The sequence below is a fragment of the Barbus barbus genome (assembly GCF_936440315.1).
Source record: "Barbus barbus genome assembly, chromosome: 11".
In the NCBI taxonomy this organism is placed as follows: Eukaryota; Metazoa; Chordata; class Actinopteri; order Cypriniformes; family Cyprinidae; genus Barbus; species Barbus barbus.
In genome coordinates this window covers 30,232,782-30,304,870 of record NC_136739.1, presented here as the reverse complement: position 1 = coordinate 30,304,870, position 72,089 = coordinate 30,232,782, and the positions used below count along the sequence as shown (strand labels likewise).

The 72,089-nt window shown below is 36.1% G+C and overlaps 1 protein-coding gene across 2 annotated transcripts; it reads right to left on the bottom strand.

Annotated features, from left to right (window-relative positions):
* Positions 1-18,745: 18,745 nt before the first annotated feature.
* On the bottom strand, positions 18,746-71,474 carry LOC306877039 (growth factor receptor-bound protein 14-like). Of its 2 annotated transcripts, XM_079428560.1 has the most exons (14): positions 71,141-71,474; positions 62,262-62,388; positions 37,198-37,354; positions 32,704-32,825; positions 32,193-32,267; positions 31,005-31,142; positions 28,562-28,672; positions 27,619-27,714; positions 26,909-26,971; positions 21,613-21,729; positions 20,309-20,378; positions 20,132-20,219; positions 19,803-19,896; positions 18,746-19,269 (listed from the first exon to the last, which is right to left on the bottom strand). In XM_079428560.1, exons 1-14 carry the CDS (start codon positions 71,308-71,310, stop codon positions 19,123-19,125), a joined length of 1,575 nt encoding a protein of 524 aa, XP_079284686.1. In that variant the 5' UTR covers positions 71,311-71,474; the 3' UTR covers positions 18,746-19,122. The 2 variants fall into 2 exon arrangements, with proteins under 2 accessions (XP_079284686.1, XP_079284687.1); XM_079428561.1 differs by lacking the exons at positions 62,262-62,388; positions 71,141-71,474 and adding an exon at positions 38,585-38,714.
* Between the last annotated feature and the right edge of the window lie 615 nt (positions 71,475-72,089).

The window sequence follows — 72,089 nt, the reverse complement described above, 5'->3', positions numbered from 1 at the left end:
GTGATGTCTGTTTACACTGTGAGGCGCAGTCACTCTCGGCGAAGCCAAAAAGGTGCGGGCAACAAAGGGTCAGGGCCGTTCTAACTGTGTCCATATCTGAGACCATATCCATATCTCATATCTTTTCTCTCCGACTTCTCTCCTTCTGCGCTGAACACACAAGCAACCCTGGACTTTCCACGGCTGTATCAATAGGCCGATATGTACCAAGGTCAGAGTGTAATCTTCTTGAATGGAGCCGCCATCAGAATAATGTCCGGAGAATGTTTACAAAGACAAATCTGCCCATCTGCCGTGAGGCCGAGCGCCGCAATGGAGATCTTTAATGGAAATAAGTGTTAACACGGACACACCTGTCTTTGTGTTTTCCCTCCGAGGAGCATCTGGGCGGACGAAGTGAACTCTGATTCAATTAACTCGTCCTGTAACAAGGGCCACAGTGAGAGGAGTCGGACGCGGAAGACTACTCGGCTCTAGCCTTCCTTCATGCCCTCATATGAAAGGAGAAGCTCTAGGTAAACAAACATACGAGTGAATGCGCCCTGAACGGGCAGAGCAAAGGTAATTTACTGCAGTACTGGAAATAAACACGTGATGAGAAATAAAAATGCAATTAAAGCTCAAGTGTGTTATTTGTTTCTGGAAAAATTCTCTCTCCCATACCAGCTTAATATGAGACACCTATAAGACTGTTGTAGGTTGATCACACTAAAACATGTAACACTGTGGTGGTGTTACACTGGTTTGACCTGAGCATCACTAACAGCCTGACACAGCAACACTGACTCAACCAATGGCATGCCTTTGGGGCGGGACTAACCAATATCTGACCAATAGCAGATCTGGAAGAGCGTTTGGAAACCTGTTTGAAAATAATAATCTACTCTGCAAAAAAGATACACTACCGTACAAAAGTTTGGGGTCAGTGTGGTTTTACAAAATAATATTTTTATGCAGTATGGATGCATAAAATTGATAAAAAGTAACATTCGTTACATTTATAATGTCACTAAAGATTTCTTTTTCAAATAAAAAGGTTTGCACAAAAATATGATGCAGCACAACTGTTTTCAACATTGATAATAATAAAAATGTTCCTTGAGCAGCAAATCAGCATATCAGGTGACACTGAAGACTGGTCTAATGATGCTGAAAATTCAGCTTCGCATCACAGGAATAAATTACATTTCAAAATATATTAAAATAAAAAACAGACATTTTAAATGGTAAAAATATTTCAGAATATTACAGTATTACTATATTTTTATCAGATAAATGCAGTGAGCATAGGAATTTTTTATTTTTTTAACTGAGTTCCATCTCGCAAATAACAACTCACAATTCAGACTTTTTTTGGAGTCGTTGAGTTCCTAATTTAAAGATGTCGAATGTATTATGTATAATTTTACATCTCACATTTCTGCCTTTTTCTTAGAATTCAGAGTTTACATCTTGAAATTAACAAATCACAATTGTGAGATACAAACTTCCAATTCTGACAAAAAAATTAAAATACAAATCTGAATTGTGAGATATAAACCTTTTTATATAATTTCTGGAAATGGCACAAATCAGCTTCCTTTGCTTGCAAACTCAAACAATCTGGCGAGAGTTAGAATGTAAGTATTGGATAAAAGAATATGAACACAATATTGAACATATAACTGTATATTAAACATTACTGTGCTGCATTTCTGCTTTCAGTGTGAACAGACAAATTACTTCGGGGCTGGAAGCTTGTCGTGTCTGGTTAGGCCACGGTGTAAGAATGAAACGCTGCCATTGACGATAGTCCCCTATTGTGGTGTGACAAACCAGAGCGCCGGACCATAAATCAACTGGTGAAGGACACCAACGCGAGACACCAGAGGCTCTGAGAGAAAGGGGGCGGTAAAGTCTCTGTAACAGCGACGGAGCGTTTTACACGTGTAGATCAGCTGTCATCTCACACTTTTCTCGCTTTGGATATGGAGAGACGTTCAAAAAACAAAGCGTTTAATGGTGAGGAGGATTTTGGGGGGCCGATGTGCAGAGGCAGTGCTGTGGGGGGTTTCGGGGAGAGAAGGGGCTTTTTATCTGCGCCGAGCCGAACGACACTGTGTCACATCCTGTCTGGAACCTTTCATGTTTCACTTCACTGCACACTTCACAATCCCTCTCCTTCCCTCGGCTGCCACCGAATACATTAGTCTTCTTGTTCTGGCAGTTGTCATGTTTTGAAGACATTCAAGTAAAATACAGAATAATAACAATAGCTGTGATAAAAGCTAATGCAAGTGCAAAGAGAGGAGAAGCCTCAGCTCTATATATGTGCAATCCAAACAAAATGTTATATATAGCATGATATAAATAATAACGGTTAAGTTTGGAATAAAAATGTTAAAAAAGACAGAATTTTATCCGTTTTCCATAGAAATATAAGCTTGATGTATGATTGAAGAAAAAATACAATAAATTAAACACAAAAAATAATAATTTAGGTGGTAAAAGAAGTCATTTTAATATCTTAAAATTTAACAGTGAGATTTCTACGCACTTTCCTTTTCCTTAGTAGTCTTTACAAATAAAACCGCATATTCAACAGGAAAAAAGTATATTTTTTTTCCATCAGCATTAATTGGACTGTTAAAAGTGGGGATTTTAATTTTTTTTAAGTCTAAATAGAAAGACGTTTCAGAGGCGGGGCAAGCTATTATAAAATATTGTGACGCTTAACATACTTTTTCTTTGGAATAGCATGCACTTATGAACGGATCACTATAAGCACAGAAATGTGAGCGGAGAAAGTTATTAATTTTCATTTTAAACTGACTTTTAACACCAAAATATTAAGATCATGTTTCATGTCATGCAGTATTTTTACTCATATTGTGAAGAGACAATTTTTTTTTGTTCAAATATATTTTAATGACATATGTCACATTCAAATATTAATAATATAATTAGCATAGTGAGGTTCTTTTTTGCCTTTTATACTTCAAGTGCCAATTCTTGTAATATTACTTGACAGAAATCTGCTGTGTTTGTAAAACGTGTGTGTGTGTGTGTGTGTGTGTGTGTGTGTGTGTGTGTGTTTGTGTGTGTGTGTGTATGTGTGTGTGTGTGGAGAGAGGTTTCAGTGTGAACTGTGGGAATGTGTAAGTGTCTCTCTGATCCATGACATCTGTTCCTCCCTGGCAATCTGTGGAAAAACCTCTCAGACACACACACACACACACACCATATACTTAAACTGTGTTTATCTAAAGCTAATAAGTTAATTCTAACTTACACCCCAACCAAAAGTAAATAAAAGATGGCTATAAAAAATAAAAATGTACAGTATATTAGTCCTGTCAAACGTTTACAATTAATCATATCGAAAACAAAAGTTTTGGTTTACATAATATGTGTGTGTGTACTGTGTGTTTGTGTTATATATATTTATATGTATGTATGTATTTGCATGTGTGTTGCACACACACACATACATATAAGATAGATCTATCTATCTATCTATCTATCTATCTATCTATCTATCTATCTATCTATCTATCTATCTATCTATCTATCTATCTATCTATCTATCTATCTATCTATCTATCTATCTATCTATCTATCTTCAATTTTCCTCTTAAACTGCAGCCAAGCAAATACACACATACACACATGCGCACACACAAACACACACAAGATGTGTGTTTCAGAGCAATGTGCCAAACTATTCATTATTTTTACAATTGTATTATTCTTTTCACTGATTTCCTCAGCAGATTGCATTTCATCCTAAATAATGTTTTGCAGTCTTTTTCACTAAATGCTTAATGATGATTGTGTGCAGATTTTGAGCTTTAATGTGCTAGTAAATGCATCAGTGCTGTGTGCGGTATCTCTCCTGTCTGGATCTGTCCTGCCCTCTAGTGGCCATCGGCTCTAAAACAACCTCAACTTTAACTTGAACCCAATCATACGAGCTGGAATTGTAACATATTCCAAAAATTAATACGGGATTAAAAATGAGATCAGAAACTAATGCACATGAGTCTATTAGGAGTGCTATAAACAATGCTAGAATCTGTTTGTAAATATGATGCTGTGTCACTGAGAACAAAATCAAACCAAAACCAGCAACAACTACAAAACAATAAATAATGTCTAGACCATATATGATTCTGTTCCTTTTTTCATCAAACAAATGACTATGAAATAATTTTTTTAGACTGTTATTTCAGATTTGGACTTGCCCTTCCAACATTAATGCTTGTTTTATTTTATCTCAACTGTTTGATATATTTCAAAATATTTGAAAAATGAAATTTAAAAATGTGTTTCAAAGAAAAATATTTACATTTGAATTGTTTTATATATATATATATAAACAAATTAACAACAAATAATACATAATGTTTTAACTGTTAGATATATTGTACAGATAATCATGAACAAGACTTGAAAACATTGCTTTTTATCATCACTCTTTAAACAAAATCACATCTTTGTCTGCTAGACAACATTACCCTGTTGACATGATTTCATCAGCCGAGTTTACTATAATAATGTTAAAAATGTTGCAGAAACATGCAAGACTGTCATGTCTTCTGTCAAACCCTTGATGATAATTAATAACACATCAGTATATATTTGGAATCTATACATAACCTAGTTGCTAAAGCAATCTGTTATTGTGCGTTAAACAGCTTGAGAGGCAGCAGTGAGAGACAGAGAGATGGAGAGAGCGAGAGAGGCATCAGATGCCCAGTGAGAGGTCAGCTCGATATCGAATTTTTTCGAATATTTCGCTGAATACCTCCTGGCACTGTAAATATTTTTGACTACAGCCTGGTACTTTAGGGAAGCCAGTTCTCCCCGCACAGCTCTGCTGTACTTCTAGCCTGCCCGGTAAGAGAGAGAGAGAGAGAGAGAGAGAAGAAACATTGCTTCAGGTTATTCATGGATTGACTCTTCAAATCCCAACATATGCTCCTCTGTTTCCATTCCCAAGCACCGGGAGAAATGGACCATTTCCTCTCTGCAGCCTCCTCTCTACCACCCTGTCCGCTGCTCGCGATGCAAATCAGAGAGAGAGAGCGATGTGAGCCAGTGCAACCCAAGTGCATGTGGGGTGTGTGTGGGCTGCTTGAGTGAAGTTAAAGACCCCATCCAGCAGCCTGTCAGTCCATCGTGTGTGTGTGTGTGTGTGTGTGCATGATATTCTTTTAATAACAGTTTCAACTAGCTCTGCTTCTCTTGAAAGAAACAGCATTGTGTGTGTAAGCTTAGGCTATAGGTTTTGATTCTGCATAAATGATACTCTGATAAGTCCACAAATGACTTCTTCATTCATAATGCATCATTTTGCTGCTCAGTTATAATCAATTATTATTGGTTCTCAAATATTAATATTGATTATTGTTATCTTCAGTGTTGGAAATAGTTTTTTTTGTGGAAAGCACAATACAATTTTTCTGGATTCTTTGAGAAAAAGAAAAAAAGTTCAAAAGGTCAGTATTTGTTGAAAAAATAAATATTTCGTAACAATAACAGAAGATGCAAGAAATCTGAATGGAGTCTGTATGCTAAGCGGTTCAGGGTGAATTATTTGTGGTAGTTTAATACTCAGGTTCAGAATAAACCCAATCCAGAATGTCTGAAGAATATCAATGCATCGCTGGCACACAAACACAGTAATCCTCATCCATATATTTTCATTTTGTGTGCCGTTCTTTCATACGGTTCTTGATGCGTTTTTAGTTTATGCAGCTGATGTGTCACATTTAGAGATCACTTTAATAATAGTCTCTGAACTGACGATCAAACACTAACGCGAGATAGGACGCGTCATTTTAGACAGATTTTCCAAGCTGAGTCAGAAGATCAAATCTAAAGGCATGTCAGGCAGTGGCATGTTTGTATTTTTGTGGGGGGGGGGGGGGGGGGGGGGGTTTGCACAGTATGCTGCTGTCACGCATCTTTCAGCTTGTTTTATTTATTTTTTTTATTTTTGTTCTTAAGATACTCTTTTCTTGCTTCCTGTACAAGAGATGTTTTTTTTTTGCTTTCCACACCTTCCTGATCCAGCTGTGTCATTCCTTTTTTCACTCTGCCTTTGATCGTCTATAACAGCCATCCATCTTTTCTGCGCTTCAATCTGCTGTAGAGTCTCACTGTAAACTCCAGACATCTTCACAACTTTCTAGCAGTAAATAGACACGCTTTTCCACTTTTAGCAGGATATAAACTAGAAGCAGAAAATGAGATTTTCCATTAAAACAATCATTTTCACCAATAATATTGTTTTTCCACAGCAGTCTCAGCAGACACGTTCCAAGTGGGCCGTTCTTGGTCAGAAAAAATAACATGCTTCAAACTGGACCAGACTTTATGCCGCTAGTCAAATGTCTGGCTACACGATCTTCACTTCTCAGTCAAACACTGTTTCATTGGAAGACTTAATAATTTAAAAAACCATCTTAACACCCACTCACACACACATTGGCAGACTAGACTAGTCTAGAAGTCAGTGACATTTATTAATGAAAACGCATGAATATTATATATTGATCATTAAAAATATTGACCAACAGCCCTTACTTGTGTGTTACCACCCACTGCATGATGCCGGGGTCACGACAGCAGTGCCACGGCTCAGGTGGTGAGAACTGCCCTCTGGGTAAAAAAACAAAACAAAAAAACAGCCAATGCATGAGCTGTAGAGTTAATGTTGTTGTGTTGAACTAATGTTTAGAGTTGAGGGGAAAGTCATTATTAAACTTTCATTATACATTGAGATTAAAAGAAAAAGCTGGAATGTCAAACACAACAATATATATATATATATATAAAAAGAGACAATAGGGTGACATTTCTGTTTTAAAAGCCTTCAACAATAAATGTTAGTGTAAGTTGGAAGTTCCACTGAAACAATAGGCTAAATAAATAAATAATATGAAATAATAATAGATAAATATTATTGCTGTTTTGTTTGTTTTTGATTGCTTCTATTGTCCTCATTTCTAAGTCACTTTGTATAAAAATTGTCTGCTAAATGACAATGTAAATGAGATTTTTAAAAACTATAATAAATAAACACAAAAAGGTGGAACAATATATTGTTATTTTAATATCACAGATTCTTTTATAGTTTTTATTTTTATATTTTCTGTTTTCATTTAGTCATTTTGTTGTGTATTTGTCATTTTTTTCATATGTCTACATAGTTTTAATTTTTGTTCAGTTGAAATTTTTTAGTATATCAAGTTAAACTAAATTACAATGATAAATGTTGCTTTGTCAACTAACTGAAATAAAGTTTCTTTATTTTGTTTTATTTTATTTCAGGTAACACCATTTTTTGTTTTAGATTTAGAATTAGTTACCTATAGTCCTGCCAATACAATAAACACTCACTCTCTCTCTCTCTCTCACACACACACACACACACACACACACACACACACACACACACACACACACATACACACACACACACACACACATACACACACACACACACACATACACACACAAAAATGGGAAAACCTTCACAATTTCTGGATCATTTGAGATGGAAAGACTGAAAAATTAAGTCTTATATAAAGCAGTTATAAAGCGATCAAAATGTACTATACAGGTGATGAATGTGGGTAAAGCATCTGTTTTCAGCATATTTTATGCACAGTGAGATCATAAGTCTGGGATCGCATTGCAAAACTGCTATTTAGAATATAATTTAAATCTGGAAATAAACAGAACATGTTAGGATTTTATTAAGAAACATCAATGAAAAATCAATAAGAAATATTTAACATTCTGCACTGAAACATTTTGAGGTCTGAAATATTTTGCCGATCATATGATTTGTTACAAATTGTATTAAATTAGAAAAATGCAGAATAGCAGCATATTCACGAGTGATCTCAGGCTTTTGGACCCCACTGTACAAATCATTCGTTCAGCATCCCTGCTAATATTTCACAGTCCACAGGCTTCCACACTTCACCTCATAAGACATCATCTCTTTTCAAAGAACTAAATGCCACAAGCTTTTCTTCCGTCCTTTTTCTACTGGAATTACATTGGCAAATGCATAGCAAGCGCTTTGAGCCAATTCCCCTCAGGCATTTGTAAAAATAGAGCTTTTTTTTTTGCCTTTTGAGACTTAATGACTCTTTTGCAACTCCATGGAGAATTGCTCTCAGTAATTGATTATTAAAACTTGAAATTGCAAAGCACATCCATTATTTGATGAGTGAATGTGTTATCCTCGTAATTAACAAAGCAGGGTACTCGCCGTCCTTCCACACCGAGACCTCTGGAATGAAAAAAAGAAAGGAGAAAAAAAAGGACAGAAATCCTGGGGTTAAGCAGACGAGAGAGTCCGCTCTGAAACACTGCAATTAGCTTCAACTACAATCTATCAGAACGAGGGAGAGAGAAAAAAAAACATGGCCACAAGCCTGTGTCCGTTTATTTCCTCGATCTGAGAGACTAAGGGAGAGAGAGACATTAAAAGCAAGAAAGTTTGAAGAGGAAGTATGTTCTGTGCAAACTGCATTTGTTTTAACTGTCTCCGTAATAAAGTCTCCGAGTCTTGTGTTAATGGGCTGTGCTCTGTAAATAACTCTCGTCTTTAAAGGAATAGTTCATCTCAAAGGAAAATTCTGTCATTATTTACTCACCCGCATGTCGTTCGGAAGGATTTTTGCACAGATATTATGCATACAACAGCAATTCAGTGACCACGGGTGTCAAGCTCCATAAAAAGCACCATAAAAGTAGTTCATTTGACTAGTGCTTAATATTGTAAGTCTTCATATGAAGTCATGTTTGTGTGATGACCAGAATAATGTTTTTTTACATGATAATCTTCACATCCACTGAAGCTCTGAAATCTCATTTGCGTTCAGATTCAATAGACATGCCAGTGCTTCAGGTTTGATATTTTGTGTCTAGTTTGAATGAAATGAGATGAATATCGACTGAACGATTCTGGTATGTAGACTTGAAAAATAGTGCTTTTTATTACTTTTCTGGTCTTGTATGGTGTTTTTGTCAAACAAAATAATGGAATAACATGAGGTTTTTTCAACTTTGGCTCAGTTTCTATTAATCACTTTTGTCAGACAAAACAGGCTTTAATTAAATTCCATTGTCACTGAATTTCGTCCAAAATCTCAGTCTCGTTGTGTCTTCAACAAATGACAAAATCCTTTGAGGTAATTAAAGATTAGAGCAACATAATTATCAGGTCACTATCAGGCATCTGACTTTATACTACACACGTCTTAATGAGTGGCACGAATAGCACTTATATTAGTGATTGTTGATATATTACCAATCTATGCAAGCAGATACTGCATTTACTGTAATAGCAAATGAGACTTCAAAAACATTACTGAAACTACTTATTTACAAAGTATTTACACAAAATTTACAGTTAACGTGAAAACAGTTAACGTCTTTGTACTCTGTTTGAACTATACAGGCACATAAATCTAGCATCATATCTGCAGTTTTGATGCTGAATAATCGGCATAGCTGATATATCATCAATCATTAAGCAATATGACATTCATGCTCAATAAACACAAGTTAATACTCAGTTAAACTTACATTTTAGACTAAATATTTGCAGTTACATAATAAAAACAGCTCCAAAAATCCAAAAAGCATCGACTATAATGTGTATCATAAACGAGCAGTGTTTTTGAGTGAATTGGCTAGAGCGAACGATTCAAATGAATCATTCATATTGGCTACTGAATGAATCAGTGACTTTGAAAGAATCAGCAGAGTTAATGATTCAATGACTCGCTCATAATGTACACATTCCTGAATAAATCAGTGTACATCAAATAATTTTTCAAAGATTGAAATGGCTCACCACTTGTCACCACCTACTGGTATAACAACATAACCAGCAGAAATTTAAGGGGTTAATTAAGTATTATTGTTATTATAAATATAAATGATGTCTAGGTTACAATCAAATAAAGTACAGAAATTCATGCATGAACGTACAGTATACTACATGGTTTTAATTTCAGGGTGGAGTCATTACGTCAAAATATGAATGCATTAAAGTAATCATATCTATGATTTTGAGGCTAAATATTGGCTGATATATCATCAATCAATGACTCATAATAAGTCATTTCAGAATCGCTCTCAAACAAGAAGTTAATAATCAGTAACTTACATTTAGACACAAAATTGCCAGTCTGCATTTAACAAAAACAGCTCTAAACAAAGCCAAAGCAAAATCAACAATAACGTGGATCACATACATGGATCGTTTGGCCAGAGGAGAACTGGCCCCCCGACTGAGCTTGGTTTCTCCCAAGGTTTTTTTCTCCATTCTGTCACCGATGGAGTTTTGGTTCCTTGCTGCTGTCGCCTCTGGCTTGCTTAGCTGGGGACACTTCATTTCCAGCGATATCGTGCTGGATGATGACATCACTGAATTCAATAATGAAATGCCTTTAACTGAAAATTGAGTGTTTAATCTTGTCATTTTACATTATTGACACACTATTTTCCTATTTTGATATTGTGCAGTTGCTTTGACACAATTTGTATTGTTAAAAGCGCTATATAAATAAAGGTGACTTGACTTGACATACAGTCGTAGCTTCACCCAAATGAATCAATGTTTTTGAGTGAATTGGGTGGAGTGAATGATTCAAATGAGTCATTCATAAAGGCAGCTGAACAAATCAGTGACTTTGAAAGAATCAGCTGGGTAAATGATTCAACGACTCGCTCATAAAGTACTGTACACATTCCTGAATAAATCAGTGTACTGTACATCACTCATACTGATGTCACTTGTCACCACCTACTGGTGTAACAATATAACCGGCAGAAAAACTGATGTAAAATACAGCTTTAATATTCTCAACGCTAATGTCTAATGACTTGCTTTCAGAAATTCAGACTTGTTTAGAAAGTGTTATTAATAAAACGAAAATGAATTAGATATAAATATCTAGGTAAAGAACAAAAATGAACACATGCTTGTCCTTTCATGCATGCCTTCTTTCTGTATGATAATAAACAACTAGGTGAAAAAGGAGTTTTGATGATTGCATTCAGAGCCTAAAGGATGATGTTCCTGTTTCACAGGAAATGCTGTATGAAGTCTTCAGTAACAGACTGAATCCTACCGTAGTGTCTCCTTCTGTTGTTATGTGTGTGTGTGTTTTACGGGAGCACGACAGGATTGTTTACAGTACAGTAAAGTCACTTGCTCCTGTAATCCTTGCTTACTTTGCTGGCAGTTCACTACCTTTGGGGCTTCGCTGACATTAGCACTGGCATTAATGGGAACTGGAGTAGTTTGTGCCTCGGGGCCCAGCTTGACCCCTTTCGAAGGAACACTTCCTGTGACACACTCTGGCTATGTACCCTCACCTTCAGCCCCAGCATGCTTCATCTCACCTCACGACCAGGTGCATCCAGCAGACAACAGACTAGGCACTATGGCTGATTTTCACTATGTACTTTACAACGGTTTTGCTGTCAGTGTATAAAATTGGATGAATTATTGCAATTCTTTTATGATGCAATTACATCAAACCAGCCTATATGCCACTAAAACAAACATTCTGCTGGGAAAAGGGTTGCATATTAATTGAGCAGTGCATAACGCATTAGCCTATATTAAAGATGAATGACAGGCAGTTCATGCTCTTTTCCAATGCAGAAATCTTTGTGTGGCGATCCACAAACACACAATTACTTGTCCCACCGTGCATGCAACACAAAACCTCTTTCTATGCATCATTTCTTAATAATGTTCATGCACATGGTCAGAGACACGCTATACAAAATTAAGAAATTTTCACTGCACACAGATTGACTTCTTTAACACAGTCAACACTGGACTACAATACTCTTTGTCTGCATAAAGTTAAACTTTTCTAAGTCGCTGGCCAAAATCAAAGACTTTAGATTTTTTTGCTGCAAGTTGCTTGCCTTTTTTAAAGTTTTCTCAGCATATTAATACAGTATATATATACAGTATATATATATATATATATATATATGTAAAATTATAAAATGTATATATAAATAACCACAAGTTTGAATAAAAAAATTAAATAAAAAAATAAATACTATTGTTTTGAGCTATACTGTGGAACACTATGAAGTGTAGGTAGCAGGCAGTCAGAGGAGGGCCCCAGACACAGGGCCCTTATAGCGAAGAAGATCACAGCTATCCACAGGCACTTTGGACTGCATTTAGCAGGATGAATTCATTAAGGAGCGCTTTCTCTCAAGTGCTCTCTCTCTGTAGAACCCTGCAGCCAAACACAGATCAATGGGAGAAATACATCCACAGGAGCGTTTAACAGCAGACCTTGGAAGACGGAGAGTGTGTTTAAGACATCAGTGCATCTATATCCTCCAGATCTGAGAAGTGAAAGTGTTCTGCCGAGAGAGAGAGCAGTGCTCGGGGTAGGAGGAGAAGAGAGACGCCACGTTTAAACTCACAACAGGGATTCAGAGAGGTTCAACTCTCACATGCACGTTATGTCATATGAATGCCGCACAGGATTTCTGATCACTACAGAGCTGAAGACTCTCACAGGCCGCCCAACAGGTCACTCAGCAGATGGCCGTCAGAGAGACATGCTAATTGTGCAGTGTGCACTACAGATGCTGCCAAAGGCAAGGTCTCAGACAACCGATTTCTCAATCTTTTAACTTCAAACTACTGTATCAGAATGATTTGGCACAGAATATTGCGAAAGTATCAATATGCACGCACACAAACAGAATGAAATGAAAAAAGCACAGGCTATTCACACCAAGCGAAGGTAGATGATCTCTTTTGTAAACAGTAATAAGTGCTGTCTGGACAAATAGCAACAAATAACATTTTGTTTACACTAAGAGCAAACATTGATGGTATTTGCACAAAGTATAACATACTGTTATAGTATTAGTACAAGTAGTGGCTAGACCAGTAATGGCTGTAAAAATAGCCTTTGCCATTGGTATTTGCAATTGGTGGTAATTATATATATATATAAATAATAATAATAAATAAAAAAACTGTACATGCATGGTGTTATAAAATTAAACAAATAACATATAACAAAATAATAATTGAAATACGAATAAAAGAGAAGAAAATATAGGAAATAGGAATGAAAGATAATTAAAATAAAAGTAAGCTGCCAGCAGGGTGTCAAGAATTGTAATAAAATGAAATACAAATATGCAGTTGTCATAAAAATCTAATGTGTTAATATTTCTCATCAAATAATATTTTTATTATACAGGATTCATTTACTTTTATTTTATTATGAACTATTTATTACAAACAAATTTATAATTGTATAAAACAAAAGAAAATATATATCTCTTTCTTTCAATTTCTTGTTTTATGGAAAATTCATACAATTTTAAAAATCAAGCAAATAACAGACCACAGTCCTTTTAAAAAATCTCACCTTTTAGAAGCAGAACCGCGCTTTCGGAAGATAATCCACAAGACAATCCTTCCAATTTACAAGTGATTAGTCAGATTGTGTTTTATTGCTAAAAGCTCACCTGCAGGAGCGAAGAAACATTGAACGATCATTTACTGCCATCTAGCGGCGAGCAGCATGTAACGCAGACCTCACACTGTCCTGATGGTGCAATGTTGTCTTTCACTGACCCAATCAGAATCAAGTATATTTAAACACAATGTCACACCTCACTCGTATCTAATCTGGAATAACAAGAATCTACTGTATAAACACAAATCTCTTTTTTTTTTTTTAAATTGGTTTAAAAATTTTATTATTTTTGTCTCAACTTTTCAATCAAAATGGTTCAATCTGTAGTTACTCTGAGTTTTTAGCTAAGCATGGAATTCCTGTTAGTCCCAAAGAGTTTGCAATTGTTGCTGATGCAGTGCCACATGAGTTCTCCTGCTTTGTAGAGGTCTTTCTTTTCAAATCTCATGTCATTCAGTGGATCTTTGTAAAACATTTATTGGAAAACTGTGCCTTTTGTTATCCAAGTCAAAAAACAATCCGAAAATTATAGTCTAAATAAGTCTATTTCTGTGCCTTATCTAATCTCTTATTGGAATGGTTTAGTAAGTGATATTCCCTGATATTACCGCACAAATATTTAATTGAAAATGCATTTAAGTTGATTCATAGAATTTACCCGGATAAGTGCTCTCTTAAAAGACTTAAGAATGATATTAACACCAACTGGTCTTTCTGTTTAGAAAACAATGAAACGTCTTTACATTTATTCTGAAATTGCTCTTACACAACATCATTTTGGTGTGACATTCTTGACTTTATCAAATGTTATGTGAATCCTAATTTTGAGTTTACTTATAGAAATGTCATTTTTGGCTTTCATGAATGTGAAAAAAGAAATTATGCTTACTTTATAAACCTTATTTTCCTGTTAGCTAACTATCATATTCCTTTCTAAAAGCAAACCTCTTTTTTAAGATTCAAAATTGAACTGAAAATGTATTTTGACTCTATTGAGTTTCTCTGGAACTTGAAAGCAGTGAGAACGGTGGCTTTGATGAGGGACTTGGCGCTTCCTTTGGACTGAGAGACCCTGGATTGTTGTGTTGTTGTGAGCTGACAATGTTGACTGTTGTTGTTCTTTTTCGGGTATTCAATAAAAAAAAAAAAAAACACTGAAAAAAAAAATGTGTGAAAGACAAAGGCTCAGTTTCACAGACAGGACTTAGACTAAGCCAGGATTAGGCCATAGTTCAATTAGGACATTTTAAGTCATTTTTATAAACATGCTTAGAAATAAACATTACTGGGGTGCATCTTGAGACAAAACTAAGGCACTGATATATTTTAAGATCAATCAGTGCACGTTTATTTCAGTTGAAACAGCTCAGACTGTTAGGCTTAAGCCTTGTCTGAAACCAGGGGCAACACTTTTTAAGGTTATATGGCTTAGTTTGATTGCCTTGTAGGAGGTTGCTGGGGTGTTGCTAGGCAGACAGACACACAGATAGCTCAAAGGTTTTAGAACAGCTGCATTTTTCCCGTTTTTATTTACATTTTTCTAGTTTCAAAGCTAACAAGAATATGTAGATTACGGTATTTCTTAATGCTCTCTGAATGTCCAAAACGTCCAGTTTTTAAAACTTTTCAAAAACTTTTTTTCTTGGTTAACATTCCGTTTTATCATTTTGCAAACATTATGGGAATGTTACTTTTGAATGTAGGCCTACTCGAAAATTTTTTTTTGACATTCATATAAAAGTTTCAGAAAAAAGTTTCACGAACAATGAATAATGTTTGTGAACTAAGTTCCCTCAACTGTGTTGCCTTGCCCTACTCTTCTGTCCAGTTGGTCCTGATCTGACTCAGTGGGGTTTAAGTCTGGACACTGAGCTGGCTGTCCATCATTTGAAGTGAAGGTTGTCCTGGCATAGCCTGGAGGTTTGTTTTGGGTTCTTTTCTTGCTGTGGGATGAACCCCTGACCCACTAGCTGAGACCAGAGCATGCAGCATCATGCTGTGAGGATGTGCTTGTGTTCCTGCTTCAGGAAACCATTCACTTTAAGCAAATCGCAGACTCTGGATCCAGCAAAAGATCCCTGGAGCATCATACTTCCTATTCCAGGTTTGACTGCTGGTATCACATAATAAGAAACATCCTCTCACATACTCAACGGTGTACAAAAACCCTTCATAAGGCCTTCATCCAATCATAATGGTCTTAATGGGCTATTTTGTTATTCCGAAATTGCAGCTCTAAAACATTTGACCTATTGATTAAAAGTCAAAGTTTGTGCAATAAAAGTAGAGCAAAAATAATTGTGGATTATGCCTACAAGCCTCTTTTTGCATCCTACAGATGAATATATCGTATTTGACAACCTATGGTTGTGCAGAAAACCATGGAAAAATAGAGTAACACTTCATTTAGGGACCAATTCTCACTCAATTCTATTAACTAGTTGCTTATTAGCATGCAATCATATTACTAGAATACTGGCTGTTTATTAGCTCTTATAAAGCTCATATTAATGCCTTATTCTACATGACCCTATTTTAGATCCCTTAATCCAACCCCATTCCTACTTAACAACCTACCATATAAGCAGCAAATTTAGAGTTTGAGGCAAAAGTCTAAAATACTAATAGGCCATTGCAAAATAAGACATACGATCATTTTGGATGGAACAAGGTTTTTCAAGTTTATTTGCTGTCAGTGTCATGAAACATACAGGAAATAAAAGTACAAAAAAATGTGTTTCATATTCATTATGAAAAACAACAACAACAGTTCAGTGCTGCATAACAAAGAAGCAACACTGAAAAGTGAATCTACTGTAAATGAACAGGCACACAGTTACTAAGGAGAAGATATTTGATCAGATATGATTGACATATGCCGGAAATATGACTGGTAGTATAATTTAAATGCTGTTTTATTCAACCAGAAACATAACATGCCAAATTTCACCTTGAAACTGAATAAAAAATTTAAAAAGAGAGATTTTTTTTTCATATGTCATAAGAAAATGACATTTAAGGATGATTACCACAACACAACCTTTTAATAGTTTTAATTGTTTTCTGCATTACAGCAATGAGAATTCTTGGGGGAAAAGTGCTTAATTACCATAAAAAAAAAACAATTTTGTTGTTACTTATGACCCAGTTTTTGAGGTTTTGTGAGATTGCACTGTACAGAAAGCATGAATTGAGAAAATAAACATACTGTACACTCCAGCATTCACACAGCTGTAGAAAAAAAAAGACAGAAGAATACGACAGCAATAACAGAGCTAAATATTAAAATAATAATAACAACAGTAATAAAACTAACAGTCAGAGAAAAATAAATCTTATCATATACTGGATCAGAAATCAAGTTACCAGTGTTCCAACTACAGTGCAATTGTGACCTTGGCCATCAGAACGTTTTTTAAAATGCTTTTCAATTTTTTTTTTTTTTTTTAATACACAGCTGTAAAACAATTTATAATATTGTGTTCATTTTACAAGTCATTCTACAAGAAACGTACACCGAAAAGATCATAGAGGACGCAGAAATCACCAATTGTTCATTTCTACAACAGAAATCGCAGCCCATGACGGTCATTTAGACAGTTTCTTTGTCTTATCGAGTCATTTATTCTATAGTCTATAGCTTGGTTATTGTACAGTTATACTGGCTATTTAAAACGGATCATTGGTTATTAGTTTTAACATGAGCTCTGCCGGATCTGTGTCATCAGGTTCGTTTTCATTAAAAATGAAAGTTGTGTGTCTCCTGGAAAAATCGCCACTTTTGATCATTTCACTATTACAAATATATCCAGGTGCGTGACGCCGTTTACTTGAATTCTGCCATGTCTATAAAAATCAATTTCAAATGTACAACAATTGTTTGATCTGTCATTCGTGGTGACGTGATTTCTCTCACCCATGCTTGCAGCTCTTGAATGTAAACCGTCATTGGCCGTCATCGGGAGGAAGTGATACATTCCACGGCGTGATACAGCAGAGGATAATGTCAAGTGTTCATGTTATGTGCGTTGGTGACGGGTCGTCATTTACGGCATGCACGGATACAGATTCTCTTCAGCAAACATGACATTTCTTGCAACAAACACGTCGTTTATAAAATACCTGAATTTTTCTGACGCATGATTAAAAGAATAAAAAGGAACCCCTGGAAAACAGCAAGAGTTTGAGCTTATTAAGTGTTGAGATTATGGCTATACCATACCATTTTAAGCCGAGTGCACGCGATACGACTTCTTCCTGTCAGACTGTGATCTTATATATCTTAGCTTAAACTTGAGTCTTGACTCACAGCATTACCTGGATGTTTTATTTAAATTGATAACAATAGCTCTAAGGTAAAAAGTTCTGTACTGGACCCAACATTTTATTAATTAATCATTCAAATTTGGTTCCAGTTTGGTGCAGTTACTCATATTTACTTGGCCAAAAAGTAAGATGAAATTATGATAGCTTGTAATGAAAATCAAGGTTTTATTAATATTTTTTATGTAATACATTCTCTCTATTTAATTAGTTAAATTTAAATGTACTGTAAATGTAAAACATGACACTAATTGTGATACTAATTGTAATATGTTTTATTTAATAAAAATGTATTACATTTAATGCCATAATAATAATAATAATAATAATAATAAATGTTTTGAGAAAGAAAAAAATCTGGGTTGCATTTTCATGCTGAAAGAAATATTTTACCCAAAATGCATCTTAGATGGCAAAAAAAAAATTTTAAATTTGTTTATTAATTAAATATCATGTTTCATTAAAATAAAAAATGATCGTCGTCTTATTATTATTATTACTATAATTAAACTCAGATTAGTCGATGCAAAAAAATAATTGTAATATTTTTCGTTAATACAAATAAATAATTTTTACATTAAAATAAAAGTCATAATAATAATAATTATAAAAGGTTTATTTAAAATTAGGGTTATATAATATTTTGCACCTTATTCGTGAAAGTAGTCTTTTACCCAGGATTTGTCTTAGATGGCAAAAAAATACCAATTGAAATATTTGTATTTAATAATTAAATAACTTGTTAATAATAATTTTTATTTTAGTGTATTATTATTAAACTGAGAAAAAAACAGGGTTGTACAGTATTTTGTACCCTATTCACGCAGAAAGGACGTTAAATAATTTTACATTAAAATAAAAATGTCATAATAACATTAATTATTATTAATTATTATTATTAATATTATGAAAAAGAGAAAAAAACTGTACCCTATTTGAGTTGAAAGAAGTCTTTTACCCAAGATTAGTCTTAGATGGCAAAATGAAAAATCGTAGCATGTGCACCCGGCTTTACTTTGTTCACACCATACAGAGACCCAGCTGGTCTGCCGTTAAAACTTAGCTTTGATTGATAGCTTAATAAGGTGGTCTCATCCACACTGAGAGTGTTTGTATCAGGACAGAGTATGTTATACTTTCCCATCTACATTTGCGCACCACAGACGATCATCCCTCGCTGAATATCAGGGTCCTCAGAAGTCCAGTCTGTTTAGTGATTCTCGTCCTTATCACAGTCTCAGAGTTCAGACCCTAATGCTCATCAGGGAGTGGACAGAAACGGTGTCCTGTCCAAGGCACAAGCTGCGGTTCAGAGGGTGATGCGGGCACAGTGATGTTTGAGCTTGCAGGGCAGAATGCCTCTGTTCAGCTGGTAAAACTCCACGAGTTGCAGCAGGTCAGTGAAACGCGTGTGTCCGTCATCCAGACTATAGAAGAGCTCGCCGTTATCGTCAACCTGACAGTCACACACACAGAGGACAAACAAATACATTTACTGCCACTTTCCATCAACACGGTACGCTTTTTAAAAACATCAGAAGCACAAATCTCATATTTTTTGGACTTTTCAGAAAAACTATAATCTTAGATCAAACCAGCCTGACATAAAAAGGTCATTTTAGACAGCAAGATCTGTGGAATCGATACTCTAATTAATTGTAGTGAAATAATTTAAATGTCTGTCAGAGACTGTAACGTGCCTAATACACAACACACTTGAGTATAAATTTGTTCTTCACTCGCTGAAACTGACAGGTGGTTTTTATAAAATGCAGACCACTACCTTCTCATTTGTTTAAAAGATTACGACAATTGTGAAAGCTTCATAAAATGTGGTTTCATTTTCCTATAAATTATGCATAAAAGATACAAGATTTCTTACATTGAAGTGCCCCTTCGCAGATTTTGATATACACACACACACACACACACACACACACATAATATATATATACACAAGATTTTAACCATGTTACAGTACAGACTTACCGGTACAATCTGAAAGTGTTTGATTTTCTGAGTATGGCACAGTGACAGAACAAATGTCCTTGGGTTACTTTGACTGTCCCTTACCAGAAACACCCTGAGAAGAGAGAAACGAATGACTTCATTTGGATTTAGAAATGCAGAAGCTTCAATTCAATGCATCTTTAAAATCAAGTGCTTCAAAAATGGCATCACAATACTAAAGTTAACAGAAGTTAAAGGGCTCATATCATAATTAACTTGATCTTCTGAGATAAAAAATAAATAAATGAATTAATAATAATCATAAATATTAAAATAATCAATATCATCAGAGTTTTAAATGAATATACCCATCGATGAGGCCCTGCTGAGTGATTAGTTTCTGAGCCTCGTCCCGGGACAGTTTGCTGTGAAACCACGGCTGAGCCACATGGATAGCTAGAGAAGAGAATGATATCCTTATGTCAGACTGAAGGAGGATCATCAGGTTTTTACTCTATTTTGTTGAGGTGTGTTTGTGTGCTGACCTATGCTGGACATGGAGCTCTGAGAGGTGGACGGACTACCATGAGAGCTCAGCCTGTGGCAGCTTTTCCTCTAGAGAAGAAGAGAACAAACATATGCAGTATATATATAACACATATAACATGGAACTATTATTCTCGCTGTAGTATTGTTGCTGCAACCGGTGCCATGTCGTGGAGATGCTGAGTTTTGTTGTGAAAGCGAAAGTACTTTGTTTGGGCTTCCAAAAGAGGACACAACTAGAAATCAGTGGTTAAGTTGTATTTACAAGACAGTTCCAGAACAGTTCAACCCAAGTATTAGAGTGTGTGCAGCGCATATTACGAAGGACTATTTCCAGAACCTGGGAGTTGCCTGCCAGCTGTGCTCAAAGACTGTTTCCATAAAATGGGGCAATTCCAACTTTACAAGGACAGTCTGGCACTTCTGAATCATAGCCTGTAAGTACGTTTTCTTATTTAAAGAATTTGCCACTGACGATTCAAACGCGAGTTTTGAGCAGTGCTTGTTGTTTGTCGTTTCTCTGATCACAAATGCAGACATGGTAATGTATAATGGCAACGGTCGCGTTGCATCGAGAAAAAAGACAGTGTAAGTCATTATAATCAGTAATTATGTCCCCACTGGATGCAACAAATGCTTCGTTTATAATGGGTTTTATTGTTTTGTGTCATCGCGCCGGGACACGGCATCACAATACGGTGAGGAGCGTAACATTTCCGTCTCACGCTTGAGGTATTCGGCCAATCACAACGCACTCGATAGCTGGCCAATCAGAGCATGCCTCGCTTCTCAGAACGATGAGCTTTGTAAAAATCGACGTGTTTCAGAAAGGCGGGGCTTAGAGGAGCAACAATAATGTACAGTATGTGGAAAATAATGTGTTTTTTTTTACCTTAAACCGCATGAACACATTGCATTACACCAAATACAAAAAAATAATAGCAACGTCATATGACCCCCTTTAAGGCATAGTTCCCCGAAAAATAAAATTCTGTCATCATTTACTCATCCTCAAACCTGTATGAGTTTCTTTCTTCTGTTGAACACAAAATAAGATATTGTGAAGAATGTTGGTAACAAAACAGTTGATGGTAGCCATTGACAAAAAAAACTATAGAAGTCAATGGCTACCGTCAACTGTTTGGTTACCAACATTCTTCACAATATCTTATTTTGTGTTCAACAGAAGAAAAACTCGTACAAGTTTGGAACAAATTGAGGTTTAATGCACAGATGCTATAAAAATATATGTGCACAATGCTGTCACAATCTAGTATGTAGCGTGTTGTTTGTAGTATGTTACCCTCCATGACAGACCCTCCTCCACAGCCACTGACAGCGCCTCGGACGGGTTCTCGATCACCCGACTCTTGTGTCCTGAGAAGTCCATGGCCACCAGTGAGTTCTCCGAGATGCTCCTCTGAAAACACACGCAAAGATGCATTAGTGAATCTCAGAAAACATGACCAGATTACATGTCACACCAAAAAAATTCTGAATTCAGCATCATATGTGACCCTGGACCCCAAAACCAGTCAGTTTTTTTTAAATTGAGATTTATACAACATCTGAATAAATAAGCTTTCCATTGATGTATGGTTTGGTAGGATCGGACAATATTTGGCAGAGATACAACTATTTGAAGATCTGGAATCTGAGGATGCTAAATAAAAACTAAATCTTGAGAATATCTCCTTTAAAGTTGTCCAAATGAAGATCAATCCATATTACTAATCAAAAATAAAGCTTTGATATATTTACAGTAGGAAATTTACAAAATATCTTAATGGAACATGATTTTTATTTAATATCCTAATGATTTTTGGCATAAAAGAAAAATCTATCATTTTGACCTGTACAATGTATTGTTTGTTATTGCTATAAATATACTCGTGCTACTTATGACTGGTTTTGTGGTCCAGGGTCACATTTTTGATACATTAGCCTACATATATTCATTTTATGGCTCATATAGCTCATACTCCAGGAGGAAAAAAGCCTTTATTCAGAGGCCCAAACTGAGCAAAAATATGCAAAGTGGTGCAGATGCTGACATTTATATGGTCAAAAAGTAAGATGACAGCTAGTTAGAGGTTGAATATTTAATAATAAAAATCTATTTAATTTTAGCTTCAGTTTTAGGTAATACCCCTGACGCTGTGGTACAGGTTAATGTGTAAAGTTTGTAAAATGCATAAATTATTAAACAAATCAAATTTCAGCTGTAAAGCAGCTCTACAGAAGATAATAGTGTTTTTACACTGTCTATGATTTTCTATGAATCTACGAACAGTCATTTGAACTCATCTATAAATTCAGCCCCGTATTTGATCTGCTCATTCTCTCTGGTCTTAAGACACGTTAACACTGCACTTTTAATTCCATTGACTTCCATTCATACGCATGCCAATGCGTCAGACCGGAAACGCAAGCTTGCGTGGAAAGTTTAGCATTTCGCTGCGTTCCAAAGTTCAAGCTTGGTGAACTCTGACCTGCGAATTCGCATCACGTGAAACCATGTGACCAACAGCAGATCGATACGTCAAAGCATGAGCTCGTAGCTGAATTAAAAGAACATAAATTTAAAACTGCAGCGCTGCAGGAAAGTGGAGTAGACTGTGTTTTTACATTTTAGAAGTATCATTATTTACGTGTTGAATTTAGGTTTTTAAACAGAGGCTGCAGAGCATGATGTCATATGACCATTGCAGCGTACCAAGAAAATTTGCACGCTCAAAGTCTAGTGTGACTGTGGCTTTAGTCTGAGAGGGATTTTGTTATTTTTCTACATGAACACTGGTTACTTTGTTCAGGCGCCTCTTAAGGATGTTGAGTTGTCAAGAGCTTACAAGCTGTGCTGGTTTTCAAGAGCACACTCACTTATCAAACAAAATAAATGTTTCCTTTCCACAGTGATCTCTATAGCGAGAGAAGCAGTGATTATGACTTCTGAAAGGTCCTTAATCTCAGCCATGTGTTCGTATCCATTCAAACGCACTAATACACGAGCGGTGAGGGTTTATGACACTGGATGACAGAATAATTCCACAAAGACAACAGCTTCACCTCATTCTCAACTGCTTCTTTGTGTTTGAGGAACAAAGTGAAAGAAAGCAAATCCAGACACGGAGAGCAGAGTCAGAGCAAGAACACATCCGTGTCATACTTAGTCCCAAAATCAAACAAAATAAGAAATTATATTTAGCATATTTTGTGAATCATTTAAGTTGTTTATAATGGTGTGACTGATTTGCATTGTGACATTATTTTCATGACGAATAAAGAAAAGTGGCTGTAGCCTTTAAACATTGGAAAGCAATTTCTCGTTAAATTTGCTGCTTTTCATGTTTTGATAAATGAGGTTAATCAACTGGATGATAGTGAATACAGAATAATTCATATATATTGAATAATTCATCATATATCATTCAGTGCATATGATGAAATGTGCAAAACTGTCTTCAAAATTAATGTCAATTTTAATTACAGTATTGCAAAAATATATAATTCTAATTACTGAATTGCAAAAAATATACATATATTTAAACTAAAGTATTTATACATCATGATAGTTTTGTGTGTGCGCACGTCTGTGTCAATACAGACAAGATAATCAAGATAATCTATAGAAAATAATTTTTTTGTTAGAATTTAGTGCAGATTAATTAAATGCCAATTTCTTTAAGCATGTGCCTAATTAAAATAATTTCACAAATAATAAATAAATGTCCTAAATATAGGTGTAATTTTTATTTTTATGATGAAATATATGGAGGCCATAAAAGACCATGATTATTATTTTCTTCCGTCTTGTTTTCTTGCAATCTTGAAATAACAAAAGCTTTTTTTTTTAGATCTGGACTTCATTTTCTCACAGCAGCTTACCATTTTTGTAGTCAGCTGCAAATCATTTAATCATCATGCAGACATTTTGTTCCCTCGAGTTGGCTGGCGATGAAATTGACCGCATTGACCCTATAGTGTCTTAAGATGATAGTGTTCATCTCAAGTGTCAGTCACTGATTCAGAAGTCTGAATATCACTTACAGACATCAAACTAAAACCCAATTCACTCATTCATGATGCAGCAGCATATTGAGTTTAGAAATGACTTCTGTTTCAAGACCAAGGAAACAAGAAGAAACAAAGTTCTGTCATGACAACTCTCGGAGGGACTGGCATGGTAATGTACATGACAATGTTACTGTATTTGATCTTGGCGGAATAGATCTGCTACACTGCTGCTGCGGCAGAGCAAGCACTAGGGCTGTCAAAATGACTGAAAAGCTAAATTCAACTGTTTAAAAAAAAATAATTTCAGTTGGGGGGGGGGGGGGGGGGGGGGGGGGTTGGCTTCTCTCCTGAGGCCACAAGAGGGCGCATCGAGCTAAATATTATGCACGTTTCTTCAAAGCGTAATAAAATAACAAGACTATCTTTGAAAAAAGTGCATAATGTTTAAAATAGTGTTTATAAACCATATATAATTAATAAAGTTGCTTGAACAATTAGAAAAAAAAACAGCACCATGCATGTATGTATAGTTTAATACAAAGGACCGAAAACCAACCACAAAGAGTAGGATACTTTCTTAATTTAAAAACTTGACATGCATTGGGATGGGGAAAAACTGCCATAAAGTCTCGAGACATGTTTTTTAAAAGTTGAACTTACATTAATTTTGCATGGCTTTCTAAACATCTCTCTCTCTCTCGTGCGAGACGCGAGTGCAACGGTGATAGAAGTCCCTCTAGAACAGGGTTCCTCAAATCTTTCCCTGGAGGTCTAATCTGCTGCAGAGTTTAGCTCCAACCCTGATCAAACTCACCTACCTGTGATTTTCTAATGATCTTGAAGACTCTGATTAGCATGCTCAGGTGTGTTTGATTAGGGTTAGAGCTAATCAAAGGGGTAGAGAGAAGTCGTGGCCTAATGGTTAGAGAGTCGGACTTGTAATCCAAAGGTTGCGGGTTCGAGTCTCGGGCCGGCAGGGATTGTAGGTGGGGGGAGTGAATGTCCAGCGCTCTCCACCCTCAATACCACGACTGAGGTGCCCTTGAGCAAGGCACCGAACCCCCAACTGCTCCCCGGGCGCCGCAGCATAAATGGCTGCCCACTGCTCCGGGTGTGTGTTCACAGTGTGTGTGTGTTCACTGCTGTGTGTGTGCACCTTGGATGGGTTAAATGCAGAGCACGAATTCCGAGTATGGGTCACCATACTTGGCAGTATGTCACTTCACTTCAGCTAAACTCTGCAGGAATGGTCCAGATTTGAGGATCCCTGCTCTAGAAAATGTGATAAATATGCATTCTGTGTGAACGGCTTGCTTTCAGTTATGACATAAACATCTTCTCTCCACTGATGCTCTCATTTTCACAACTATGTAGCAGCGCCGCATCCAGTGGGTTAAAAAACGTTAAAACACTTACATCGTCATAGCATTTCGTGCACCACTGATAAGGCTGCCTGATGCACACCTAAAATTTGAATGCAACGTTTTTACATCCGAATATGATTTTTTTTTTAAATTCGACAAATATTCGAAATTTTAATTTTTTTGACAGCCCTAGCAAGCACCGAGACTTGCTACTGTCAATATATCCACAACATGCTGCTGTGAGCATGTAGGAAATACTGCTGCTGCACATATAACACATATGAATGTGTCATCTCTTGGTCGAGATGAGAGGTGATCCCACCTGGGTAGTGTGATTTACATAGGTTATATGATCCCATATATGATTAGAAATTATATAGAAACTAATCACCCAGACCCTCACGATTTTACTCTGCGTACCGGCAACATGTCAGAAGTGCCAGTATGCACAAAAAAGTGCAGGTACTCTAAAGGCTAAAACATAGAAGTGCCGGTACTGCGTATCGGTGCGTACCGGCCCACTTCAAGCACTGGTACTAACTGATCAGCAATCACAGGTACAAGCTAAGGTGCATCATAAATGAACAATTATTCAATTATTATTATTATTAAATTGAACAATTTCAAATAGCAGCTAACTAACTTAATTATAATGTGTGTACTGCTAGGCGTTTTTGATTTCCTTTTGTGTACTTTAGATGGAAAATGTGTGCCTTTTTATCATTTAAATCACTTATCAAAAGTTGCTAAAAGTTGCCAAATAAATTTTAAAAATAGCTAAATTTGTTTCTAGGGTAGTGTGAAAATTTGCTGAATTTTGAGAAAGTTGGCAACACTGGCTGCCAAACTGCTACAGCAAACAAAAGCCAGGTTTTTGAATATTGAGCAGTCAGCTCATTGGCTACTGATACAGGAGAAAACCAATCAGCTGTGCCATGTGATAATGATGCCATTAGGTCAGATTATCAGATTATTATATTTACTGTACATTACATACATACATCTAGAACTTTTAACCTTCTTGAGTTTGAAGTCTTTTTAAAACAATGAAGTGCTTTTTAATGAAAAAGAAACCTGCCAAGGATGTGCTGAGCAAAAATGACAGTATTTCAGTGCTGGTTTCCACTGTATGACTGTAACGTGTGTTACGGTCTCGGTGGTTTAAACACTCAACTGTGCTAAACATACATGACAGATATTAAACTAGAGTTTGTGGCTCACCATTGGAGAACTCTTCTGCTTCTGATAGGGTTGGACGAAGTTCTGGTAAAGCTGCATGCCGTACTGTGAACAAACAAACAAACAAACACATTACAGCTCTGTTCCACAGCCTACATAGGCTGCTGCCTTCTGAGCGAGCATCCTAACTCAAATGGAACCTCAAAAGAGTCTGATTTAGAATGTTTGTGTTGGAGAAGTTACTTTGTAACGGCAGCTTCCCAGAATTCACATGACTCTGTAGTTAAACTAAACTCCCAGGTAAAAAAAAAAAAAAAAAAAAAGCTATTGGTTGAGGATAAATAACTACATTGAAGCTATTAATGAGGCAAAATCTTAATTTTTTAAAAACAAATTCATATTTGTATTCAGCAAGGATGCATTAGATTGCTCAAACACATTTATAATGTTACAAAAAAAAGCTCCAACCCTGATCACCCTGATGTTTGATTAGGGTTAGAGCTAAACTCTGCAGGAGTGGGCCAGATTTGAGGATTCCTGCATTATACGAACAAAACTAATTATATTACTTAGCCACTTATGTCGGCAGAAATCATCAAATCCAGCTGAAAATGAATGACTGGCTGATTTGTTGTTGCATTTTTTTTGTGTCAGGAGTGCATTTTAGCATAGAGCCTCAGACTGAGTTTCCTCACAGCTGAGGATTCAGCAGGACCACTGTCACTGGGAGATACGATGGAGTCAGTTCTCACCTTGAAGAGGCGCATGGCTGTAACCCAACATGTCCTGGTTTGCTCATCATCCGCACAGAGCAGTTTCAGATCACGTGCAGAATTCAACTTGCTTGCCTGGATATGAGGAGACATCAACACTTTAAAGCTCAGCTTTCCTTTAAAGATCTTTATCAGACCGTTTATGTATCTATTTGAATGAACACTCCATTTAAATCTCAGATTTAGAAATGCATTACACAGATCTCTGTCAATGCTGACATTGTGCACTTATTTTACTCTTTTTTCTCCCCCCTTTATTATATATTTCCATTTCAATGTTTCATTTTAATTTACCAGTTTTTTATTTCTATTTATTTCGTATGTACATTATGACTTTTTATATTAAGCACTTTTTCACACCCAATATTGTGTGTGAAATGTGCTGTATAAATAAACATGTCTTGTCAAACATTTTAATGACGCTAAAGCGTATAATTGATCACTGTACCAAGAGCTTTTCTAAAGTTTCAGTGTTTCACTGTCTCTTGTCACTTCACTTCTTAAATAACAAAATTGCAATCAATAGTTCATGTCCATTTATTTAAGCATCCATATGATAAGCGGTTTTATGCACAGTCATTATTGTGAAATAGCTATCATCCATTAACACATGTAATTCAGCCTGAAGATTTTACTATATATTTTTCCTAATATTCCCACTCTCACACACAAGTTTTAACACAAAAGAAACAAAGTTCACGAAAGATAAGGAGCCAGACAGGTTGTTTGATAGCAGTTTAATATGACCCACAGTAAACAATAAATCTAAGACATAATGAGGCTTATTAAATCATAAAACCACTGGTAACACTGACCTCGACTGCTGCAGTCCTGCATAATCAAGTATTACAGTGAGACTGATTATAAAGTCAAAACATTGTGTGATTTGAAGAATGAAAGTGTCTGAAAGTCACTGAATTACCTTCACACAGAAGCCGTAGTCTGTCGGGGCGCCGTACACTTTTTTGGCAGATAATAATGTGTAGACATCACTGTCACTGAACTCTGCAATGAACTGCAAGTGTCTGGGTTCCTTTAGAAAAGAGAAAATAATAATAATACAACACTGAAATAGGAACTCATTGATATCTATTCCTAAATGAACCCTTAAACTGGCAAGCTATCTATCAACAAAACAAATAAATAAAACAAGTTTTCTTCTCAGTAGATTACAGTTTCCAAAAATATGTCATCTACAAATAATTACTTTCACATGATTTTTATATCTTATAAAACAGAAATAAAAAGGCTGCATTTACTTAATCAAAAATACAGTTAAAACTGTAAGCTGCTGTAGCGAGGTATAACTCCAAACACGTTAGACATGAACCGCATCTGACAGACTGCCAGGACACGAGCGACACATGTGGAATTTGTAATGTAATATAGAGAAGAGAATGTGTGAGTGTTCACAGACTCCTAGAGACAAAAGAATTGACCTGTGCACACGAGGAGGCAATGAAAAAAAAAAAAAAAAAAAAAAAAAATCAACAGTCAGGCAGTTTGCTGAAATTCGGTTCACTTTGGCTGCGCTCTTGCAGCTCATTTACGCTCTCACATGCTTTCAAATTGGTTATCAAAAGTACAAAAGTATCTTAAGTGGATTTGAAGAACATTTCTCTGCTTTACACCTGAAAGTATTTGTTATTTTACATGTTTGAAGTCTTTTCCAGAATTTAAATTAATGCTGCAAGCTCAAAGAGAGACTAAGGCTGCCGGCTTCAGTTACATCGGGGCTGTAATATGCATATCCATGGCGAGAGATAGCATGGAAACGTGTTGCGACAGCAGAAGCTTTATCTCAGCAACGCCGCTAATGAGGCGAGCCAAAATAAAAAGAAGAGAGAGAGAGAGAGAGAGACAGAGAAAGAAAAGCAAGAAAAAAAACCCACAAAGCCAGGCTTTGTCTCACCTTTATAAGCCTGACCTGTCTCGTTTCCAAACTGACAGAAACTAGAAAGGTGTGCACTCACAAACTAGCACAACTCTTTTCACCTTTGACAAAAATATAATGGCAAAAATTAGAAAAAAATAAAAAAATAAAACTGTGCCAGCTGTGGCATTTCATTTCCATCATGACCAGCAATTTTGTTCCAAATAATTTATAGTAAAGTAATTATAGTAATTCAAGTTAGCATGACAGTGTCAGTGAGAATATATCACTTGTGAAAATGTGTATTGAATATCATTTCCAATCAAGATGCCATTTTGCCAAATTTAGCAATGAAAATAATTAATTGTGTGCATTTATGATACATAATTATTAATAACATTTTATTAAAAAAAAAATACACATTATAATTTAATTTAAAAATTTCTTAAAATCCCTATTTTATTATTATATAATAATTATTATTAATTCATTATAATTATTATAAATAATAATGTTAAGAATTATTATTTTTAATTTTGCAATAAAAAATACATATATATATACATAAATAATAACAGGAAGCCCAATAGAAAAATATGAATGTTCCTTATTTTCTTGAAGCATTTTCTACAGTATTTCAATATAACTGTTATTATTCTTATTTCTGTGTGATGCTGTATCCACATCAATCCATGCCAATTATTTTCACAAATTATGAAATAAAAAAAATTGTGTGCATTTATAAAACACAAAACGCCAGCTATGAAACTTGCCTTTTAGAAAGACAAAGCAAAGGTGTCACCCTTCGTTCCAAAAATGTTCAAAATACAATTTATATGATTTTATGTTATCAAACTAAATACATTATTTGAGATGCATGCATATATAGAATATCCACTGTTCCTGGACACATTAAATATAGTAATGAGAGTATGAAAATTGTTTTATGAGGGTTTATTTTGTAAAAGTGCCCATAGAAACAGCCTGATATCATGAAGTGGAGCACGAGCTCCTCTTGTGTCCTGAACAAAAGCTCTATTGAGGTAAATACAACAAAAAAGGGAAAGCAAAAGAGCGAGGGCAGAGCAGATTGGCACAGTAGTGTGTGAGTACACAGCTCACCTGTTGTGTGACTTTGAAGGGTTCAGCTCTTGTCATACCAGGAGTGTTACACAAAATCCGGCTCGACCAGTTTTACTGAGTTAAGCCCCATAAAGCTGCACTGTTAGATCTCACTATCTCATCTAGTAACGAGGCTGCATCAGATAAGAGTCAGAACCTCAGCACCTGAATGAACCCGGGATATTCAGCATAATCTCGCAACTCAAGACGCATTTCAGACACGCAGCTCACCTTTAAGGGATTCTAATAGTAAGAGCAAGTGGTATTGTGAACGATTAAAGCTAATCCCTGCAGACTCTGTGGCACTGAGATCAGAGGTGGAGAGTTTTAGCGAGTAACCGCGAGCAGAACGTGACCCATCTCAACCCACCTTAGATGTGCCCTTGTTGGAGAAGTAGAGTCCTGATCTTCTTAACACAAAGTAAAACTTCTTCCACGATTTCCTGCCGTGCTCTTTGGCGTGAAGGAACCCGTGAATCTCAGGACAAGAGCTGGAGCTGAGAAAGGTCTGCAGGAGGAAAGTCAGATACGACACACTCAAACGCTTTATCCATCTCAGACTTTGACCAATTAAGGATGAACAATGTCAAAAACATATTTTACCACAAAGTAAAAAAAATATATATATTCTCAATCAATTACAGTAACGAGACTGTAACTATCAATAATAATAATAACAACATTAATAATAATAATAACAATGTATTAACTTTTATTATTCATTTAAATATTATTATTAATACAACCTGAATTTATCTAGAAATCAGGTTTATTATAGTTAATTAAAACAAACAATTTAAACTTTTTTTGTTAATAAATAAAATAAACTTTAACTGAAATAAAATATAAAAACATAAACATTATATTTCAGCTAGTGGCTAAGGCAACGTTTCTCATTTGCAATCATATGTACTAAATTAACTACAACGGAAATAAATATAAATAAAAACTACATAGACTTAGTAAAAATAATAATAATAATAATAATGACAAAAACAAACAACAAAATGACGAAAAACTTTAATGAAAATATAAAAAATTAAAACTAATCAAAATATTAATAAAAAGTGATACTAAAGCAACATAAATTAGAAATAATTCATTATTAATAATAATAAACTGTGTTATTTAAAAAAAAGTAATTATATACAAAAATATATATACAAATTACAATAAAGTAAAATGTCCTGTTGTATTGTGGTACTGAGTGTTTGTAATATAAATATAGGCCTAAATGTAAAACATTAAATAAAAATAAAAAATGCGCCACAAAATAAAACAATTTTTAATTGTCCTCATTTTCTTGAAGCAAAATTTTATTTATTTATTTACCTATTGTTTTGTTTTTTTCTTAGAGAGAAATATAGCCTACCCTGATCATATGACACATATGCTTGTGAATTGAACATTTTAACAAAACTGTTGTTTCTTGTTTATGTGTGATGCTACGTCCACATTGTGTATGTGCCTGTATAAAAGAACTAGCTAACAGAAGAAAAAATGACTCTGTGCACCTTTAATAAGAATAATAATAACATAATAAGATTAAAATCCTCACCTGTATAAGTTGCGAATGGTTCATGATTCCATTGGTTTCACTGGATACAGACACCATGTGCTCTGGGAAAAAGTCCTGCAATGACCCACATACTGTATAAACACAATCTCCAACATTTTGAGGTAAATTTCATCATACCATTTTTACGGTTTACTCTCTGTTTCTGTCAAAGAGACGTGCAATTTCACCTATTTGACACCTATTTCAATTAAATCTGTCAGGTATTAGGAGCATTTTACAGATACTATAAAATAAACCACTTAAAGCACCTTTGTTAAATCTGGTATTAGGATCCGTGACCTTTACAATCACAGGAGTTAGTGATCTGTACTTGATTATTTAGGCATTACCTTGAATTTTTAACCAGTACAATTAAAGAGCCCTATCGTGTGTCTCTGTTTCAATCTTTAATGACCTTGAATAGGTAACCCAGGATGTTTGGCTAAACCTCAGCAAATCAATTATACATAAGCGGGTCTGCATGTGTCCTTACACACACGCACACACTTACAAGAGGCTTCTTGAAGAACTCGTATTTGGCATAATTCTTCCTGAAGTACAGACAGCAGTGTGAGTCCATTCCCCAGCCCGACTGAACCTCCATAACTGACTCATGGTCTTCTATGGTTCGCTCTGGAAATCACAAACAACAGTTAGTTTAGTACATGCTTATGAATTTATGAGCCATGCACGTGCACTAAAGCACAATATGTGCATTAAAAAACATAAAGTCAAATGAGTAACCTATTTCCTAACATAATGCAATTAAAAGTGGATATTTAACAAAAAAAAAAAAAAAGTAGGATGGGACTTTGTAACTTGAAAAGTGAATTATTAGATTTTGATAAAAGATTATGAAGACAAAAACAGGATGCATTAAATTTATGCTAGAAAATAGCATTTATAATGTTACAAAAGTCTATTCGTTTGAATTTCTATTTCAAATCAATGCCATTCTTTTGAACTTTCTATTCATCAAAGAATCCTGAAAAAAGTATCAGTTTCCACAAAAATATGAAGCAGCACAACTGTTTTTGACATTGATAAGAAATGTTTCTTGAGCAGTAAATCAGTATGATTTCTGAAGGATCATGTGACACTGAAGACTGGAGGAATGATGCTGAAAATTCAGCTTTGACTCACAGCAATAAATTACATTTTATAATATATTACAATAGAAACCCTTTATTTTAAATTGTAATAATATTTCACAATATTACTGTTTTTCCTGTATTTTTTTTATCAAATAAATGCAGTCTTGGTGAGCAGAAGAAACTACTGGAAATGGTTTGCAAGTAATGTACTGTAGCAACTTGATGTATTAATATCTAACATGCAGTTAGAGGTGTGTGTTAATCGTCATTTTATAGCTTTAAACATGGCTTATCAATCAGAATCTAGAGTCTGAACAATTTGTTTAATTAATAATATGAGATTATACTGCCCTCGTTTGTTTCCAGCTCTGAATTTTACTATCCTACTGCACTGTGGGCTTGACAGATTAATTATTAACACACTTTTAAAAAATTATGCTTTGATAATGAGCAACCTTCAATAGGAATGAGAGTGATGTGTGGGGGAGCTCGTTATTCCACTTTATCATTAAATATTATTCAGCTCCTGCAACCCTAAATGCACGTTTAATGACTGAATGGAAAGCATCTGTTTAGAAGCAGCCATGGAAGAGTTAGACTACTGTTATCTCATTCTAATTCATTCCCATAGCGTTACTGCAGTGAACGGACAGATCTTCACTGCAATACTGCAATAATGTTGTGTGCATTGGCTTTGACCAAATGAGCTACGTCATCTCCATCCAATCATTTTGAGTCATTTTAGTCAAACAACAAATTAAGCAATAAAAAGTATCAATAGGAGTCAAAGTTCCAACTTTATATGAAGAATATATACACACACACACACACACACACACACACTCACTGGCCACTTTATTAGGTACACCTTAAACTTAAATTAGGAACTGCCTTAATTCTTCGTGGCATAGATTCAACAAGGTGTTGGAAACATTCCTCAGAGATTTTGGTCCATATTGACATGATAGCATCACGCAGTTGCTGCAGATTTATCAGCTGCACATCCATGATGCGAATCTCCCGTTCCACCACATCCCAAAGGTGCTCTATTGGATTGAGATCTGGTGACTGTGGAGGCCATTTGAGTAAAGTGAACTCATTGTCATGTTCAAGAAACTAGTCTGAGATGATTTGAGCTTTGTGACATGGTGCATTATCCTGCTGGAAGTAGTCATCAGAAGATGGGTACACTGTAGTCATAAAGGGATAGACATGGTCAGCAACAATACTCAGGTAGGCTGTGGTGTTTAAACAATGCTCAATTGGTACTAAGGGGCCCAAAGTGTGCCAAGAAAATATCCCCCACACCATTACACCACCACCACCAGCCTGAACCGTTGAGACAAGGCAGGATGGATCCATGCTTTCATGTTCTTCCACGGGGAAGTCGTGGCCTAATGGTTAGAGAGTCGGACTCGTAATCGAAAGGTTGCGGGTTCGAGTCCCCGGCCGGCAGGGATTGTAGGTGGGGGGAGTGAATGTACAGCGCTCTCTCCACCCTCAATACCACGACTGAGGTGCCCTTGAGCAAGGCACCGAACCCCCAATTGCTCCCCGGGCGCCACAGCATGGCTGCCCACTGCTCCGGGTGTGTGTTCACGGTGTGTGTGTGTGTGTGTGTGTGTGTGTGTGTGTGCACTTGTTCACTACTCACTGCTGTGTGTGTGCACTTGGATGGGTTAAACGCAGAGCACCAATTTCGAGTATGGGTCACCATACTTGACAATACGTCACGACTTTACTTTACTTTACTTCTTTACGTTCTGACCCTACCATCTGAATGTTGCAGCAGAAATCGAGACTCATCAGACCAGGCAACGTTTTTCCAATCTTCTATTGTCCAATTTTGGTGAGCCTGTGTGAATTGTAGCCTCCGTTTCCTGTTCTTAGCTGACAGGAGTGGCACCCGGTGTGGTCTTCTGCTGCTGTAGCCCATCTGCTTCAGGGTTCGACGTGTTGTGCGTTCAGAGATGGTATTCTGCATACCTTGGTTGTAACGAGTGGTTATTTGAGTTAATGTTGCCTTTCTATCATCTCTAACCAGTCTGCCCATTCTCCTCTGACCTCTGACATCAACAAGGCATTTTCGTCCACACAACTCAACAATCACTGGATGTTTTCTCTTTTTCGGACCATTCTCTGTAAACCCTAGAGATGGTTGTGTGTGAAAATCCCAGTAGATCAGCAGTTTTTGAAATACTCAGACCAGCCCGTCTGGCACCAACAACCATTCCACGTTCAAAGTCACTTAAATCCCCTTTCTTCCCCATTCCGATGCTCGGTTTGAACTTCAGCAAGTCGTCTTCACCACATCTAGATGTCTAAATGCATTGAGTTGCTGCCATGTGATTGGCTGATTAGGAATTTGTGTTACCAAGCAATTGAACAGGTGTACCTAATAAAGTGGCCGGTGAGTGTATATATATATATATATATATATATATACATATAAAATAATAATAAAAATAATTTCACTTATAAAACGTACCAAATGTTTAGCAAGTGTTTGCATAGACAGATGTGTAATTCACAGTATATGATCCTCTCTAATCAAATTTCAGCACTGTGTGGCAGAATTTTTACTCTGTAAATATTGCAATTTTTTTGTTGAAAACTTGAGAACAGCAAAATGTAGCAATTCTATTTCCGATACATCATTTTCCATCATTGGATATAGTATATAGTCAGAGATATCAAAGTAGGAATATCATACATCTGACCCAAGTCATTTTAGTCAAACAACAAATTAATCTGCCATAATTCTTTAAGCATAATAAAATTGTATTACACTAACTCATCAAAAATAAATCTTAACCAATTTCGACATTCAACTTGATTCTTAAGTTAAAGTAATGGAAAAACATTTGAACAAATAAACGTATTGATAATATCATTGTTTAAAGTAAAGGCATAAACTTAAAAATTAAAATGTAATAAAACCTGTTTAGTAAATGTGTGCTTTAAGTTATCCTCTCTCAACAAATTCCAGCACCGCATGGCTTTTTTTCCCCTCTCTAAATTGTTATTTTTTTCTTTGTTGATTATTAACCAACATCAATTCTGTTTCTGTATGTATATCAAAGTAGGAATAACCAACATCCCACATTTAAACTGAACACAGTACAATCAAAGACAGCATCTCTAGGAAAGTTATTAACCCAATAATAAGTGCATGAAAATACATGAAAATAACTTCCATATTAAAACTTAAACAACATTTTAAAATCACCAAACATTCTGTGGTTTCACTTATTAGGGAATAACATGTTTCAAGATCCCGGTTTGTCCTGTTCTACATGGATATCCTGCCAAGTGTTTGCACTAGCACTGAAACTCCTGCAATGAGACAGGTTACCGAGAAGATAAATAATGCAGGTGGCGTCTTTAACGAGGAACGCCGTGCTACAATGTGAGCAGATGGAAACCAGCTCTGCAAACCTGCATGCAAAGCCTGTGTTTAAATATTGCATCTGAATCAGTTCTGATCTAGCTGGAACTAAGAGACTAATTGATTCATGAATCAATTCATGAAGCTTTGTGAACTGGATCAACTTATTCATTGAAAAGATTGAACTCAAAAGAACAAATCATCTATGAATCAGACATCACTACTGCTCTCTTGAACTCTTATCAGTGCATCGAGGAAAGTTAGGGCGGATCAGTGTGTGTGTGGGTGGATGGATGGATGGATGGATAACTTACAGTATAGCACACATAACGCATATGGATTTTATGACTCTTCGTCTCTAGAATAAGAATGTGCATCCTCCAGTTTAAATTAAATGATGATATTTTTTCATGTGACCTTTATTTTTGCCTGCATTATATTTGGTGACAACATACCAAAAAGTATTCAGTTTATCCATTTGTTGCATTTTTTAGTTGTAGTTTTTACTTGTTGAGAAGCTTACCGATACTCAGATGTGGGATCTGCTCAAACAGGGTCCAGCTGTGGTCATCAATGCAGTGGTTCTTCAGAATGAACAGCTGGCATATGTCCCGGGCAGTGATGTCACTAGGCACCTCCACTGCACGGCTGGTGTTGTCTTCACTGTACACTTTGATTACCTGCAACACAGTAGAAAATAAATGAAAACAGTAAGAAGCTTTGGCTGCATTCAAAATTGAATATTAACTTACTGCTTACTAACTAACTAAATAAAATACCATTCAAGACTTGGGGTTAAGATTTTCTAAATCTTATTGAAAAGATGTTGCCTTCTGCTTACCAAGGCTGCACAAAAATACATTAAAATCAGCAGTATTGTGAAAAGATTTTACAATTTCAAGTAACTGTTTTCAATTTTAATATATTTTAAAATGCAATTTATTTCTGTGATGCAATACTGAATTTTCAGAATCATTACACCAGTCTTCAGTGTCACATGATCCTTCAGAAATCATTTTAATATGATGTTGAAAACAGCTGTGCTTCATATTTTTGCGGAAACTGTGATGATTCAGGATTCTTTGATGAATAAAAAGTTCAAAAGAACAGCATTTATTTCAAATACAAATGTTTTGTAATCTTAACAATTTGCATGTAAAATTTAGCGAATGCCACTCATCCTTATTTATAAAAAAATTTTAATTGCATTTTTATGCCAATTTTATGTAAAACAGGTTACGTTTTAGAAGGAAAGAGATGTTTAAAAATGCTGATATTACTTAAGGTTCATTCATCATACCGAAAACAGAAGGCAAAATCAAGTGCACTGCATTGTGGGATACATTATCCCATATAACCTCTGTTGTATACTGAACACTTTAGCATATCTAGCACTGTAGGTAAAAAAAATAAAAATCACATATGCACAGTATACACACTACATACCGCAGCAATAGTAAGAGCACAAAGCTACTATGATATTTCAAACACAACCACATTTTTACATGCAAACGAAGCAGCAAGTTTATTTGTCACACTGCCATTTTATCAGATACAGTGACAGTCCTTTATCGTCCTACGAGAGCTAAATTTCACTTCATGTCCTATATACAGTATGCAACAACCCTCAAAGTGCAGACAGCTTGTGCTGCAGAAGAAGTCATGAATGTTCCCTTTCATCGGTGCTTTAGTTCCCTGCTACACCTCATATGCAGAAACCCAAAAGGCTGGAGAACTCAATATCATCTCCGAAACCTTGTTTTAAGGCTGTAAGAGTTTCATTTATCAGGTCGTAATTGCTCTCAAATGATCCCACAGAGAAGCAGAGCAGCCCTCCAACAGATCGCATCGATTTCACACGCACACGTAAAAGAAAAGCACACATAAATTGGTGTTTCAGAGCAACTTACCCCTGTGCTGGGCGACAGGCAGGGCTGTGATTTGGGACAAGCTCGGCAGCTTATGTAGGGCTGAGTGCACAGCATTTCTCAAGAGTTGAGTGAACATAAAACATAAACGCAAGTATCTGGTGAAGAGCAGCGAGCTTCCTCTCTCTCTGTCTCTCTGTCTGCAGACGAGCTCAAATGAGGTAATTAGAGAGAGCGGCTCAGTGCAGCCTCCGCTGCTGTCACCATGGTTCTGTCCAATCACCTGCCACCGTTTATCCGGCGGGGGTGAGTCCCGCTCGTCTGCCCCCCGTGCGCACACACCGGAGGGGGAGGGAGGCAGAAAAGTCACAAGGTTTGCCCCACCTACCTATTCACACAGTCTTGACAGGCCCCTGCCCTTCGCATAAATCCCAGCAAGCAATTAGAAAAGCGCTGGTTAAACGCGAGACCCAACGGGTCAACCCGGGCTGAAGGGTGGAGGGCGGGAGGGAGCGAGAAAGTGAGTGACACTTATGATATGAGGTGGATTTTCATGTCCTCACCATGTATGTCAGGAAATCATATTCGTTAGTTTCAGTTTAATCAGTCATTATTTACTCACACCTGTATGCTGTTGAAGAAATTTATCCCTCTCTGCTGTATCCTTATTTTAATATTATTTATATACATTATAGTATTTTGTGATATTCTGAATAAGCTTTAATTTATATTAAATTATATATTTCCAGTATATTTTCATTTAGTTTAAGTCTTAGTAATTTTGTAATGTACTTTTGTCAGGTTTCTTGTTGTTTTTTGATCTTTCTATGTAGCTTTAATATTTTTTTTATTAGTTTTATTTTGTACTTTTGTCATTTTTATTAGTTGTTTTTAACATTTCTATTTAGCTTTAATTTATTTGTATTTTTCAGTTTTACTTTTAGCAATTTTAGTTCCGTTTACGTTCTTTTCAAGTTTACCATTTTTCCATGTAATATCTCTATTTTGTTTTAGCTTTATTTCAATTACTGAAAACTTTTTACTAGCCGTTTACATTTTTTTTTTAAACAATACATCTGTTGCTATAGCTCTCAAAACTAAGAGTTGTTCATATGAAATCATGATATGAATATGAAACTGATATGAAATCATGAATTCATATTTTGTTGTGAAGTGTTATTTTAGTATTATTTATATAATAGTATTTATTATTATTCTGAATTAGCTTAAATTTGTATATGTTAAGTTTATTTAATTTTAGTTTTAGTAATTTTGCTATGTGCAATTTTGGTGCGAAATAAAGTCAAATTTTTTTTAAATCTATTTATATTTTACTTTATTTCAGGTTTATTTCAGTTACCAAACATTTTTTTATAGTTTTTGTTTCACGTAACAGTAACAACACTGTTGCTGTGGCTCTTTGTTAAGATAAGTTTGGATTTAAAAAAAATAATGTATCACAACAAAGAGGACTATGAGATTAGATTTTTTTGTCACATGACTTCAGAAGATTTGGTATAAAGCACACAAGCCACATGGACGGATTTTATTTTATCCTTATCCCACTTTTAAGGTACTTCTTTGTGGAGTTACAATTAATGCTGCATGGAAAGATCTGCATGATGACAGAAGTGTATAGGTACACTGAACACAGGGATTCATTTTTTCCTTTCCACTCAAAAGAAAAAATGGGGGAGGGGGGTGGACTATCGTGTTAATTGATAATCAGTTCATAGGGTTTTCCTGCGTCCTAAATTTCCATTCTGTCAATCTTTCATAAAAAATCATTTTAAATAACAAATGCCAGTTCCAAAATGACATCATCCTCCAGGAAGTGACATAATTCTGGTGGGAAAACAACAGCACAGACATCAATAAGCTTTATCAATGGATCCGGTGTGTTTACACCAAATTACACAGATCAGCTTGACAATATCAAAATGTCAAAAGGTAGGTAAAAGTTTTACCTCCTAATGAATGTTCTGATCATGTTCTTGTTGTTGTGCAAACAACAGACATATAATTCATAAAGTCTAATATACCCTTTTATCAAAATATGTCCTTAAATTACAAGACAAGCATATCAATTTCTTCAAAGTTGCAGAGTTAAAAGGGTCTGCGGAGCAGGAATGACCCTGTAAGGTATATGGGAAGAGCACTAGTTGGGGGTTGAGAGAGTGTGTGTGAAAGGCAGATTGGAAGGGAGGACATGCCAGTCCTCTTTCAAAGAGGAAAAGGAGGTCAGTGCTCCCCAGCAGGGCTGGGGTTAGCAAGCCTTTCAGCCAATCACAGCCTCCCACAGTGACATCATCTCCAAATGAGGTAAACGATCCACTGTTTAATCAGTAAGAGAGACCTACAAGCCACAAAAAAGACAGAGAGGAGGAGGAAAACCCCTCACGAGGACCGGCTCTATAAATCTCCCTGACAAGCATTTACCAGACCTAACCTGCTAAAGTCACAAGGTAATAAAACAAGCAGGATTCTTACAGCTCCCTTATCAGAGTAAATACAAATAGTCCTTAAAGGTAAATGAGTAATGGACAGTAAAGTTAACGAGTGGCCAGTACAATGCACTACAAGGGGGAATGTGATATTTAAATACGCTGGATAAATGTGCTGGGTCTTTGAAAAGAAACGCAGACCCATTAAAAGGAACAGTTCTCCCAAAAATTTATTCACCTTCGGTCCATTCAAGATGTCAATGAGTTTGTTTTTTCATGGGAACAGATTTGAAGAAATGTAGCATTACATCACACGCTCACCAATGATCCTCTGCCGTGAATGGGTGCCGTCAGAATGAGAGTCCAAACAGCTGATAAAAACATCACAATAATCCACAAGTAATCCACACCACTCCAGTCCATCCATTAATGTCATGTGAAGTGAAAAGCTGCACATTTGTAAGAAACAAATCCGTAATTAGGATGTTTTTAACTTCAAACTGTCGCTTCTGGACAAAATACCAGTCCATAATCCATAAAGACGTTTCCTCCAGTGAAAAAGTCCATCTCCTGTTGTCCTCCCACAGCAATATCCACAACATATTTGTTTGGAACTGTTTTGGACTGTTTTCGCTTGTGAATGGTGCATATTTCTCTCCTGATTCAAACAAGATGACTTTTTCACTCAAGGAAGCAATATTATTAATTATGCATTTTAGCTGGAAACAATGGTTTGAAGTTAAAACGTTTTAATAATGAATTTGTTTCTTACAAACATGCACTTCTAACTATCCATCAGAAGACAGAAGGCATGTAGTAGATTGTGTACAACAGTTTTTCAGGACGGTTTTAAACATGATGATCATTTAGAGGCCTTAGAAATTTGAATATTAAATATGAAAGGGTTAACTGATGTAACCTAACCCGGGAAGCCTGGGTTTCTCACAAGTAACTGTGATTGTGAGGTGGTTCATGTGTTCCCAACTCATAAATGTTGTGATACGACTAAAGACGAGACTCGCTGTCTCAAGGATGGGAACATAAAGACCAGTTCACCATCCTGAATGAACCTTGAACTGCTCTTCCACAGCTGCAGCGCTATCAGAGACACTACCTCATGTTCCTTCCATCCATGCCAGTTTATCTCATTCGTATCAGTCAATTCACACATTTAATCTTTTCAATTTCTGATGCATTTACAAGTAAATATATGTGATTTTCACTGTATTTTTGAAAAGCAAAGCTGTCATTCTCTATACAAGCTTTAAATATTAAATATAAAATTTCAGCAAAAAATGGCATTCAGCTTGCACAATTTATGAATAATTTGTCAATATACATCGATTATTAACAAAAAAAAGTTTTTTTTGTAGACAATACTTTTTAGATTTCCAATCTCCCTAATTTACCTAGAACAAACCCCCTTAAATAAATAAACAAATAATTAAATACAACTGGATCTGTTTTGAAGGACTAGTATATATATATATAGATAGATAGATGGATGGATGGATAGATAGATTTGGAGCTGATTTGAAAGACCAATAGGTAAATAACAGAGGTCAGTGAGGTCACTCCACTGTTGAACATCATGCCATTCATTTTCACTGAGAGTTTGTTATTAGGGCAACATAAGTGACAGCAACCTTTGGAAATGCGACAAAGTTGAGCAGAGTTTAACTTTATGCAAATGAGCTGCAATGTCATGCACACAGTGTGTCAAGAGAGTGTTTCAAAGGCAGCATGACAAGTTAAAAATAATTCAGCTTTTAAAAATGCAACTGAAAGTCACTGAGTAAAGTGTCCATATACAGCTGTCCCAACTCAAACCAAACCAATCAGACCTGTCAACATGCCACTGTAACCATTACAAAAATTAAAAGTGAAATGTTGAGAAGTCTTTAAATACTCAAGGGTAATCTCATTTAGTCATGGTGTGTAAAATGTGCACGTATAGTACATTTGTCATGCTTAAAGGAATAGTTTATCCAAAATTGAAAATATGCTATACGTATGTTATATGTGACCCTGGACCACAAAAGAAGTCGCTGGGGTATATTTGTAGCAATAGCCAAAAATACATTGTATGGGTCAAAATTATTGATTTTTCTTTTAAGCCAAAAATCATTAGGACATTAAGTAAAGATCATGTTCCATATTGAACATGAACAATTTACAAAATATGATATTTTGTAAATTTCCAACTGTAAATATATCAAAACTTAATTTTTGATAAGTAATATGCATTGCTAAGAGCTTCATTTGGACAACTTTAAAGGCGATTTTCTCAGTATTTAGATTTTTTTTGCACCCTCAGAATCAAGATTTTCAAATAGCTGTTTGTCAGCCAAATATTGTCCGATCCTAACAAACCATACTTATTTATTCAGCTTTCAGATGATGCATAAATCTCAATTTTGAAAAATTTACACTTAAGACTGGTTTTGTGGTCCAGGGTCACATAAATGTCCTCACCCTCAGGCCATCCAAGATGTAGATAAGTTTGGAGTGGTGTGGATTACTTGTGGATTCTGATGTTTCTATAAGCTGTTTGGATGCTCATTCTGACGGCACCCATTCACTGCAGAGCATCCATTGGTGAGCAAGTGATGTGATGCTACATTTCTCCAAATCTTCTCACATGAACAAACAAACTCATCTACATCTTGGATGACCTAACGGTGAATACATTTTCAGCAAATTTTCATTTTTGCTGAACTATTCCTTTAATAGACACTGCATTGCACAACAACGTTTGGACAACATCTAAAACATAAACCTTTAAGGTGGTTAACATTTTGAGGAGTTAAAATGTAAACCCTTTTATGTGTGCTAGAAGCACATTTACATACAAATACCACTTGCATGTAATATACTTGGCAAGTACCATGTGAGCTACCAAACTATTGCCTTCCACAATCATGCATATGAAGACTTTCAGACAGCCGCTCACAGCATGTGAACAAACCTCCAGCATTGTGTTTGACCTTTCCTCAGCTCTCGCACTAATGCCATTTTATCACCATGGCTTTTCCAAGAGCACTCCCAGACAAGTTTTTCCACAAGCTGTCAGATTTGCTGCATTTTGGGCAGCACACTACAGTCAGGCCATTGTTTAGCTCATCTCAGAGGGGTATGAGCCTGTTCGGCTGAGTGCAGAGAGTGCGTCTTTTGGCAGCGGATATGGTGATGACAACAGCGATGAGGAGATCAGTGACATTTACAGGTGTTAGAGCAGCTAGAATGCTGCTCTATATTCACATGCAAATAATAAATGATTTGTGTTCATATAAAACAAGCTATTGCCTGCAATGAACTGGATCCACTTCCAAAAGTGATTTGCCAGGGAATGTTGCTACACCGACACTATGATAGAGATGGCGAAATATTTTGACAAAAATGCAGCTTAATAGTTTTGGACATAAATAAGTTTCTTTTTACTATCAGTGTTTTAAAATCAATAAATCAGTCAAAAATAGTTTCTTGTAAATGCTGATCAGTCCTGCACAATAACATGTAGGAGTTTTAGTGCAGAGCCACTTAAACTCTGTGATGTTGGTGGGTTTCCTGCTATGAACTGCTTGCTTAGGTCCTTCCACAACATTTTAATTGGATTAAGGTCTGGACTTTGACTCCGTTCAAAAACATTGAATTTGTTCTTCTTTAACCATTCTTTGGTAGAATGACTTGTGTGCTTATGGTTGTTGTCTTGCTGCATGACCCACGTTCTCTTGAGACTCTGTTCTTAAACAGATGTTCTGACGTTTTCCTTTAGAATTTGCTGGTATAATTCAGAATTCATTGTTCCATCAATGATGGCAGGCTGTCCTGGCCGAGATGCAGCAAAACAGGCCCAAGCCATGATACCACCACCATGTTTCACAGATGGGATAAGATTCTTAAGCTGGAACGCAGTGTGTTCTTTTCTCCGAACATAATAGCTTCTCATTTAAACCAATAAGTTCTATTTTGGTTTCATCCATCCATTAAACCTTTCTCCAATAGTCCTCTGGCTTGTCCATATGATCTTTAGCAAGCAATTTTCTTTTTGGAGAACAGTGGCTTTCTTCTTGCAACTCTGCCATGCACACCATGGTTGCTCAGTGTTCTCCTGATGGTGGGCTCATGAACATTAACATTAGCCAATGTAAGAAAGGCCTTCAGTTGCTTAAGTTACTCTGGGAAGTTTTGCAACCTCACAGACTATTACACGTTCTGCTTTGGAGTGATCTTTGTTGGTCACCACTTCTCGGGAAGGTAACAGTGGTCTTGAATTTCCTCCATTTGTACACAATCTGTCTGACTGTGGATTTGTGGAGTCCAAGCTCTTTAGAGATGGTTTTGTAACCTTTTCTAGCCTGATGAGCAACATCAACTCATTTTCTGAGGTCCTCAGTAATCTCCTTTGTTCGTGACATGATTCACTTCAGACTTTGATAGATCCCTGTTCTTTGAATAAAACCGGTCACGTACTGACATTTGGTAGTCATTGCACTGACTGAAAAAAAAAAAAACACGTCTGCACAGATGGACTCTAATTTCACCTTTAAATTAACTGCTAATCCAAGAGATTCACATACTTTTGCCACTCACAGATATGCAGTATTGGATCATTTTTCTGAATAAATAAATAAGGAAAATATTTTTGTCTCATGTGTCTACTTTCAGGGCTTGTGCGAAAATCTGATGATGTTTTGGGTCATATTTATGCAGAAATACAGAAAATTCTAAAGGGTTCACAAACTTTCAAGCAGCACTGTATATGATATAAATTTTATGAATATAAATATATACATGTAAATACATGTGAATATTTTTTTAAATATATGCTGTATGTGTGTGTATTTATATATACATAATAAATATAGACAATACACACACATTATGTAAACAAAAACTTTTATTCTGGATGCGATTAATCGTGATTAATCATTTGACAGAACTAATAAAAAAACAAGACTGAATATTTGAATGAATTTGCAGGGGACATACATAACCAGTCAAAAGTTTGGACACACCAGCCCATTCTGGACTGTTTTCCACATATTATAGCGAGAGAAAAGTTGTCAAAACTATGAAGTAACCAATATGGAAAAATGTGAATTAGGTAGCAACCAAAACATGATACAATGAAACGTCTTCATATTGTTCTTCTTTGTCTAGATTGAAGCGTTGCAAAATCTGGACATTCTTCAAACAACTTTATAATCTCAATTTTAACAAATATATATAAATTAAAAAGAAAATGTAATATAAAATGTATTTAGTTATTTATTGAAACAAAAACATTATTAATACCACATTTCTATTATACAAATAGAATTGTATAATATTTAAACATATGGATAAAACACTTTTATATAAATCTGTTTTCTACATACATACACACACACACACACACACACACACACATACAAATGATGGACCACAATACTATTAATAAAACTTATCTTACATACCAATTATATCACATATAAATAGAATATAAAAAATCATAAATAAATATATTCTATAAATACATATATTATAAAAAATTAATTTTGTTTATAAGTAAATGATTGTTTTTAATATAACATAATATAATATAAACTTTTCACCTAGATATACACAACAGGAAATTATGACTGATGATCAGATGACTAACCGAGAGTTTTATTTTTTTTTCCCCTTCACAGCTTCAGTGAGAAGAAAATAAAGCCAGAGACAAAACATTGCTGTAACCGCAATTTGAAGGCAAACAACTGAGAAAATACAGTATGCTATTGTTCAACCTTGTCAAAAACCTCCAAAAAACTCTCCCATAACCAATTAATGCAATATCTCTGTAAAAACAAAAAACAAACATTCATACCCTTTTTGGCAGACAGAGAGGCGTGATAGCAGGCAACGTGACTCTTCTGGCGTGGAAATTCATACTGTTGTCCTCAGCCCGGATCCATACACCTTCAGATCTGAGTGATGTTTGTTGTTAATAAACCGCTGTAGCGGTGAAGTTAGCAAACGTTAATATCTGCTCTTTTAAATCTACGATAAGACTCTGGAGTCTGCCTTCCGTCCAGGGATGACGTCCGTGTGAGACTCTGCGTGAAATGCACCCTCCTCTAGACTCATCCTTCTGTGGCCTTGGGAACTCTATCAGTGTTTTCTTTCCCTGCAGAAAAAGCTCCCTATTCTAATAAAAACTCCTGATAAAATAGCCACATAAAGGAGTATAGTTAGAACATCAGGGAGGTCTGGGAAAAACTAACGTTATCTCACGGCAAGACCTTAGACTTCCCTCAAAAAGGGAATGATGTGACCTTCACTGCAGACCGTCTCCAATTAAAGAGCTGAGGACGGCAAAAACTATTTTTGGCTTTGCGAGCATTAAGAGTTATTTGGTCACATTACAACCCTAGTGTTATAGGGTTAACCGAGGCCTTCGGGGCACGATGCTTTTAGAGCACAGAAATCCCCCGCTGAGAGGATGCATTGATTCACGCTCCTAATCAGATGCCAACTTCTTTCATATGAATATCCTCATCAGGACATGGAAAGATGCTTTTCTTCTTTCTGAGAACTAAATATTGACAAACTGATTTCATGATGCAGGTCCAATTTAGATCCAGGCTCAAAGTATAGCAAATAAACAAACAACTGTGTTCTAATTTAAAAGACTACTAAGTAAGAAAGAAAATAATAAATAATGAGAATAATTTGAACAACAAACTAGCAAATAAATACATAAATGAGAATCAAATGAAAACAATTGACGTTACTTTGAAAGTAAATAAATAAGGAAATAAATAAATAAATACATCTAATTAAAACACCTTAAGCTACTTTGAAATACAAACAAACAAACAAATAAATAAATGGGAATCGAATTAAAACATTTAAAAGACAAGTAAATAAATAAACAACAGAATTTAAAACAACAAGCTAATTTGAAAGACTAGTAAACAAACAAACAAATAAATAACTGGGAATTAAATTAAAACAACGGGAGCTAATTTAAAAGACTAGTAAGTAGGTAAACAAACAAACAAGAGAATCTAATAACACTTAAGTTATTTTATTAAATAAATAAATGAATTAATGAATGAATAAATAAATAACTGGGAATCAAATTAAAACAACTGGGGCTAATTTAAAAGACTAGTGAATGAATGAATGAATCTAATTAAAACAACCTAAGCTCATGTGAAAGAAAGGAGAAAAAAAAATGACACTGCTCATTATTCACTTAAATTCACCTATTAAATTCACAATTAGCCAAAAAAAAATTATATTACTAATGTTATTCGGCACTATATTTGATTTGATCTGTTCCTCACAGTCAAATGGACTACTGTTTTTTTTTTCTGCTTTTTGGTGCCTTTCAGAGCTTGACAGACAATATGAACTGTCACTATATGAAAAGGACGCTCCAAGTCTATAGAAAAACATCATACAGGTGCAGAACAACATGAGGGTGAGAAATTAATGACAGAAATCCATTTTACACATTCCTTTGAGTAATTAAATAGCTCACCTTCCTCTCTACCTGAATGAATGAAAGGTTTAAAGAATGGTTTACAAACAGAAGGGTTATATAACCACTAGCTGTGGATAAATTAGACTCAATTAAAGGTTTAAATAATAACGAGGAGGTTTCACTGGGATTAAAAAAAAGATGTCTGTCTCTTGCTTTAATCCATTTTCGTTTAGCCGACAGCTTTGAAAAGCTCATCATCAGTCAGCTTTCTTGCAACACACAAGCTTAAGGTGAGCCAAAGGTCATCAGGGAAACTAATATTGGTGCATATAGGGCAGGACGGTCTGATTTGTCAGGGATTCATTTATTGATAGTGAGGCTGTCATGCATTGACTTCCAGTCTCACATGAAGTTTTGCACGGCATCTTCTATCTGAAATCTGACTGTGTAACACTTTGAGATTTCTGTAGGCGGAAAGCATCTCATTGTGAAGGAAGCAGATTGCTGACAAGAACCCAAAACTCACTGCTGGAGAAGGAGAGAGGGAGGTGTTACAGAGGAGTCTCAGATTACAGGAGCGTGCAAGACTGAAAAACAATGGAAAACTGGAGCGTTCATGAGGCCTGTGCTTTATGAATTGAACTGATATTGACAGTCTGGCTGAAACCGATAAGCAATAAAGCCATATATTTGTTTAGAATCAATAAGTGGTCTATATTATAATTTACACCATTTTGCAAAGAAAGGGAATTAAAACACACACAAAAAAAGTTTGTATGTTTAAAAGTGGCCCATATACAAAAACTATAAATAAAATTAAATAAATAATATTTATAAACAAATAATAAATGCCTCTCCTGTCTTTTGTTTGTGACATATACTGTATACAATACAATCAAACTCTGCAGTAGACAGGTTGTGACATGCCCTCATGCTCAAATACCATATACAAAACTACAGAAAAACAACAACAACCCAAATTAAGGGTTATATGGGTTCTCTTGCAGTAAAAATAAACATGGTTTGTGCCAATCACAATGCGTTTTGTATGCTGAATTAATGGCTGCCAAGAGCAAATAGTCAACAATGAATTTCATTATTATTTAGAAGCCTCTATTAGTAATATAATTTTACAGTAGTACTGAAAAAATGTGCTGTATTTGTTAAAAAAATATTATATAATAGATTTGTTTTTGTTTTTAAATTGCAGATGCTATACAGAGTTACAGGAAAATAAATACTGCTCTTCAAACAAGCTCATAAGCATAACCGTTTCATGTGGGCTGAAGTGACAGGTGCGTTGATGGATTATTTCTGCTGTTTAATGCGCTTCAGAGGAGATTTCAACAGTGTGTAACTTACTTTAATTATATAGTAATTAGTTATATTCTTCTCTCTGAACATTTGAAGTTCAGAGTATTTTCATTTTGCAAAAAGGCTCATCCTAACAGCAAACAAGTTCTCAAAGAATTCACTGCTTCTTTTCTTAAAGGGTTGCAAAATAATATCATTTTTTAATAAAACAGGAAAATCGGTAATAATGAAAGAAACAATCAACAGACTAATTATCAACATAGTAATTAGCTCGATTACGAAACCATTGAATGTCACGCTTCTGCTGCAATTTAAAAATGGTCTGTTTTCATTTCCAGCCCGTGTCATGTTAATACATTTGCATATTATAGGGCCTATGCATTTTGCAGTGATATAAAAAGATTTTTGTTCTAGTAGCCTATTGTGTTGAGACGCTGCTTGATGTCCAATGTGAAGCAAAACCATTTGAGAAGCAGTGATGTAATCTCACACCATCCCCCATAAACACACACACACACCCCTATACCCAAATAAACACACATATTCTCACACCATCCCCCCGACACACACACACTCAGTTCTCTAATCCCACTCTCACTTATCAAGCACAATCTGCAGTCAGACTCTGTTCATCCAGCATGTCCGCACAAGCTCCACATGCTAAGATCAGAGCAGAATTCTATCGTCCTCTCATCTAAACTGACCTGAGAGTGAGAGGCTCGCCGTCTTTATCAGCAGTGGGCAGTGGTAGCACAGACAGGCAGGCGCTACAACTTATCAAAGAAATGGAGAAAAAGAAAAAAATAATAATAATTGAAATGAGTGAAGCAACTGATAACAGAGTCTCTTCGATTCTCAAAACACTGACCGACACAGACACAGCGGCCTTGACCGTCACTGAGAGCCAAACAACAGAGCAGTGTGCTGCAGCTGCTGATGCACACATCTCTCTCTCTCTCTCTCTCTCTCTCTCTCTCTCTATATATATATATATATATATATATATATTACACACACACACATACACACATAAAATTTATTTAAAAGCTATATATGCTGCTTGAAAATGTGTGAACCCCTTGCAGAATCTGTAAAAAATGTGAGTAATTTTAACAAAATAATAGAGGTCATAAGATACTTGCATGTTTCCTGGAAGACAAATTAAGTACAATTTACCTTGATCTTCAAATTCAAAGTTTTCACTCCCTGGCTCTTAATGCATCGTGTTTCCTTCTGGAGCATCAGTGAATGTTGAACCTTTTTTAATAAACTGAAGATTCCGCAGAACATGGAGGATTTTTCTGAAGAACAGTGCTCAGTTTAACTGTTCAGAACAAACAAGGGACTCATGAACAACCATCACTAAACAGTGGTAGATCATCCAGGTAACCACACAGTACCAAGGGTTCCCAAACTTTTGAATGGGGTTATTTAGCAATTGTTTTGTCTTGTGGACTAAATGTAAACATCTTTTATGTAAAATATCTTACTCAGGACAGTGCTAAGTAAAAAAAATAACCCAACTCTGTATAAATATATATTATATATATATAAAATATATACACACACACACGTATACATATATGAAGTAAAGTAAAACATTTCAAAAGTTTTTTTGTTTTAATTTTGATGATTAGAGCTTACACCTCATGAAAGTCAAAAATCAGTATCTCAAAATATTAGAATATTTACATTTGAGTTTCAATTAATGACCATCCATACATTATAAATTCAGGGTATCTCTTGTTCTTTGAAACCACAATAATGGAGAAGACTGCTGACTTGGCAATGATCCAGAAGACGAACATTGACATCCTCCACAAAGAGGGTAAGTCACAGAAGGTCATTACTGAAAGGTGTGTTTACAGAGTGCTGTATCAAAGCATATTAAATGCAAAGTTGACTGGAAGGAAGAATTTGGGTAGGAAAAGGTGCACAAGCAACAGGGGTGACTACAAGCTTGAGAATACTGTCAAGCAAAGCTGATTCAAACACTTGTGAGAGCTTCTCAAGGAGTGGACTGAAGCTGGAGTCAGTGCATCAAGAGTCTCCACGCTCAGACGTCTTCAGGAAAAGTGCTACCAAGCCACTTCTGAACCAGAGACAACGTCAGAAGCGTCTTACCTGGGCTGTGGAGAAAAAGAACTGGACTGTTGCTCAGTGCTCCAAAGTCCTCTTTTCAGATGAAAGTAAATTTTGCATTTCATTTGGAAATCAAGGTCCCAGAGTCTGGAGGAAGAGTGGAGAGGCACAGAATCCAAGCTGCTTGAAGTCCAGTCTGAAGTTTCCACAGTCAGAGATGATTTGGGCTGCCATGTCATCTGCTGGTTTTGGACCACTGTGAAGTCCACAGTCAACGCAGCCATCTACCAGGACATTTTAGAGCACTTCATGCTTCCTTCTGCTGACAAGCTTTATGGAGATGCTGATTTCATTTTCCAGCAGGACTTGGCACCTGCCCACACTGCCAAAGGTACCAAAAGCTGGTTCAATGACCATGGTGTTACTGTGCTTGATTGGCCAGCAAACTCGCCTGACCTGAACCCCATAGAGAATCTATGAGGTATTGTCAAGAGGAAAATGAGAGACACCAGAACCAACAATGCAGATGACCTGAAGGCCGCTATCAAAGCAGCCTGGGCTTCCATTACACCTGAGCAGTGCCACAAACTGATCACCTCCATGCCACGCCACATTGATGCAGTAATTCATGCAAAGGAGCCCCAACCAAGTATTGAGTTCATATACAGTAAATGAACATACTTTCCAGAAGGCCTTGTCACTCCAACTTAAAATGAGCCAAAAACCTTGTTTCGAACGGTAGTGTACTATATAATATCAAAAAAAAAAAAACTATATTGCTCTAATCTAACATTTCAGCCACTGCAGAAAATGACGTCACCATCATTAAGCAACATTAAGCTTTAATTTCAAAGATTTCGGACATATTTAAATATACTATTACAATATACTATAAAATTACAACATTAATTTTAGAGTATTACACTACAAGTTAATTTAACTTCTTTCCTCCAGGAGATTAAGGACTACAGCATATTAAAAAAAACAAAAAAACATTGCAACATTTAAAAAAAATATATTTTTTTTTTTTATTAATGAATGGTTATATTGCTGTATACTGTTGTATGCTTTGTCCTAATAAAAGTGCATATTTGTACTGAAAAAAAGTAAATTTTTGCAGTGATGCTTACATAACAAACCCCACTGATTTCAATAAAAAGCTACCCTGCAAACACTGTAGGCAATGGTAAAATGCTGAGAGCCAAATGTGGGGCAGAAGGCCTTGTTCAGGATGGAGTTTTGGGATCATGTATCACTGCTCCAGACATGTGTAGAGCAGGTCGGCGAGCCGGACACAGATAGCCCCTCTGTAGCAGACATACTCTATGAGTGATGAGTCTAAAGCCAACAGCAGCACGTCTGCAGGCCATGTGTCTGCCTGCCGACAATCCACAAACTCTCTAGACGTGTCTTTTTCTCTCCTTTCAGGGATCTTGTTTCCCTCCCCCTCTTCTTAAAGATGGCTAGAGTTGCTGTGGAGTTACATGCAAAAGGGAAAACCATTGATTGAGGTTCGCAAAGCTCATTTAGTTCTTCTTGCATCAGTTGAGCCCTAAATAGTCACATTTATTTTCAAAATAAATACAACTCTTCTGGCAAGTAATATAGTTCATAAGTATAGTTGTAGATTGATTAGGTTTCCCAAGGTTGCAACTCAGTGCATTAACCAGATCATATTTTATTCCAAAACAAAAATAACTCAATAGTTGATTAGCCTAAATATCGTAATTTTGGTAAATATATAATTTTGGAAATATACCTTTCATATATATATTTATATTACGTTAAATACATGAACAGTAGTGTCTTTATATACATTGTAGTGGTAGGAAATTTATTTTAAGTCAATTATGCTCCCCAAAGGCTGCATTTATTTGATCACAAATACATTAAAAACAGTAATATTGTGAAGTATTTGTCCAATTTGAAATAACTTTTCTATTTGAATATATATTTTTTTTAAATTATTTCTGTGAATTTTCAGCATTATTATTCCAGTCTTCAGTGTCACATGATCTTCAGAAATCATTCTAATATGCTGATTTACTGCTCAAAAAACATTTATTATTACAATCAATATTGAAAACAGTTGTGCTGATTCATATTTTTTGTGGAAACTGTGATACAGTTTTGTTCCAGGACACTTTTATGAATAAAACATTCAAAAGAACAGCATTTATTCGAAATGGAATTTTTTGTCATACTGTCACTTTTAATCAGTTAAATGCATACTTTAATTTTAAAAATGTAGTATTATATAGAATCACTGCACCGCATTAACACAAGTTTTGTGTAAATGGTTCATAAAATCATTCTTTAAAATGAATGTCTTACACAGATGTTTGCGCAGCCAGTCATAAATGAGTCTGACTATATGTAACTAAACACAAGCTTTTTCTCACTGCGTGCATTGTTTTCTTCACGCTGGAGTAAAATGTCTCATTTACTTGTGAACGTTCCTCTCCTATATGTGCGACGTGAGAAAAGGGGAAGTACAGTGCGCTGGAACACGCCTGGCCAGGAAGACACATCACCGTCTGTTTGCGTTTAAATCGCATGAAAGGAGAGCTGGGAATTCGCAAATCTTGGGAAGATAAATTTAGCCGACTCAGCAAATATAGCAAGGCCAAACGGTGGTGCGGAGAACGAGGGAGCGATAGCATTTATGGCTAATAATACCTTGTCCGTTGCCTTGAAATATAGCAGCATGTTCCAAGTCAGTGTCGGGGGAAGCGAGTAACCCAGCGGTCCTTGAACTGTAATGGGCAGAGTTGGGTTGTGCTGAATGAAACTGTAATTTGCTCAGCCGCGGTTCAGGCTTACATAATCGCTATAAGACTTATAATTTGCCATTATTTGACATGCTCTGACACCCAATAGCAATGTTTAATTCATAAATGATTCGTTCTTTTGAGACTATTCCTCTAATTGAACAGGTTCACATGTTGCACTGAATGATTCATTTGCGAATGTGATTGCAGCAGTTAAGTAAAATCTCCATTGCAAATCTCCAGTTAACAACTCAAAAGGAGCCAAAGACTCGGAGTAATGTGATTTTCAGAGCTCCATGCTTTCATTTAGTGTTTTACAGAGGCAAGAAAACAATACATGGGTTGAAACGACACAAGGAATGTAATGCTGAGTAAAAAAAAAGCATACTTAAAGGAATAAAGGGTGAGTAAATGATGAAATTTACTCACCCCCTCTTGCTTTAAGTATAACATGCTCTTCTCAAGAAGTTCTCAGTGTTGTGTGAAACAGAAAACCGTCATGCAGTGCAAGACCTATCAAATCCCTCTCATTCATTGTGGGTATAAAAACAGTTTCAGTGCATATGGATCTACTCAAGTGTGAAAACTGACCAGGGCTGGTGTCTGGGAGAGGTTAGAGAGGCTGACGGACCCAGAGGGCTCTGAAACAGCACTTCTACTCTGTGAGCCTTTGTCATGTAAATGTACCATGACACTGCAAGCACAGAAGTGCTTTCTCACAACTAAAATAGCTTTTAAAGACCACGTAAAACAAAGCCATGCCAAAGGCCAGGGCCTCTGGGCACAGCTGGTAATATAAAAAGCATGGGACGAGGCTCGGTTTTACATCAGCATGATGAGTCTGTGGTAAGACGCTTTTCTTGCAGAGTGGCAACAAACCGTGTGTTTTAAAGCGAAGGCCTTGTGGCTTTGATATCGGTAAAATGCTGCCCTCTTGATGCCAGTGACAGCCACACATACCAACTGGCATGTCTTTGCTTTCTGAAAATTTTATTCCAAATCTCAGGTGGTCCCAGTTACTGTAGGTTTTATTGATGCATCAACTTTGTCTTTCGTCTAAAATCCCTTCAGAGGAATAAAATGGGGAAGTCGTGGCCTAATGGTTAGAGAGTCGGACTCGTAATCGAAAGGTTGCGGGTTCGAGTCCCCGGCCGGCAGGGATTGTAGGTGGGGGGAGTGAATGTCCAGCGCTCTCTCCACCCTCAATACCACGACTGAGGTGCCCTTGAGCAAGGCACCGAACCCCCAATTGCTCCCCGGGCGCTGCAGCATGGCTGCCCACTGCTCCGGGTGTGTGTTCACGGTGTGTGTGTGTGTGCATTTGTTCACTACTCACTGCTGTGTGTGTGCACTTGGATGGGTTAAACGCAGAGCACCAATTTCGAGTATGGGTCACCATACTTGACAATACGTCACGACTTAACTTGACTTAAAAGATTGACACATTATGGATGTGTAAAAAACACAATTTCAAAAAATTGAATACTCGATGTGTTGTTTGAAAGACCCTCATATACTGTTTTGACAAGCAAAGTATAAAAAAGGCCTATAACAATGGCAAAATGCTCAAAAAAAAAGAAAGATTCAACAAAACAGCCAAAGATTAATTTCAATAAACTTTTTTTTCCATGTAAACTGTTTAACAATAAAATATAAAACACAAAAAACAACAATTGTTTTAATTATTTAAATAATTAAAACAACATTATTTTATATAGTCTTATTTATTATTAATATTAACAATGTATGTATATATATATATATATATATATATATATATATATATATATATATATATATATATATATATATATATATATATATATATATATATAGCCGTTTGAAGGGTCTTTCATTAACATCAGGAGCTGAATTTACAAAATTACAAAAAACAAAAGCTCTTCACAGTTCGTGCTAAAAAAGGTCTTCTGAAGGACTTTGAAGAGATTTCAATGTTTACTTTTTTTTCTGAAATTAGTAACTATATTTATTAAAACAGTTTTTGGTAGCCAATTTGATTTAAAATGTTTAATGCAAGAACTAAAAAAGTTAAAAGCATTGTTTTTGACACACGCACACAATAAATGATATTTTTCTGTCACAGTCTGGCGTATTTTCAAAATGCCATGCACTGGAAGATTTTCATAAACATTCCAAAGGATGACATCAAATCATTGAATCAGGGTTCTGAGAATTGATTCAAATAATCATTCCAAATAATGCCAAATAACCATGAAATCGCACACATGACTAACGCTTCACAAGCAACAAAGGAAGGAAAGAAAATCTCTCACAATTACTTTCAGTGTCTCCAAATCTAAAAACCAATACTCCAACACAGACAAGAGGAGTCATTAGCGTTGTAGGATGAAGGGGCGGCCGGGACAATGATGCAACACTTTACTCAAGCGCTCCACATCTATTCATCTGGGCTGGGGGCAGGGCAGGGCGATGATGTCACTGCTTTCTGCATGCTGACCGTGTGACTCAGACGTGCTGTCAGACAAACAGCTGTGCGCACTAACATTCTCCTTTTGTCCCGCTTGGAGCAACGTCTCAAAAAGACCTGCCAATCAAAGCACCCCGGGAGTCGGGACACAGACCTGCGCAGGAATTGACCCTTCGCTAAGCCCCGCCCCTTCGATTACTATTGCTAGCTTTACAAAACATCCCATAGGAATGAGTTCCATCAAATGTGCTTGATATTATTCTTTTGACACTGCAAAACATTTTATCCAACATTTTTCTTTAAAGAAACTATTGAAGTACACGGTGATCAAAAAGTGTAGAGCCCACAGCAGGAATTTCTCAACATTTCTTTAAAGATTTGAAAAAATAAATGTATTATGATGTATTTTGAGTATCATATTTGATACTTTTACAGCTTATATTGTATGATATAGTGAGAATATGAAGCTCATATTCAAGGCTCATATTCAGAGGCCCAAACTGAGCAAGTAGTATGCGATTTGATGCAGAAACTGATATTTAAATGGACAAAACGTAAGATGAAATGCTGAGGCTTTTAATGTAAATCAAAGAGATCTTTATAGCAGTATAGCAGATACTTACATAAAATATATAAAAATTAGTCACCACTCTTTATCTCCCACTAATATCTTCTGAATAAGACGACATATTAATGCTTAGTTTTATGATCAAAACATATAATGCAATGCATTACAATGATGATAGAGAGATGAAAAAATAAACGTTCCTCAAAAACCTGATGATCATATTGATAATCAAGTACACCAAAGTTGCTTCAGTCCAGCAAGTGTTCATTTTTAAATACTACTAACCATTTAAAAGTTATTCTTATGTTTATATAATCAGTAACGATTTCACAGCAAAACGTCATGTGAAATATGGGTTGTGTAATTGTACAATTATACTAAAAGGCCTTTTACTTGCTAAAACAGTATAAACTCTCAATCAGATGACAGAAGGCATGTAGTAGATTGCGTGTGAGCATGAAATATGATACATTTATTAAAGAGTTAAATATAAAAAACTTATGAAAAGATGAAACAATAAAAGAATCAATAAAAGTAATAAAAGAACATAAGGCAACAGTTTCCAAGGTACGATTGCTCAGTAAGATTTTAAAGGCGGTGCTTAGCAAAGGGTCAATTACACCAACAAGAGCTCAGGAGGTCACCGAAGAGGCGTTTCGCTGTCACAGCTGAAGCTTAAGTATTCCCTGCTCCCCTAAATCATCCAAAACAAAAGCAAATCCCCCATAATCCCATCAGCGCACTCAAACAATGACAGGCCAGGCATTGGAGAATTGCAATCAGCGGCTGATGCAGTGAAGTGTAGCCTGAGGCGTGTATAAGAAAGAATCAGGTAACAAGACCTGGATTGTATCTTGAGAGGACACTTCACTCCCCAAAAAGAGGAGTTCAGCACAATCAAGCTCTTTAGACGATGTTCTTGGGAACAAAACACATCCTGATAATCTGCAATATCTGTGAATCGCACAATCACGAAAACAGTTACGTTAAAAAATTGAATTAAAACAATAACAACAAAAAAAATTAAAATAAATTAAACATATGTACTGTATATATTCATCTACTATTTTATATTAGTTATATTAATATAAATAAAGCAATACATACATAATATTTCTATATAATTTTATTTAACATTAAAATTATATTCAAATAAATCATTAAACATAATAAAATTGATAAATAATGTATTCTATTAAATTGTATACACACACTATATTGCCAAAAGTATGGGGTCACCCCCTTCTAATGAACAGGTTTGAATACTTTAGTAATTTCTATGAGTACAAATCTTAATGTTTAAGCATATAATGATATTCTAGGGAATTGTGTGCTTCTAATATTCTTTAATATGCAGACCTTGAGCCGGAAACTCATCACCAAACACCAATGATTTGTACATACACTATATGGACAAAAGTATTGGGACACCCCCTCCTTTAGAACAGAAGAAGACACTTCCAAAACCGTGGCAACAAAGATGGAAGCATAATTTACGTATTTAAAAACTGTATTTCCATCTCTGTTGCAACAGTTTTGAAAGTGTCTAAAATGACTGAACCTATATACAAGTCATTGGTGTTTGGTGATGAGTTTTCGGCTCAAGGTCTGCATTTAAAGTCACACCAGAGGTGTTCAGATGAGATCAGGACTTTGTTTTCTGCAGACCAGTCAAGTTCTTCCACACTGACTGAATCAATCATTTCTTTTTGAACCTTGCCTTATACACAGAGACACTGTCATGTTAGAATAGAAAAGGGTCCAAACTGTTGCAATAAAATTAGAAGCACACAATTCCCTAGAATATCATTATATGCTTAAACATTAAGATTTGTACTCATGGAAATTACTAAAGTAGTCAAACCTGTTCATTAGAAGGGGGTGACCCCATAATTTTGGCAATATAGTGTATGTATACAAACTAATGTTGCTAAATATTGGCCCGCTCTACAATCGATGGTCTGTAAGTTCAGCCTGCGGAGTGAGGAAGCCTATCTGACATGCACACGTGCAAAATCTGATGGTAATTAGCGTCGCCGCCCAGCCCTGGACCATCTTTTACGGCAGACACAGTCTGGGTCATTGTCTATCCTCGGCAAACTGCAGTAACTAGCACAGCAAAAAGTTTTCGTGACACTTCCACCCCATCCCCCTCTGGTTTCCCTCCATTTCGCTCATAGACTGCAGCCCTAATTGCTAGCCTCAGATATAATACGAGAGGGATCATTACTGCCAGCCTCAAATATAATGAAGGCCCCCATAATGGCAAACTGCAAAGCCACATTATGACGGCACATTTCAATATGCTGTAATTTGCAGATTTTGCTGCAGGTCAAAGTTGTTCCGGATGGCCGTTCATAACATATATTTGTCATATAATAAGATCCACAGGGGTCTTGGTTTTCCCAAATCAGCAATGTAAGCAGATTGCATTGGCCATATAAGTTCTGGAGCAAACTCGCTGTGAGGATGCATCTCATATACGGCTCTCAGCTTTCATTACACATAATGCACCAAAATAATCTCATACAAAAATATTAACGCTCTTCACAGTTAGTGCTATAATAGAAAGAACACATTATAACAACTTACAACGTATTAGAGATATGTCAACATTTACTATTTTTTTCCCTGAAATTAGTAGCTATCATTTCAACCAAACAGCTTTATTTGTAGCCTTTTAGATTCATAATGTTTAATGCAAGAAATTAAATACTCAAGTAAAAAAATATATATATCACACTGTTTTTTACTAAACACTACAGTGTTTCCCACCAGTGTTGTGCAAGTTACTTCCAAACTGTAATACATCATAGATTACTTGTTACTGTTATTTAAAAGTAATTCCTTACCTTACAGTATTACCGTCTCAGATTTGTAATGCGTTACATGACTCCTGTATTACTTTTGAGTTACTTGCACCAAAATAACTACAGAAGTAGAACTTAACATTCTAAAATGGCAAAATGTACTAGAGACCCCCCCCCCCCCCCCCCCACACACACACACACACACACCAAAAAATGGCTATTGTTTCAGCTATTAAAATAGTTTAGTTTTGTATGTGATGGCAAAGTGTTTATATTTCGTTTCGGCTTTTTATTAAGTCCATTTAGAAAAACGTTTGGAGCATTTTTTGTTCATTAAATACATTTTTTCTTTCTTAAAGTAACGACCAAGCAGCCAACGGCAGACCGGCAGGCTGATCATAGCTTATGCTTGATCAATTTAGCCTTCTCAAATCATCATGACTTGCCTAAAATAAAATCTATAGATCTACTAAAACAGTTCAAGCATATAACAATGTTAAAACGTTAAACCTAGATAAATGTGCGCTGCATCCAGTAGTTTGTGTGGAAGCTAAAGCGCAGGACATGGAGGCACCAGCGCAATCAATTGCAATTTTTTTTCAATGGAAACAACTTACGCCGTAATTTTTGTTCATAAAGGTAAGAGTAATACATCATTCGGAACTGTAAAGGGTCTACTTTTATTTGTGTGCACTCACAATATCAACAAAACGTCGTGCTTTTATCTTGAACAAATCACTAACTCTAAGGTTGCATCCAAACACTTCCCTGCTACATAGTAGGCAAAAAACAATAACTGAAAAGAGTATGAAAGTATGCACGAATTCATAGTATTCATAAAACAGAAGGCAAAAAGAAGGGACAATATTCATTGTTCATATGTCGCCAGTAAAACCAAAACTACTCAGTAAAGAGCGAATCGGGGAATTCATCCATTCATCAATCCATCCGTCCATTCATTCATCCATCCATGCATCCATCCACCCATCCATCCGGCCCGCATAAAAACATAATTAAACTACAGTATTATGTTTTTAAAAGTATTTCAGGCACAATTCTGTCAAGCTGACAAATCAAAGTCTGTCAATGTACATCAAGTACATTCCTTCTCTAATTATAAGTGTTGCTAAAAATGTCTACCATGCCTTTCCCTTGTTTTCGTACCGGATTAGAAACTACATCCAAAAATGGACAGATTCAGAAAGCTGACACAGCGATTTCATTCCCCGTCCCAGTTCATTTCCATTCCAGCTAAACTGGTTCAACATCTCTGTGTTCCAGCGTACGTCATTGGCGCTCTGGGGAGGTTTACACATTCTGCCTGCTTATCAAGTCTGCATCTGTTTGTATGCTGTATTTTTTAGAGTTAGTTTTACTAGTGGACTTACACTGAAATATTACCTCCATCTAAGCATTCGTACTGTAGTTACTCACTGGGAATGAAACTAAGACGTCGGAGCAATGAAATGAGAAAGTGATGAAAGTTTGTTTTGGCATCTGGATTTTTTTAACCAAATGAGAACAAGACCAGGGACAATCAATCAGTCAACCAACCAACTGCTTAACCAATCAGTGCACTCATACAAAAACATATGCTTCCATATGATACACTATGGCTTTGTTCCAAAGCCAAGATGCCCACGTAGGCAGCATTTTAAGACATTACAGACACAAAAGCTGTTGGAGCCTTTTAAGAATCATCCTTTAGCCAACTGCATCTATTCTCCAAACAGAAACCAGTCCCATAATGTTCCCTATGTAGGCTGCAGACAGCGAGGCAGCTCTTCTGAACAGCAGTGGCTTGAGTAAATCATGCGTGCCTCACCTGAGTCGCACTGTTTTTGGTCCAGGGTAACAGACACTCAGACACTAGAGAGACAGCGGATGGCAGCAACTCTGGGAAGGGATTTGGGACATGTCCCATTTGTGTTTCATCCACCTCTCTACTTTTTCTGAGGAGAGAAAAATCAATGATAAGAAACATGAATAAAAATAATGGCAGACTGTAGCACTGTTCAGAGAGTCTAAAGGATTGGAGGATAGTTTTTGAACCAATCGTCTGAGCCGGACACCAATCAATGTATTTGACGTTATTAAGAGTCTTCCCCCCCCAAAAAATAAAATAAAATGGGTAACTGGTAAAAAAAAATAAAAAAATAAAAACTACAAAATTGTGGTCTCATAGCTGTAGTTACAGTTTCTACCAACTGCTGAAGCTAATCATGCATTTGATACAGAAATCAGTATTATTTTAATATCATTGATGTACTTCAGTGATTGTGCATGTTTTGAATTATATATTTGAATATATATATATATATATATATATATATTAGTGCTGTCAATCGATATTTTTTTTTTCTAATTAATAGATAATTTTTCTGAAATTAATCGCAATTAATCCCACCTAACATTAAAGTTTTTAAATATAATTTTATATTGTAATAATTTCAAATCATATTCAATCTTCAAATTAATGTACAAACAACATAGACAGTATATTTTTAATATTCGTTTAATGGCATCTTTATGTTTATGACTGAAGGCCAGTATCATTGATACCAATTAATACTGATTTCCCTATAAAAATGTTTCCCGCTAATATTTAACCATTGACTTTAGCCATTCAACTTTACATCATAATTAAGAGCTATCAATTTTAAATTTTTTAGACTTTAAAAATAACTTCTAATTTAACTGAACTTAAAACAATCTTCACATAAACCCATTATAATAAATGTCATATTTATCTACCTGTGCCCCTCAGCAGAAATATACAGAAATTGAATAAAGTTATCAAACACTAAATTCTAAACTAAATACAGATGAATCCTTAAAACTATAAAGTTATTGATTTCCTCTTTTTCTTTTGTTCTTGATGAACAGACATCACAGCAGCTGGATATTAGTTTGTTTTTGGCTGCTATTTCTTTAAGAGATGTCGCTGCTGAACGTGACGCGGATCTGACACGCATCATATTGTCTCTCAACTCTCCTCACCTTTTCTGACCCATTTCAGTCTCTTCTAATGAGCTGACGAGTTGAATCGGGTGTGTTATATGAGGGAGACACAGCTAGGATGCTCCAGGACAGTTTTGAAAACCATTTCAGAGACATGTTCTTAATAACTCATAATAACATATTAAATGCATGCACAGATTTATGGCAGCTTTAATCATCTTTTTGGTAACTTCATGACTTGAAATGATACAGGCTATGGGCACGCTGGTGCCTTTGTGCGTGTATTGAAGAGCACGCGCTGCGAGCTCAGTACAGTTTCCGCGCTCGTTTACTCGTGCCTGACGCTGAAGTGAAGTTGAAGCGAACGTCTGAAACGTCTCCTATTTGATGTGCTCGTAAAGATGTTCTGCGACTGAATAAATGCACTTCTTGTCAAGAAAAAAAGAGACAGAATTAGCAGTTATGAGTGGGGTGTCCAACCCTAGGCCCCGCCCCTGCGTTAATGGCGTTAAATAGTTTTAAAGCATTAAACTGCGTCAACGTGCTAATATATATATATATATATATACACACACACACACAGACACATACATACATACACATACACAAATTTTAATTTTCATGTTAAAGTTTTAGTCATTTTGTTGTGCTTTTGTCAAGTTTTATTTATTTATTTAAATGTCTCTATAAAGTTTAAGTTTTTTTTTATTTTAGACTATTAGCTTTTTGTTATTTCAGTACTTTTGCTATGACACTGAGATACTACTATAATTTTTATTAATAGTTTGAATTAGATTTTATTTTCTAAAATCAAATGGATCTAATTTTGATTTTAGTTAGTTTTAGTATTTTTGCTGAATTTCTGTGATTTTAGTCGGGGGTTTTTTATGCATAAAATGTATATGAATTATATGCCGAAGACCTCAGCTGTGTGGGAGCACTTTAAATTGAGTGAGGACAAAACAAAGGCAGTGTGCCAAATATGCGTAAGTTACCACAACAGCACATCAAGTTTGAAAAATCACCTGAGTTCTGTAAGTAGTACTCCTATTACAGTAGCCTATATTGATGGTGTAAAAAAATCGAGCTGCTTTTATCCGCCATGTTAATCAGTAATTTTACACATGATAAAAACGTGCACTTAATTTGCTTGGAAAATACTTGCGAATAACAGAGAAAAGAAAGGGAGAGATAACAGATGCCATAGTGGAGTTCATCACTATATGAGACCCATTAATTTAGAAAAGTGAGCTGTCTAGCCAGCCTAATGTTACCTTGTTCTATTTAGCCTATTACAGTTTGTTTTATTCTATATAAGGGAATTCATTTAATTTTATTTAAACTGTTCGTTAATTAAAATGTATGATGCTGTTATTGACAGTATGCTGTTCTTTATTTATTACAGTTCGTTGAAATTTGTTAATTTATTTGTATATGTTTATATTCATATATTTATGAATATGTTTAGCCCCCTCGCTCCGAAGCTTCGAATATTTGGTGTTGATTACTACCGAAGCTTCGAAGCTCAAAAAATGGTATTCGGACCGTCCTTAATATATATATATGACTATATATATATAGTTTTAAGTTAATATTTATTTCAAGTAATGAATTGTTTGTATGGTTTTAGTTTTAGTTAATGAGATAATATCTAATAATTTAGAGATCACAAAGTACTGTACCGTCTGCGAAACTCGAATTTGCCTGCTCAGGGATGACTAGCGACATCAAAATAGCACTTATCATGTATGTGAGAGGCGAATGACGTTCTGCATTCTCGGCGCAGCAGACAGCAGCTGTGTGCTAGGCAGCGGTTGATGTCATGTGATGACAGACCGGATGACTGAAGTTCTGTTTCCCAGGCAACAGCTGGTCTTCAGCCAGAGATGATTTCATCGCAGTACCTGAGCGATCCCCGGAGGGCTGGTGTAGAGCGAGGAGCGGCGGTCTGATGCTGTGTGATCATGTGCTTATTTATAATCCGTTTAGAGAGTTCTGTTGATAGGTAAATCTCATGAAAAACACAGAGAACTTGCACAGGTCATATTTCACCTGCATTGTTGATTAAAGAAAATGAAGCTTGATTGTAGGAGCATTATTAAATGTTTAATTATTTTCATCCTATAACCCAAGAAAATAGCTTTCAGCAGTATAATGTAGGAACAAGTAATGCTAAATTATTTAAATTACAAAATATTTATACACATAATTTTAGTAATTATTGTACTACCTTTTTTATATGCTGAATTAAATTGCAATTATTTTCAGGTTTATAGTGGTAAAATAGACTTTTCATTATGCAAAATCTCCTTTTTTATTTTGATATCATGGACATAATGCAATGTGTATAAAGAGTAACTTGCAGGGGCTGCAAACTCATTTGGCCCATCTGTGTGTGTTTTGCTGCATCTCAGCTGGCACACCCAACTAAGAGAAGGAATGGATACTTGAGAAGACTGAAGAGAGAGCGAGAGAGAGAGAGAGGGAGAGAGAGAGAGAGAGAGAGAGAGAGAGAGAGAGAGAGAGAGAAAGCGAGACAGAGACTCCTTTTATTTTCCTAAATCTAACATGTATATATTTTAATAAGATTTTTTTTTCTTTTTGAAAGAGAGAAACTATTAAACCAGGATGTATTAAATTGATCAAAAGCAACAGTAAAATACATTTATGTTATTACAAACTATTTCTATTTCAAATAAATGCAGTTCTTTTTCAGAGAATTTTGAAGGAAAATATTTCATGGTTTCCACCAAAACATGAAGCAGCACAACTGTTTTCAACATTGATAATAAGAAATGTTTCTTGGTCATCAAATCAGCATATTAGAATGATTTCTGAAGGATCATTTGACATTGTGATTCCTGTGACATGCTTTGCATCACATATACGTATATATATAAAAAGAAAGTGGCAACATGAAAACCACTATTTTCTGTTTCAAACTTTCACATGGCATCTTTAGGTTATAATTATATTAAAAATTCAAATCCAAGTTTTGATTTTCAAAGATTTATTATAAAAACTGATATTTTTTCCCCCAAAATGCAATAAATCCATGACATTTTTTTTTTTCAAAATGCAATAAATCCATTAAATCAATATAAAAGTTATTTTTCATATTGAAACTTGAAAATACACAAAGAAAGTTGATCCACATATGACAGTCTTTGAACTTCAATACTAATCTTATATACAGGCACTGGAATACAAATAGCCTACATTCAAATCAGTCATCAACCCCAAAATTAATTAAACAGGTTATCTTGTTAATGCTTTAAATTTATTACAACAAAAGAAAATTTCAACATGAACAAGAACATTAACAACTATCACATTAGTCCACAGAAATTCATATGCATACAGTGGGGAAAAAATAATTTGATCCCCTGCTGATTTTGTATGTTTGCCCACTGACAAAGAAATGATCAGTCCATAATTTTAATGCTTTTTTAAAGTCTAAAATAAATATATACATAAAACAGAAAAGTTCAAGTTCTTTAAAGTATGTTCATTTATACACTCAATACTTGGTCAGGGCTCCTTTAGCACAAACTCCAGCATCAGTGAGGAATGGCATGGAAGCGATCAGCCTGTGGCTCTGCTGAGGCACTATTGAGTCTTCAGCTCGTCTGTATTGTTGGATCGACTGTTTCTCATCCCATAGATTCCATATGGGGTTCAGGTCAGGCATGTTGGGTGGCCAGTCAAGCACAGTAATATTATGTTCAGCAAAGCACTTGGAAGTGGTTTTGGCACTGTGGGCAGGTGCTAAAGTCCTGCTGGAAAAGGAAATCAGCATCTCCATAAAGCTTGTCAGCAGATGGAAGCATAAAGTGCTCCAAAATCTTCTGGTAGACGGCTGCATTGACTTTGGACTTGATAAAACACAATGGACCAAACACCAGCAGACGTCACGGCACCCCAAATCATCACTGACTTCGGAAAAACTTCACACTGGACTTCAAGCAGCTTGGATTCTCCTCTCCAGTCTGCCTCTAGACCTTGCTTTCCAAATGAAATGCAAAATTTGAAAAGAGGACTTTGGACCGCTGAGCAACAATCCAGTTCTTTTTCCCCGTAGCCCAGGTAAGATGCTTGTGTGTGTGTGTCCTATATGCTGGCAAAATTAGTTGGAATGTGCACGGGCTAATTTTGAGCTACAAGCAAAAGCAATGTTGATTTTGGTCGAATTTGAGATTTTCACAAAAAACAATCCCAGTGCTCCAAATAGTAATTAAACGTCTGAAAGTATCTTTATTTGTACGTTTTCTGAGAGGAGAACCTTTTCTCAGCTCGCTTCTCATGCTGACTCTCATCTGAAACGCATGCATAAAGACAACAGACACCGAATGCGCGTGATCCCGATACACATACATGGATTTAAAGTAGGTTAAATCTGTTACATCTTAAGTGAATGTTTGGGGAACTTTTGGAGAAAATATTGGATGTGTAACATATTAGATCCATACATTACACAATGTCTTAAAGGAGACATATTATGCTCCTTTTTACAATATGTAATATAAGTCTCTGGTGTCCCTAGAATGTGTCTGGAGTTTCAGCTCAAAATACCCCACAGATAATTTATTATATCATTTTGAAAATGCCTATTTTGAGTGGAAGCAGAAACACTCTGATTTTTGTGCCTGTTTCTTTAAATCCAAATGAGCTGCTGCTCGCGCCCCCTTTCCAGAATAGAGCTGCGCCATTTCAGCTTGTACCTGCTAAAAACATCTGTTTTGGTTCTGATTATTTTGGAACTGTGTTTATGGACCGATGAGACAGAGATGAACCTTTATCTAAGTGATGGGAAAGCAAAAATGTGGAGAAAAAATGGGAACTGCAAAAGATCCCAAGCATATAGCCTCATCTGTAAAGCATGGTGGAGGTGGTGTCATGGTATGGGCATGCATGGCTGTCTCTGGAACAGGCCCTCTCAACTTTACTGATGACTTAATGTATGAAGACAGTAGCAGAATGAATTTGGAAGGGTACAAAACCATCTTGCCTACCAATATTCAAGAAAATGCCACCAGATTCATTGGGAAGTGCTTCATATTGCATCAGGACAATGACCCAAAACACCCTGCCAGTTCAGTCAAGGAATTTATAAGGGCAAAGAAATGGAAAGTCTTCGATTGCCCAAGTCAATCTCCAGATTTAAATCCGATTGAACATGAATTTCACCAGCTGAAGAGGAGAGTAAAGGCAGAAACTCCCCAAAGCAAGCAACAATTGGAATTGGCTGCATTAAAGGCTGGGAAAAGCATGAGACCAAGGAGACCATTCAAAGGATGAGACCAAGAGTCTAGTGATGTCTATGGGTCACAGACTGACTGCTGTGATTGTGTGCAAGGGATCTGCAACTAAATAATAGCTTTTAATCTTTTATATCGGCCTTATGTTCAACTGTCCCAATACTTATGCTCACATCAATGAGTGGGATGATCTCTAAAAGTGCTGTTCTTTTTATTTGGGAAAACACATGTGTTGAAACGGCTAATAATAAAATGTGACATTCTGTAGTTTTGTCTCATATTCATCTTTTATTCATATTTGCAAATGTCTTGACTCCACAGCCAACAGAGCAATTTTGTCTTTACTGTTCCAATACTTACGGAGGGCACTGTATTTGTGTCCATAGATTTCAATTACAATGCATATCTTCTCAAAATGAGTCTGAAATCATACATACACCAAAATGTACTTTATTCTGAAGTTTTTTTCCAGAGGGGTTTGTTCAAAATACCTTTAACTTAGTAAACCATGAATTGTCCTGGCAGTGCAGGTTGTAATGAAACAATTCAACATAATAATAAAACAAGAATTTTTAACCTGCATACAAATGTCTGTTCTGGAAATGTATGCAAATTAGTGCATATTTAATTAGATAATGCCTCATCTGCATAATTACATTTAACATTTCAGGAACCTTGTATTACACAAAATTTTTGCAATTATTAATATAATCGACCAACTGAGGAACTATGGTGAAAGCTATTAGTTAAATGTTTTACCCCAGGGGTAACCAAAAGGCAATGCTGGTAGATCGTGCTTTAGGTCAGTAGTTCTCAACCGGGGGGCTCGAGATAACTTAAAACTACAATATAATATCCACTAATGCTATGACTAATATGTTAAATAAAAATATATATTAATAAATAACAGCACCACCTCTCTACGTATTCTGTGTTTCGGAGCAGCAAACCGTTTCTCATCGCGCTGTGTGAAATACAGACTGAACGGTGGCTCAAAACCGCTGTATGAGCATATGATATGCAAACTACAGCTCTCGGCTGGATAAAAGAAGACAGTGTCACACTAGTAGCATAAAGTTTTAATGGATGACGATTGTAATCAAGTTATGATTACAGTGATATACAGGATCGTGCATTAGGCACGCATTGTGTCCGTTATTTGATGTGCAAACGAACCGTGTATGTGCGCTGTCGACGCACTGATCACTAGAACATCATATTTCTGCTTGAATACAGCTCAGTAGCCTAGATTTACGTAGTTAAATACAGCGAGTGTTTTATAACGGATGCTCGCGTGTTTTGGAGAAGTTTGTGAGGATCAGTGGTGTTCATGTACCAATCAAATGCTCCAAACTGATTTTTCTGACAGAGGAACTATTCACTGATGCCGTTGAGCTGTCTTTAGATCACCGACTTCAGAATATACATAGGCCTACTTTTACATGCTTTTAAGTTGTAGGCCTATATTATATCTGCAGTGACATTTTTGCGAAGTATGTTTGCAAAAAAAAAATTTAATGTTTAAATCTATCATGAATTTGCTTTGTTTAGAAAAATTACATGAAAATACAAAGATTTTAGTGTATAGAAAAGTTTGGACTTGCAGTATTGATTTGGAGAGGAGGGGGTCTTGGAGTAAAAAAAGATTGAGAACCACTGCTTTAGGTAAATGCAGGCACGGTTCTATAGGGTTACTAAGAATTGAACAGTATTTTATTATTATTATTATTTTTAATTAAAAATTTAATTAATGCAATATAAAGATACATCCCAACAAGCTTTTTTTATTTAGGCCTATTTATTTTATATTCATTTCATTATTTATTTTTCACTTGGTAGATCTCGGTCAGTGTCTCATTTGAAAAGTAGACCCCCAAACAAAAAAGTGTGGGCACCCCTGTTTTACCCTATTCACCTAGAGTGTCTTCGCCTTAAAAAAAAGGTGACAAACATATCTGCATATGAAAATATGGTCAGCCTAATCTAAGAAAGCTGGAAAGCAGCGGGGTGCGTTTAATTCACTTGTTTGTGTGTCTACATATGAGTGAGCTCAGTTGTTTGTTGGTTACGGTACATATAAACACTTAAGAGTCCTCCTTCGAGGGCCACATTCGAGCCGTGCCATCATGATCTCACAGCTACCGTATCACAAACACGTGGAAGACGTGACATAAAGTCCCAGAGCAGAGGGACTCGCGATTCCTCCCCAGAGCTGGAAAGTAACAGGTGCTTGATTTGATTCCAGTTTGGTTGCGCTCAACCCGTCTGTTTACAGGTACAAAGTCTAGGGGGTTTTCACATAGACGTTGCAGAGAGCACAAAGGCTGCTCTATTGCTTGTCCGATCGGATGCGTTAACGATTAACTGCTGAGAAACGAGGTACGGTATTGATGTAGGGAACCGGATAGTTGTTTATTATACAGTGTGTACACACAGTGGACGTTTGCATGCACAAAAATGAGTTGCAATAGAAAGCGTGTCCTACCTATTTCCCTTGAAGAGCGTGGAGACCGCAGAATTGGGTGGCTGCAAGGGCAAGCGCAATGGGATGAAGGCCGACCCGAGGATGTTCCCACTGCCTTTTGCTCCCCGAAATATGGCCGCTTTCTCCCCGAGGCTGCGCGTCTCATCCAGGGAGTCATTCATAGCACTCATGGAGCCAGGTTACACCCAGCAGCTCATCTGGAGCACAAGACAGGACAGACACCATCAGGACAGGCCCGGAAAAGAGCGTGTTTGTGTGTGAAGTCGACGCGCTCCTGCCGCTGCAACAAAAACACACACGCACATGCACAAACACAGGCACACACACTCTGTCTGTGCTGCCCCTGCATGGCAGGCTGTTCCAGCCTGGGAAGTAGATCCCTCCTTCCAAAACATGATCCGCAATAAAGTTATTTTTAACTCTATGACTCCTGAATGAGGTCGGCTCGCTCTTGCACACACACACACAAACTCTCACTTCTGTTTCCCTCGCAGACCTGCTTAGATAGACAAAAGGTTTCTTGGTTATTGGTATGCAACATAGCTCGGTAATGAGTGCTGGAGGTCAGCCAGACAGTAAAACCTACTGTTCCTTTGTCATGGACTTTCCTCAACTGCCCTGCACCCACAGCTGCTCTGAAGCCATGCGTGGAGGTTGACCTCCTCAGATAAGATGCAGCGTGTGTGTTTGGGACTTATGAAGAGACCTGAACTGATAACAAGAGCACTTCATTATGGGGGAAAAAAATAGATAATTATAACTTTATCTCAAATTTCTGACTTTTTTCTAGCAATTCTGAGGGGGAAAAAAGGAAAAATTGTCAGATATAAATACAGAATTCAGACTTTTTCCTCACAATTCTGAGTTTACATCTCGTGATTTTCTCCGAATTCTAAGAATATGGGCCAGATTTACTAAACAGGGCAAATTAGTGCAAGAGCGCAATTCC

Coding starts and splice junctions, on each gene's coding strand:
- LOC306877039 (XM_079428560.1), bottom strand. CDS start 71,310: ATGAGTGCTATGAATGACTCCCTGGATGAGACGCGCAGCCTCGGGGAG. Junction 31,143..32,192: donor ACCATTCGCAACTTATACAG/GTGAGGATTTTA, acceptor TTCCTCCTGCAG/ACCTTTCTCAGCTCCAGCTC. Junction 28,673..31,004: donor CCAACAAGGGCACATCTAAG/GTGGGTTGAGAT, acceptor TCTTTTCTAAAG/GAACCCAGACACTTGCAGTT.